The sequence below is a fragment of the Cajanus cajan genome, chromosome 7 (genome assembly GCF_000230855.2).
Source record: "Cajanus cajan strain Asha chromosome 7, NIPB_CcT2T_4, whole genome shotgun sequence".
NCBI lineage: Eukaryota > Viridiplantae > Streptophyta > Magnoliopsida > Fabales > Fabaceae > Cajanus > Cajanus cajan.
The window spans coordinates 48,989,940-49,062,017 of record NC_138523.1 but is presented as its reverse complement, the minus strand read 5'-3'; the positions used below and the strand labels follow the sequence as shown (position 1 = coordinate 49,062,017).

General features: G+C 30.7%; 5 protein-coding genes across 7 annotated transcripts; 3 read left to right on the top strand and 2 right to left on the bottom strand.

Annotated features, from left to right (window-relative positions):
* The first annotated feature begins 6,854 nt into the window (after positions 1–6,854).
* On the top strand, positions 6,855–12,316 carry LOC109804797 (glycosyltransferase family protein 47). Its single transcript, XM_020366658.3, has 4 exons — positions 6,855–7,428; positions 7,639–7,761; positions 9,935–10,102; positions 10,247–12,316. Exons 1-4 carry the CDS (start codon positions 7,087–7,089, stop codon positions 11,930–11,932), a joined length of 2,319 nt encoding a protein of 772 aa, XP_020222247.2. The 5' UTR covers positions 6,855–7,086; the 3' UTR covers positions 11,933–12,316.
* Positions 12,317–22,576: 10,260 nt separating this feature from the next.
* Positions 22,577–31,414, top strand: LOC109804760 (3-phosphoinositide-dependent protein kinase 2). Its single transcript, XM_020366600.3, has 11 exons — positions 22,577–23,182; positions 24,325–24,505; positions 24,670–24,722; positions 27,238–27,339; positions 27,414–27,522; positions 27,612–27,690; positions 28,018–28,183; positions 29,360–29,494; positions 29,622–29,788; positions 30,437–30,659; positions 30,954–31,414. The coding sequence occupies exons 1-11, from the start codon at positions 23,000–23,002 to the stop codon at positions 31,035–31,037; spliced, it is 1,482 nt and encodes a 493-aa protein (XP_020222189.1). The 5' UTR covers positions 22,577–22,999; the 3' UTR covers positions 31,038–31,414.
* Positions 31,415–33,133: 1,719 nt separating this feature from the next.
* On the bottom strand, positions 33,134–35,271 carry VTE5 (phytol kinase 1 VTE5). Of its 3 annotated transcripts, none has more exons than XM_029272619.2 (6): positions 34,892–35,271; positions 34,483–34,550; positions 34,237–34,368; positions 34,023–34,138; positions 33,812–33,926; positions 33,134–33,481 (listed from the first exon to the last, which is right to left on the bottom strand). In XM_029272619.2, the coding sequence occupies exons 1-6, from the start codon at positions 35,165–35,167 to the stop codon at positions 33,451–33,453; spliced, it is 738 nt and encodes a 245-aa protein (XP_029128452.1). In that variant the 5' UTR covers positions 35,168–35,271; the 3' UTR covers positions 33,134–33,450. The 3 variants fall into 3 exon arrangements, with proteins under 3 accessions (XP_029128452.1, XP_020222733.1, XP_020222734.1); XM_020367144.3 differs by having other exon boundaries at positions 33,134–33,518; positions 34,892–35,268; XM_020367145.3 differs by lacking the exon at positions 34,483–34,550 and having other exon boundaries at positions 33,134–33,518; positions 34,237–34,373; positions 34,892–35,268.
* Positions 35,272–59,035: 23,764 nt separating this feature from the next.
* On the top strand, positions 59,036–64,047 carry LOC109805235 (putative F-box/LRR-repeat protein At5g54820). Its single transcript, XM_020367250.2, has 4 exons — positions 59,036–60,365; positions 61,693–62,805; positions 63,356–63,529; positions 63,628–64,047. The coding sequence occupies exons 2-4, from the start codon at positions 61,876–61,878 to the stop codon at positions 63,913–63,915; spliced, it is 1,392 nt and encodes a 463-aa protein (XP_020222839.1). The 5' UTR covers positions 59,036–60,365; positions 61,693–61,875; the 3' UTR covers positions 63,916–64,047.
* A 1,608-nt stretch (positions 64,048–65,655) lies between these two features.
* Positions 65,656–71,807, bottom strand: LOC109804727 (Transducin/WD40 repeat-like superfamily protein). The gene is made up of 8 exons (XM_020366558.3): positions 71,590–71,807; positions 71,159–71,224; positions 70,982–71,071; positions 70,344–70,476; positions 69,941–70,059; positions 69,475–69,542; positions 68,729–68,777; positions 65,656–66,912 (listed from the first exon to the last, which is right to left on the bottom strand). The coding sequence occupies exons 1-8, from the start codon at positions 71,644–71,646 to the stop codon at positions 65,887–65,889; spliced, it is 1,608 nt and encodes a 535-aa protein (XP_020222147.1). The 5' UTR covers positions 71,647–71,807; the 3' UTR covers positions 65,656–65,886.
* Positions 71,808–72,078: the final 271 nt, after the last annotated feature.

Sequence of the window (72,078 nt, the reverse complement as noted above, 5' to 3'; positions counted from 1 at the left end):
CACTTCATATAACTCTACCATAGTTCAACTTTCATTCAAAATTAACCTATAACTTTAAGAAACTTAAATACCATTATACATCATCCTATATCAATGCATAAGGTTCTAGAGTCATAAACAACATAAATCATGTGAGTAATTCAATTTATTAATCACATGTTCAACACTCAGTCAAATAAACCACAATTTTTCATTCAATAATTCACACCTGGCGCCATTCTCCCAACACCTGATGTCATTGAGACAAAAAGCCTCAGGCTTGTCTATGCTCGACACCAATATACTTGTGCCCGATGTGGATGAGGCAAAGAGGTCCTATGTCAATCACGTCCAGCGTAACTATAACTATGCTTAGCCTCATTAAGCAAAGAGTCTCTACTTGACTCACACCAAACGCCACAGCATTAGTGTTCAACGTCATCCAAGTAGAGAGTTATTGTCTTGATCACGCCTAGCGCCACTCAATTAGAGTACGACATCAACAAGTCAAAGAGTTCTCGAGGCAACCACATTCAACGTGACCAAGTTATTGAGCTTTCCTCTAACTCGTGCTCGACATTGTCAATCACATGCCCAATGTCAATGAGGTAGAGAGTCTTTGGTTTGCATCATGTCCTTTGCTACAAAGTTACGCCCGACACAATGACGATTTCCACACTTAACAGAATCCCATTTTGGCTTAATCCATTATGTAATGCATAATCACACAATTATACACTTCAAACAACTCAAATTCAACATCAGAATTAACCTGTAACCAACCAAAAGTATAATTCATCTCCTTCTCGTCAACTTATTCAAAACCACCAAAAACCTAAGACATGAGGATTGTTCTACTCAATTCAACAAACATTCAGAACATGATGAATTCCAACAATAATCATCCGTAACAACACAACAAAATTAACACTACAAGAAAGGAAGAATGGAATCCTCTGAGAACTCTACATGATGACTTTGAGTCTCTTATTCTCATCGCTTTGAATCTCTACACAACTACTCAAATATCTATGGAGAAGGTTCCTAAAACACTTTAGTGGACTCAATAGAAGAAGGAAGTAATTATGAATCTAAAATTCCTCTCTCTAACTTTTCTTTACATTTTTTAAGAAATGAACTTAAGAAATTTAAGTATTAAGGAAAATCTTATATATCATTCTTAATCTTGGTTAGCTTTAACCCCGACTCAAAACAACTCCTAACAAACAACACTTATAAGAATTCCTTAATCTTTAAAGTTTTACAAATTCATAGTGTTAATTCTTGTTTGTAAAACTCTACTTAAATTTTGCTTCTAAATAAATAAAATAATATTAAATTCATCTAGATTATTTCTTGAATAAATATATTATATTGGATGTCATGCATTTCATTTGTGAATTAATTTTTGTTTTTATTTATCATGATTCTTTATCTATTTTTTTTCTCTTTTTATGTGACTAATACAAGAAATGAAAAGGAAAAAAAATATAGTTTGATAAATATAATAATATTAATAATAATAAAGATGACGATAATGATAATAATAGTTATTATAATAATAAATATTATTTATAATTTTACTATGATTAATAAATTATTATATTGGTATTGTTTAACTAATATGGGAAGTAAAAAACTTTTGATTTTATAAATAAGGCAGATATTCGTAATCAAAGATTTTGACCTTTAATATTTAAATGAGTATATATTTGATCAATGTGAGATGTTCATATATTATTGAGACTATGGTAAAACTCATTTATCGTAACTAGCCACTACAAATGTATAATTAAAATTTATTTATGGAGTAGAATTAAAAGATGCATGCAAATTAATAATATTTAAAAACTATGCCTTGAATATACATATATGTGTGTGTTTATGGCTGTAAAATATAATTATTTTTAATTTATATGGTATATGTTCTCACTCTTTTTGTATTTTTTATTTTCTTTGAAATTTTAAAAATATTAATTTGATTGAAATAGATGGCTACTCTAAATATTGGACATTTGCCACACTCAGTCAAGTCATATTTTCCAATTTGCAATGGACTGTAGACATCCAAAATAATACAGTCTCTTTCGAGGGACAAGGTTCCTTAATAATATCACTACCAACTAAGACAATGTCAATCATCCTTCATGGTCCCGTGCTCATATTGTTCACTCTTCTACATGAGGAGAGATTTATTTATTTAAGGAATAAGTCTACATAAACTTATTTTGTTCAATAACTCATGTTCTACATTAAATTTTAACGATCTATCCGTTGAATTTAAAGTTTTTAATGCATAGATGAAGTTTGCACATTTTAAAAAAAATTAAAGACCATTTGATAATTCGTTTCATTAATTCAACTTAACATATAAAACATTTTTATGATTATTCGTAATTAATGAAACTAAGTATCAAATAACTTTAAATTTTTAAAAAAATTTATAAACTTAATTTATATATTAAAAACTTTAAATTTAATATTTAAATTATTATATAATATAATTTATTGAATAGAACAAATTTATATAGACTTACTTCTAAAATTTGTAGCTTAAAACTAAAAAATGTAAAGTTCAAACAAGTACATGAACCAAATGAACAAATAAACAAAAAAGTATCATATAGTAATGGAAAAATATTAGATACTAGGTTTTTCTTATTTGTGTAATTTTTATAACTAATAAAAAATTATTATTGATTAAATTTTTATATAATTTTTCTTTGTTTTATACTTTTAAGATAATTATTGAAAAGTTATAAAAAATAATGGTTTATAATTGCATGAGAATGTAAATTTGTTTTACATAGTTAATATATGGTGTTTTTTCTCTCTCTCTAAATAATGTATATTGTGATATAAAATATACATTAAAGATATTTTTAATTTCTAAATTTTTCATTTTTTGTCTTTCAACATTTCTTTTTACTAATTTTAATTTTTGAAATTTTGACAATTTTTACTTTTAGTCTTTAAATTTTTTCTCCCACTAATGTTTTGATCTATAACAATAATTGTCTTTTATCGATGGAGAAAACTTTCTTAGATTAAAACTAAATAATTTTTTTAAAAATCAAAATTAAAAATTGACAAAAGTTTAAAATTGAATTTTTAAACTATGCTTAACTATATATATATATATATATATTAAATTTCAATTTAAAAATAAAAATGAGAATAATAAATTGAAAGAGATATGAAGTTAAAAATTTTATAAATATTTTTTTAAGAAGAAATTTATAAAATCATCTAACAATAATAGAGAGAATTTGTAAATAAAATAAATTATTATTCTAATTTATTTAGTGCACAAGATCAATATTTATTTTATATGATTATTACTTATAATAAACAAATAAATAATTATATTATATTATATTATAATTATAATTCATAATATATAAATATTTTTAACACATAAATTATATTTTAAATTTATTATAAATAATAAATAATTTATATTGTAATAAAATTTATTTTTATCTTTCCATCATTTATTTTAAATATTAAAATAAAAAATATATAAATAAAAATAGATGACAAAAATCCTGAAAGCACTGTTATTTAATAGTATTACCTACTTTTTGTCCTGGCATGATAGTCATCTGATAGAATCAGTAATGACCAGTAATGATAATCGAACAAATATTTAAACATTCCATTTCCTTTTTTATTCTCAAATGTAAATACATTTATTAATTTTATTTATGACAAATATTTTTAACATGGCATCATAATAAAGAAAAATAAAAACACTGTTAGGGATCTTAACTCTTACGGAATGATTATTTTTTTTGACATCAAATGAAATGATCTTTCCCAAAAATATTAAAATGAAACAATGATTAGTTTAATTTAGCCTGCATTTATATATCTAAATATTGTAATAGTGACATCCACTCTGTATAAAAACTTTAGTTTGTAATTTATTATTATTATTATTATTGTGCACAACACATCTTAGTAAACTTCTCCCTCTTTCCTAGTTCCTAGTTGGAAATGAATGGAAGTGGACCCAAAAGCCAAAACAAAACCCTCTCACTTGTCTTCTTTGTGCATTCAAATTCAAATTCCAAAACCTTTCTTTATATCTTCTAAATGTGGCCACCCACATTAAACGGCAACTGGTTGCTCAAGCTCACACGTGTTTCCTTTTGTAATCTAATGCCCTAAAATTTTATATATCTATTTCAATTTTACCATTTAAATTAAGTTCACCATTTTCCTTCTATTTTTATCAGTATATTTATTCTTTTCACCTGCATGTTTTATTATAAATATAAAATATAATTTTATATATTTTAAAATTATTTATTAAATAAAATTTAATTGTAGTATAGTCTATATATTATAAATATTTTATTTATAAATCGTGTTATATAGAAATAAATATTTATCATGTAGATATACAAACTAAAATTATATTTTTACTTTAAAATACAAAACATGCCGACCAAGTGACCATATCTATAATAATCTCTAATATAGATATATATTAAGAATCTATCATATTCAAGCTTTTTTTGTCAATAAAAATTAATAAATATAAAATATCCTATGTAGAACCATTTGAGATAAGCATAGTCATAAAAGTTTTAAAGTATCATCGATATTTAACAATGACAATCTTTTATTGTCGTTTATATTTTTCTTTTAATATTATTCAAATATTTCTAACCACTATATTTTAATTTGCGTCTAAGAATAGGCTACCTATTTATGGAAATGATATAAGAATCTATTCATTATTTTTATATTAATGTTGTTTTTATTCTTTCTCTTTTTTACATTATTTTTTCCCTATTTTTTTTATAATACATTTAAAATAGAATCATACATATCAACATAAATAATTATTTTAATTAACTTTATTGATTTTATAAAATAATTATGCTGTACTATTTTTTATCTTTTTTATTTATTACTAAAATGTTATGGAAGAAGTGAAGATATTATTTTTATCAAAATTTATGTATTAATATTAATAAAATTGACAAATAATAATTAGAGAGTTGAAAAAATATTTATTTCTTAATTTTTCTTTTTCTCATGTTCAACAACAAAAAAATACATGTTTATAATGTTTAATAGGTAAATATAATAAAAAATGCTAATATTTCATAAATTTATAAAATGCCTTATAAAAAATTACTACTTTCTCTTAAATTGTGTCATATAATAAAAATTAAAAGAAATATAATTTTTTCCTAAATTAAAAATCTAGATTTAATCAGTATCTTAAATAGAGTTGTGACTAAATATACCATTTTATCTTTATGAGAATCAGTTTTTTTATAAAGAATTATGTCTTCTTAATATATATATATATATATATATATAAAGAGAGAGAAAGTTAATCATTTATACACTGTTACTATAAAAAATTTTTACATTGACAACCAATTATATCTCTTAATTATGTCATATCACTATTAAAAGTAAATGTGTTTATGGTGACATAACACAATTAAGAGATATAATTGGTTGTCAGTGTAAAAATTATTTACACGGACAGTGTATAAGTGATTAACTCATATATATATATATATATATATATATATATATATATATAATTTTATGTTATTTTCATAAAAAAAGTTTTTACAATATCATAAATATATTTTTTTTAGCATCGTTTAAAAAAAATCCAACATTCTCGTGGATATATAAATTAAACAACCAATGAAAATATGCCAGTCAGTTGAGTATGATGGTAAATATGATAAATTTATTAATATTAAGTTTAAATTTTATGAAGAAAACAATACAAGTTAAGCTGCAAAATGATAAAGTTAGTATTTATATTTATTATAAAAAATTAATAAATATTTACCATATCTACAAATTATTAATGTTGTAATGTTAAAGTAATTTTTTTCAGAACATGTCTTTATTTTGTGAGTTTAATTTATATATACAGGTCAACTAATAATAAATCACGATAAATATAATTTTAACATAATTATTATAAAATTAATAAATATTTCATAATTATTAGAGTCTGAATATAGTTTGCTTACACTAAACTATTTACTTTTATTTCATAAGTGATGTATTAACTTGTTAAAATAGATGGGTGATGTCACTAGAATTTTCTTTAAGTATATATAATCTAATATAATTGGTAAATAATTGAGTTATTTATTTTTTATAATCTTCATGTCTCTAAAGAATATATGCTTAGTGACTTTTTTTTTCTTCTAAAAGATACATATTTAATATATTGCTATATTTAATTTTAATTTGTCACATTTAAAATTATTTGCACGATGGTATTTTCTTCTCTTCTCTCACTCGCGGCTTACGTCATCCGGTGGGAAAGAGCTTCCCCTCGTCTCCTTCCGTTCCGGGTTCAACAGCTGGTCGTCATTGGCAGCGAGTGCCATTCAATTCCTTACGCGCGCAGTTAACGTTGGACAAAATTATTTAATTGAATAAGACTTAAATATATTTTTAATTTTATAAATTAAAAATTATTTAATTTTTATAATTTTGTAAATTTTATTTTAATTTTTATACTTAAATTTTATTAAAAATTTTATCAAAGTACAAAATCCCAACTACTAAAAAATGTTAGTTAAAATATTATATTAAAATTTATTTATTTTATCATTTTTAAATATATTATTAATAATTTGAATAATTAAAATAAATTTATAAAAATTATAAGAATGAAAATAATGAATATAATAATCTATTAAAAATTGAAGATGAAAAGTGTTTTAGGACTCCAATTTCCTATATTAATAGGTGTAGGTATAAATGTTTAAACTTTAAATCATTAATTAATGATCCAATTAATAAATATTTTTCTTTTAAAATTCAAAAACATTAAAGTGCTGAAACAGCACATATATATATACATAGCAGACCACCAAGTTAAGGAAGGAAGGTCCAGTCGCACAATAATTCCCAAAATTACAACCTTGCCCCGTCAAAGAAAAACACGCAAAGAGAGAGAGAAAGGAAGAGAGAAAAAGAGACCCAAAAAACTAAAAAAAAAAAACGGGTTGGATTGTGTGAAATGCTGGTGACGGAGTTGCAACGCGGTGGCGGTGCCACGGCGGTGTGAGATCTCCCGGCGGCGCGGAGCATTTCTGAGGCGAGATGGGTTCGGGGCAGATTGGCGGCGGCGGGGGCGGCGGCGGGGGAGGTGGTTGTTCGAACGGCGGTAACGGGAGTTGTTGTGATATGAGTGTGAAGTGTTCGTGTAGGTGGAGATTGGAGAACCAACAATACTACAAGCGGTTATTTTCTTCTGGTTTCGTTTTCTTCTTCGGGTGTTTCGTTTTGTTCGGATCCATTGCCACCCTCTACGGTTGGCTTGCTTTTTCCCCCACAGTGCACTCCGCTCTCTCCCCTTTCGGTTGTCGTGACGACAATGAGGGTTCTTGGTCTATTGGGATTTTCTACGGTGACTCCCCTTTCGCTCTTCAACCGATAGAAGCTGTAAGTTTCAAAAATCTCTTCTTCCGGTGCATGTCTCTGTTAATTTCTCCCTTAAAGTTGTCATTTTTGAAAGAGAAATTTCAAAAAAAAAATTGATTTTTTTGGTGGGGAATTTTTTTTTTGTTATTTTGATGAAGTGATGGTGATGAATTATTTTAATTGGGTGCTTGTTTTTGTGGGGTGGTGACTGATGGTGTTGATTGTGTGCAGACGAATGTATCGAACGATGATACTGCGGCTTGGCCGGTCGCCAATCCTGTGGTGACGTGTGCTTCAGTTTCTGATGCTGGTACCCCCAGTAATTTCGTTGCTGACCCTTTTCTTTTTATTCAGGTAATAATAATACTAATAATATATTAATATTAATAATAATAATAATAGGTTCTTGTCACCCTTGGGGTGGTTCCCTCCCTCCCTCTTTCATGTATCTGGTGTTTCTGATTCTGTGAAATAGTTTTAGTGCTTTACCCTTTTATTCCTTCTGTATCTGCAGTTTTTGACAAGCAAAATTCTACTCTTTTTTTTTTACATACTGTTTTGTTTGCTGAGTCAGTGTTTGGATTCAGTTAATGATTATGAATCTCTAGGGATAGAGGCTTGGTGGTGTTAGAACGTTTAGGGTAACAGTGAAAGATAATACGTCATGTTATTGTTATGATTGTTTCCTCGGATTAACTTGCATGTTTCTGGAGAAAATTTCTTGGTTGGAGCTTTGAATTTGACTTAGAGCAGTAGAGTGTATTTTATTTTATTTTTCTGGCTGAGGCTGGGAGACTGGATCTATATGTATATGCAAGTAATATTTTATATGTTGCTTGAGACGGTTCCCTACTTGTTTACTTAAGTGAGAAGCCGTTGAAAAGTTGACAGGGAGGTCAGGATACGTCTAATTGTAACTATTAGTGTGAAATGAGGTAGAAATGTATGGCTTGATAGGGCTTGTGTGACATCCTGTTTTTGGTTCTTGTCTGCAAGGCCTTGCTCTTATATGCAAGTTACGACATAGTAGGGTTGTTTTGTATACTATGTGTCATACTCGGAGGATTTTGTAGCAAAACCATCAGTTGTTTATACGGTTAGGTCGCTAATATCAGTATTTTATATAACAGGAAGGATATGCTTCTGTATGTGTCATACTCAGAGAGGAATTCTATATTTTGTACTTTGTACTGTTAAGTACCTAATAATAATATTAGTATTCTTTATAAGTTATAACATGAAAAGTTTGCTTCTAGAGAGGATTAGGTAAACCATCGGGTGTTGCTTGTACTTTTAAGTGCCTAATATTAGTATTCTTACTATTCTATATAACATGAAAAGTAGGGTTTCTACTCACTCTGTATATCTCTATGTGTGAGTGTGTAGCACTTGGCATTCTCCTTCTTTTTTATTGTAAGAGGATAACTATTAAACCTTCTGGGTTTTAGTGCCATCCTTTGGTTGATAACTAAAATAATTGGGGTCCTCTTTTGTAAAATAAAAAATCAGTGGCTCTATTGGTTGTTCATGGTATGTATTAAAAATAAAGCTAGTTGGAGTAGATTCAATGATAGGGAGTGTCTACAACTGTTCCAAAATCTATATTTTATTCTTTTAATTCACATTTTGATTAAACATAGGGTTCTTATACATGATTTATTGCCAATCTGATTTTACTTCCTTTTGACCATCATATTTTGTTTTGAGAAGGAAATAAACTGTGTGAATAGCTGGAAATCAATTTTCCCTTTGAAATTCTGTTCTAAATTTATGAACAATGATGAATCAGAAGGTAATCTGAAGTTGAAGTGCTTTTCTAAGGAGTAGGATGGACACTTATTATGCATGGTGGTCATTTGAAGTGTTTAGTTTTTTGTAAGTGTCTCTAAAAAGAGAAGCCCAATGCACAATGCTCCCACCATTGTAGGAAAAATATTTTTAGTAGTATTGTCAGGGAAAAATATAATGATTTAGGTTTAATATTGGAGAACAGGGTGAAATTTCTATTGAACAAATGATTTGTGCCATTCAAAGTATCCGTGGAAGTTTACTCTTTGAGCAGTATAATTTTGAAATAGATAGAATCATTTTTTACTTTGCCCCCCTCATTTCTATTGCTCGTAAAAAATTGTCTGCTAAACTACTGTTCAGTTTATCTGTGCTTCTGACATCATTAAGACTGCAACAAATTTTTTTATGCATTACACAATCTGTATCTATCGACCTTATGTGTCCATACTCCATAGTGTCAACTTGTTGTCTTGTCAATCTGATATATCTGAGTTTGTATGATCAACACTTGATAAATGGTCTCCAAATAAAAAGGTATAGTTATTAAAAGGTTATAATATTCCCATGTGCACAAAGAAAAATATGAATGTCAATGTAGATGATACATGAGTGTTGAGATATATAATTGAAAATGGGTCAATATCCCATTTTGAGGTGTCTACAGCTTTGAAGTTTCTTGTTTTCTATATGGATAATCAGCATGAACCTATTCACTCATATTGCCATTGCAATTCAGGGAAATACTTTTTACCTGTTCTATGAGACAAAAAATTCAATTACTATGCAAGGTGATATTGGAGTTTCTAAAAGTACCAACAAGGGAGCAACATGGAAACAACTGGGAATTGCCTTGGATGAGGATTGGCATCTTTCTTATCCTTATGTCTTTGAGCATGATGGCCAGGTATTCCTAAGAAAAATGTGTATGTTTAGTTATATAAGATGCGCATGAACTTGTCTAATACACTTCTACTTCTCAAACTAATTATTGTGGTTGAATTTTAGTTTTTATAATATTCATTTTTTTTGCTTGTTTGTAACTTCTCAGATATATATGATGCCTGAGGGCAGCCAGAAGGGAGATCTTCGTATCTACCGTGCAGTTAACTTTCCTTTGCAGTGGAGATTGGAAAAGGTCATCATGAAAAAGCCACTTGTTGATTCTTTTATAACCAATTATGGTGGGAAGTACTGGCTTTTTGGCTCAGATCATAGTGGTTTTGGCACCAAGAAAAATGGGCAGTTGGAGATTTGGTATAGCAATTCGCCTCTCGGTCCTTGGAAACCCCACAAGAAGAATCCCATTTATAACATTGACAAGAGCTTGGGAGCTCGCAATGGAGGCAGACCATTTAAATATGAAGGAAATCTTTATCGGACGGGTCAAGACTGTGGCGATACATATGGGAGACGGGTGCGTGTCTTTAAGATAGAAACGCTCACTAGTAATGAATACAAAGAAGTTGAAGTACCCTTAGGCTTTGTTGAATCAAATAAGGGTCGTAATGCTTGGAATGGTGCTCGATACCATCACTTAGATGTGCAACATCTGCCTTCTGGTGGCTGGGTTGGTATCATGGATGGGGATCGTGTTCCTTCTGGAGATTCAGTCCGGAGATTCACAGTTGGCTGTGCTTCTGTTGCAGTTGCTTCTATACTCATTGTGCTACTGGGCGTGTTACTTGGATTTGTGAATTGTATTGTTCCTGTCAATTGGTTCATTCATAACTCTGGGAAGAGGAATTTAACTTTCTTGTCGTGGGAAAGGTCAAATGTGTTATCTTCAAGATTGAGACGGTTTTGCAGATGCCTGAACCGTGCCCCAACATTTCTCCGAGGTAAGATAAAGCATAATACCTGTGCTAGGAGGTTTATTCTAGCTATAATATTTGCTGTGGGGGTTGGATTGATGTGCATAGGAGTGAAAAATATTTATGGTGGTAACGGTTCTGAAGAACCTTACCCCTTGAAAGGGCAATATTCCCAGTTCACATTACTAACAATGACCTATGATGCTCGACTCTGGAATCTGAAAATGTATGTGAAACATTACTCAAGATGCTCTTCTGTGCGTGAGATAGTTGTGGTGTGGAACAAGGGAGTCCCTCCGGAATTGAGTGATCTAGATTCTGCAGTACCAGTGAGGATCAGGAAAGAGGATAAGAACTCTCTGAATAATCGGTTCAAGGCTGATACATTGATAAAGACACGGGCAGTCCTCGAGCTTGATGACGACATTATGATGCCATGCGATGATATTGAGCGAGGTTTTAAGGTGTGGCGGCAGCACCCAGATCGGATTGTTGGATTCTATCCTCGGCTTATTGCTGGGAGCCCTTTAAAATACAGGGGAGAAAAATACGCACGGATGCATAAAGGGTACAACATGATTCTTACTGGTGCAGCTTTTATTGATTCTCAAGTAGCTTTCAAGAGGTACTGGAGCAAGGAAGCAGCGCAAGGGAGGGAACTGGTGGACAGGTTTTTTAACTGTGAAGATGTGCTCTTAAATTATCTGTATGCAAATGCAAGCTCATCACCGAGGACTGTTGATTATGTGAAACCGACTTGGGCCATTGACACTTCAAAGTTTTCAGGTGCGGCGATTAGCCGAAACACGAATGTGCATTATGGATTGAGAAGCAAATGCCTGATGCAATTTTCAGAGATGTATGGAAGTTTAGATGGTCGTAAATGGGGATTTGACAGTAGGAAGGATGGTTGGGATGTATAGTAGGGAGTTTTTGTTATAGCTAGGTCCTTGCCAACTTTTGTATTTTTCATCTTTTGAGGGTATAAAGTCTTCTTGTCCATACTTGTACCCCACTGTGAATCTTATTTTAGGGGGTTTTCCAATAGAATGAATGTCTGCAACATGTAAATTGGTTCCATAATGGCCTTTTCATGTTATAGTATTTTTTAATTTGTGCCTCCAACCCCCCGGGGGTATTTTGTGATAGTGTTGGGATGGAAGGGAACATAGGAACAGAAACATTCAACAAATGGAAAATAGGAGTATAACTGTTTCCTAAAGACATTTCTTCCTTAGAAACTGTAATTCTGATCCTGGCATTGATTCTAATTTTCATGGCTTTTTGACTGTTTCTAAGCCTTTAAAGGGTGGCTTTCTTTTGTTCTTAGATTGACTTTGGTTTCTGGTTTAGGGGGGATGAATATGAACTATAACAAAATAGACCAGAAAGTCATGATGGCATATTGTGTTAGTTTCCTGTTTCATAACATTTAGCATCTTTTTGCACCACTAACATGTAGGTAGGCCGAATAAAATTGGATTTTGAGTTTTATAGATAAAGTTTTGGATTCAAGTTTTGATGTTTTCTTTAAACAAGGTTTCTGATCACGTTTTATGATTAAAGAAAATATGGTTGAAAATGAGAGACTTTATTAATATAATTGAGTTCTTTTGGAAAGATCAGTTATCCATGAATGGTTAAATAAGATATTTCACATTTGTATAACGTTGACCTCTCCAAAAAGAAAACATCTTTTTGCATCCATGCATATTGTAAGGGTTGAACACAAGGTTTGATTTGATGTTCTTAAAATTGATTATTGTGATGTTAAAATAATGATTGATTAGTAGAAATTACATGTTATCCTTAGGTATTAGTTTTTAGATACTGAGTGAACTATGTTTATGAATTAAAAATAAGATAATATGGAAAGTCCAATAAATGCACACATTTTGCTACATGTTCGGTTCCCTGGACTTAAAGCAGAACGAAATAATGTGTGAAATCACTGCTAGCTTCGAATTGTTTGGACTTCGATTGTATCTTAATGTTATGCTTATTTTTGTTATGAAATTGACTAACTACTTTGCTATGGCCATTGGACAAATTCCGTTTAAACTCAAATTATCGCCCCTTTCAGGTGTGAAGCTAGCTGCTGGTATAGTGCTAGCTAGAACTTTTCGAAAGAATTAATTTTCAATGATGTTTGATAATAAAATGCAGGGTTCTTTGTGAGTACCCCCAAATGCCTTTTTTAGCATATCAGTATTTTAAAGTTTAACCAATGAGAATGACATAAAAAAAAATAAAAATTGGTAGTTCATTTAATGGCTTAATTAACACGTACGTATACCAGATACATTTATGTATCTCTTTTACTTTAATTGTTATTTTTTTTCCATTACCATTAACTAGTTCTTCTTAATCTTCACTTAAATAATGTCAATTATGTCATATATCTCTCTATACTAAACAGCGTAGAGTGAAAGTGGGGTTTTTAAGTAACATTCATAGCATTCAAATAGGCACACCTTAAATTTTTATGGAAATGGGAATGTGATAAAGCTCAATACTAAATCTTGAAGTTGGTATTTCATAGAATTTGAGGACAACTTCTATCTGAAATATTTTTAACTTCTGCAATAAACGTATACTCTATTTTTTTCTTCTTGATATTTCCATAAATCAAATAAATACATGTATCATTAGTGTTGTTTTCACTCATTTTGCTTTCAACAAGTATAATTTGCATTATCTTACAAACTGAAAAACTTAATAGAGTTGACTTCGTCTAAGTGAGAAGTAGACTAGTCGGTGGTTCCTGCAAGGTCTTAGTTTCTAATGTTACTAACGCAAAAAAAAAAAAAACAATAATATATATATATATATATATATATATATATATATATATTACAAATTAAACTGCATAATTGGGAAAAGCTAGCCTATTTATGAGGTATCTGCAAAATACTTTACAAATGTTATAGAAACACCTAAGTTGTTTTTATTTGGATAAAACACTATTTGATTTTTAAGTGTATCTTGTTGACACTTTAAAAATACAAAATATTATTCACTATAGTCCAAAATTTTAAAAAGTATGTGTCTAAAGTGATAATATTAACATATATTTAGAGATTAAAATAATAACAAATAGTTGGTTTTGAAACTTAAATAAAATAACTAAAAATTTCAAGAACTCTTTTAATTTTTTTTTTTTACTTTCAGAAACTAAAGTGTTAATAATCTATTGTATCAAAGACTCAAATAATGCTTCGCCCTTTCTTATTATGTCGAAAGTTAGTACAAATGTATTTTCCACCTTTGTCTTTATCAATTCAATTTTCATGAAGTGTTCATAGGCTTGCGGCTTGCCTATGGCTTTTTAATTTTCATTGCAATCTTTTTCTAACAATGTCTTGCCGTGTTTGGGTAGACTAGCAAAGATTCCATCCTTTTTTTCTTATTGGAAACGAAAGAATAGGTCACGTGCCTAACTTTTCGCATAAAATATAATTAATGGCTTGAAGACAAGTCTTCAACATGTACATGGCAGGGGAATGAATGTCTTGCATTTTGATTTTGATTAAAAAAAATTATAATATCAACTTTTACTTTTTTCTGGAAAGATTTCCTTCTCACAAATGAAATTTGCTTAATCAATCACAAATGAACTAAGAGCTAGTTTCTTTCAGCACATAAAATTTTAGGGAAAGAAAATGTGTGGTATCTCAGTTTGAAGTATGGAAAGTTCGTGAATTCAAAAAATACCTACGAAGAATCAATTTTTATTTCATCTCGAGGAGATAAATAAAGACATACAACTTGCCAAATGCAGCATTCTATATTATTCCACTCGACTAATTTTAGTTAAATAAGAGTTACTTTAAAACAAAACACAAATATTTTATGTTTAATTACCATACAAATGTGAATAAATCTCTAAATCAAATATCAAGACTAATAACTATTCCTCACCTCCTAACACTTTTTATATTTCAAGTCGAAATAATTTTATTATATGACATTTCACGTAACTTTTTTGTGGTCAGGAACTTATAAGAGTAGTCATTTTTAAAATGTTTGATCATTTTTAGGATTAATGATTAATCTCACAAGTCCAAACAATACCTTTTAACATGTTTTATTCTCACTTGCATATTATATAATCCCAAAAATCATTGCCTCTAAAAAATAACTCCTCCACACTAACAATTCACATTTTTTAAATAAGGACAAAAATGTAAATTACATTCAAAAAATCTCAACCATTCCTTTTATATGAAATATCCTATTGTCATTAACAATTTGTATTACATGCACCACCTAACAACATACTTTATTTTGCTTTTACATGTATGAAGCATCTAAGATGTTGCTTCGTGCTAGAATTTTCCAAACATGAAGTGGAAATTGTTGAACACATTGTATTGTAAGTAGTAAGTTCACACACATGCACACATAAATTTGTGTGTGAACACAATCATGCAACTACAGATAGAAATGTTAATGCCAAGAAACTTAATTCGTTCTTGAAGTGAATGTTAGGCAACAAGAAAAAAGGCTAAATTGTTGTATTCTTTAAAAAAAATTTAATGAAAAATTGTCCTTTAAAAGGTAACCTTATGAGCGTTCAAAACTTAAGTTAATTTATGAAATCAATTTTTGAGCAAGTTATTCTCTCAACAGACTGTACAACGATATATGTAATATGTAGTAAGGTAAATAAAGTAAGAGGATAGAGTTAGAGAAATTTCACACAGAGATTTTATACTGGTTCACCTTAATTTGGGCTACATCTTGTCCTCATACAAACTTGTGAGATTTTCATCTATCACAATTAATTGTTGTTCAAGTTACAACTCTAGCCACCTACTGATATAGTCACTCCATTACATAGCTACCTACTATTAGGGATTCACACTCAGCAACCTGTTGAGATTTCACACTCAACAACTTGTTGAGACGCCCAACCTCATAGTCACCTGCCATGAGAATACACAACCACTTGTTGTGATTCCTTTCCTTCCTTACTACACCTCTACAACTCAAATCTGGGTAGGATAAGTTCTTTATAAAAATGAGTTTGTGTATCCTAACACTCCACTAAGGTTGTAATAGATTTTCCTAACTAGAGCTTCCACTAAGGAAGATACACACTTTGTTCATCTATTACAAGACTGACACAAATGCATAAGTGGAGTTCTTTGAATAATCAAAATATGAAACAAAGATTACAACTTTGGTAACTTGTGTTTTGATTACTCATTTTTATCTTGCTTGTTTAAAATATGTAGCCTTGGTCTTCCTTTTATAACCATCAAAATACATCCATCATGGGTAACTTAGTTTTTAAGTAGTGTTAACCTCGGTTGTAGTTTCCTTTTCTGGTGTTGTCAGCTTTTCCTTCAGATTTTGTTACCTTCTAAGTAAACATTCTCTTCAAATCTTCTAAGTAGAGACTTCAATAACAATCTTTTGAGAAATTGAGTTTTAATTGAAACTTTTAGATGAATGGTTCAAAGAATTGGTCTCCTAAGCCAAGTCTCCAAGGCATTTCTTCTAAGAGGAAATGTTTATCTAGAACCTCTTTGATCAATTGACACTAAGTGCTCATTAAACAGCCAAAACATTGGTGCTATAAGACAGTTCAATAAGATTAAATGCTATCTGTTGAAACTTTTGAATTGCAATACTTTGTCAACCTTCTGAGTAATAAACAAAACAATTATGAAATACTTGAACAAAATTGTTAGTATCCACGTGAGAACTCTTTCATATTAAAACTTTAAATTAAAAGTTTGTCATTATTAAAACACCTATTAAGTCATCATTAAATAATTGTCTTAACAACCCCTTTATAGTAGGCATGACAAAACGAACCTTAGTTCGTGCCCCGTGGGTTAGTTCGTTGGCCCACCAAAAATTGGCGGGTCAAGCTGGGTTAGTCTACCAAGCCACCTATTATTATTATTATTATTATTATTATTATTATTATTATTATTATCATTATACATTTAATGTTAAGTTTAAATATGTTGGATCGATCGCTTACCACTAGGCCAAAAACTATAGCTGATAGTCAGGGCGCAACTCTTTTTACTTAAGAGCGCAGCAGCCCAAGCGCCATGATTCGACAGTGACTTGGCCTACCTAGCCTCCGCCACGTGACAATTGATGCAACCCGCAACAATCTCCCCCTCAGCAATTGCCCCGCTGGGTATCGAACTCATGACCTTGGCTCTGATATCAATTGTTGGATCGAGCGCTTACCACTAGGCCAAAAGCTATAGCTGATAGTCAGGGCGCAACTCTTTTTACTTAAGAGCGCAGCAGCCCAAGCGCCATGATTCGACAGTGACTTGGCCCACCTAGCCTCCGCCACGGGACAATTGATGCAACCCGCAACAATCTCCCCCTCAGCAATTGCCTCGCTGGGTATCGAACTCATGACCTTGGCTCTGATACCAATTTTTGGATCGAGCGCTTACCACTAGGCCAAAAGCTATAGATGATAGTCAGGGCACAACTCTTTTTACTTAAGAGCGCAGCAGCCCAAGCGCCATGATTCGACAGTGACTTGGCCCACCTAGCCTCCGCCACGGGACAATTGATGCAACCCGCAACAAAATAAGTCACATGAGATTTATTATGTAAGTAGTTTGTAATTTGTTGTGTAATAAATATGTTATGCATTTGATTTATTTTATTATATGTGACTTGAATTTTTTTGTGCAACAAATTTGGAAGAGTTATTGTTGTTGTTGTTGTTATTAATAATAATAATAATAATATTATTATTATTATTATTATTATATCTATTTTATTATGTAGCAAATTTGTGTTTTGTTGTATAACAAATAGGGATGGCAACGGGCGGGTCAGGTACGAGTTTCATGATACCTGTCCCCGTTCCTGTGAGTCAAACTCATCCCCGTCCTGTTCCGTACCGTCGAGTATGTAATTTTTATCCCCATTCTCGTCCCCATCGGGTATCGGGTATACCCGTACCCGTACCCATACCCATCAATTTTATTATTATTTTTTTTTTGTAAAAAAATATAATATTTTTAAATTATTTTTCTATTATAGTATAATTATAATTAGGTTATTTCTCTATCTCATATTATAATAAATAATCATACATAATAAAATATTAAATTTTTTTAACATAATTAAATTGAAAGTGAGTATTAAATTTAGAATAGGAACGAGGGCGGGTACGGGGACGGGTATGGGTACGGGGCGAGTAAGTACATACCCGTACCCGATTTAATATATCGGGTTTTACCCCCGTACCCGTACCCGGTCAAACAAGGTATTCCCTGTTAAAGTCAGGACGGGTTCGGGTATTACCTATGGGTACAAGTATATTTGTCATCCCTAATAGAAAATCAAACCAAAATTGTTATAATTTGATATTTATTTTATTATACAAACATACTAATTTATGTGGGTCATTTAGATATTAAGAAAGAAATATTAGAAGAGTTACTCAAAATAAATATGCAAACTTTTATTAAATAGGCCGATCCACCCTAAGGCAAGGCGAGACAAGACATCTAACTCGTTTTCATTTGGTGAGCCAACCCGATCTAATCATTTTTTACGGACTAACAACGAGACAAATTTAAACAGATCGTACTGACTCGTTTTACCACTCCTACTTTATAAGCATATAACTCCCCTACAATTTCATGTAGAATCTTGTATTTCACATTTTCACCATGTATATGCTTCTCTAAAATGATGTCTTTATTTTATTTGAAAGAGAGAAGGAAAAAAATAGGAAAAGAAACTCCATTCTAAAAGGATGTCTTTATTTTATATGAAAGAGAGAAATAAAAAAAATAGGAAAAGAAACTCCTTTCCAAAAGTGATAGAAGTGTAGGAAATTAATGTAAAGTTACCATGGTGTTTATTTTTATTTTTTTAATTTTTTATGTATTTTCACGCGGCATTGCTTTTTTTAATTTTATAAAAATATTGTTTTTATTAAATAATTTTTCTAATTTCAAGTAATTTATTGTGTTAATTTCATATATTAAGATGTGATGTTAAATATTAGTTAACAAGAGATTATAAAAGGAATAGGTCTGGATAATGTTAGCATAGGATCGTGTTATAAATTCCCTGAAAGAGGGGTGAGTGTAGCACAAAATTTAAAGAAATTTGTTTAGTTTTCTCTAATTTGGAGACCTCATGAACATTATTTCCTGATTCCTTATATTGATTTTTTTTTTTATCACGATGTGAACAAATAAGATGTTGCGTATAAGGAATACAACGAGTAATAAGTATGCTCATTCTTATATAAAAATAATTATGAAAGATATTTTATAATAAAGTATTGCAATTTTTGTGGTCTTTCATAACGTAAATGTACTGCATTCTTTTTATTTAATGTAAAGCATATAATTTAAAATTGTCACTTGGACACAAAAATATCCCCATTGTGATCCATAACAAAACTAACAAAATCTCTATTATCATTTTTATTTTATTTTATAAATATAGTATATCTCAAAATTAATAATAAACAGAGTCTAATATGCACTTATATAACATGACTTATATTATATAAATGTTACTTTAATATCATAAAAATCAATTCTATGAATATTAAGTTCACCTCCCATACTTTAAGGAAAACTTCCGATCATAAGTTAAGGATTTTAGTTTATTTATAATATCATTGTAATATTGTTGGAAGGAAAGAAAATGAATTAAAAACAAGATGATTATAAAGATGTTTGGTTGTGTGAAATAATAAAAAAATATGTATATAAAATCAAACAATTATATTAAATAAAAAATGTATAAATAATGAGAATAATTGTCTTTAAAATCTTATAAGTCCTCCCCTCCTTTTCTTAAAAAAGGAAAAGAAAGAATAAAAAAATAAAATTTGTTATGAAAATTAACGTAAAATTATAAACTTTAATATAATAACATTATAGAGAAAGGATATAAAAAACAACTTAAAAAAATAATGAAGAGTTTTTTTTTTGTTATATTTTTAATAATGAAACAGGCTAATTATAGATATAAATTAGTTGAACGGTTATAAATAATCTAATAAAAAAATATAAATGATGATGATAAATTGATAATAAATATCTACCACTGAATATTCATGTCAGACCACACTTTTATTTTTCTTCTTTCTTTCCTTTTGTACGTCTTGCCAAAAAAGAGAAAGAAACATATTTTAATCTTTCCTCTTTTTTTCATCTAAATCATACTATGTAGTATGTACAAGACTCATCAACACAATAATACATAGTTTATGATACTGTGCTTTGTTCAATAATAAATTTCAGTTCTAAAATTTCTTACACATGCAGGATAAAAAATTACTATTAATAATATCATCGTATGTAAATAAAAGAGAATAAAAAATTTATTAAGTTGATTTTTTAAAAAATAATGCAACACAATAACAATATTATAAAAATATATTAGAAATATAAATTAAAAAATTAATATCATATTAAAAATTAAAATAATACTTATTGTTTCTTCTTATATAACACTAAATTGAGATACAAAATTTACGGATTTAATGTTTATTTTCTCCTTAATTTTATTATAATCTATTGATAGAATCATGAATTTGGCTCTTTACACTTAAAACTCGAGAAAAATCTAACATGCAATGCCATATTCTATGACTACACAACATAATCATCTCATTTCCAACAAAAAACACAACATGCAACCAATAATTAACTAAAATCATCAATTTCACTTCAACATGCTACAAGAATCATGGAACCCCAACCTCAAAATTCAAGCAACACAGCTACAATTATGTGAAACTCAAAAAACATACAGCATCATAAATCATCAAAGAGCTAAGTTCTAGCATCTCTTATTACCTCCGAATCAACCCAAAAAGAGGAAGAAAAGAAAAGAACGAGACCCCGATAATTCCATTCTACTTCTCTAACGTTTTGGATTCTCAACTCTACGGGCTTGAATCACGACCAACTACTCAACATTCTATAGTGAAGGGTTTTATGTTCTTTATGGACTCAAAAAAGGTAAGAAAATCTCTCTAGTTCCAGAGCTTCTCTCTAACCTTTTTAAGAAAATTAACTTATAAAGTTCATTTCTTAAAAAATATCTTATATACCTTTTCTTAACAGGTCAGACTTCTGACCTCTACTCAAAACAATTCTTAACAACTGGGAACTCCTAAGAATTTCTAAAGTCCTATGATTTATCAACTATTAAATAATAAATCACAACAACATACAATATAATAAAATCAATGATTTACAATGTTACATCTTACTTATGGCATACATTTGAATTCAACATATATGGGTTAAAATATTTTTTTATACAAGTGCAATAATTAGTTTGTGGTGATAACTAGTTTATTTTTTTAGAATGTGTAATAATTTGTTGGAAACATGAGAGAGTTAAACATCACAAAGAATTACATCAATACATTCACACTTATACACAACAATAATCTCATCTTTGAATGTGAATCTTTTTCACATGGTATGTCCCCCCTGTAAGTAGAAGTATTTTTCCATTCATAAGTATTAGATGGTATTGCCAATAAAACTTAATCATTACCATCAATAAGTTTGAGATTTTTGACACTAGGGACCTCCAAATATGAATCCACCACTAATTTCATTATCTAATACTCGTCTGAATCGATCACTTGATTGAATCATTGATTTTGATACCAATTATTGGAAATACGAAATATGTTAAACACAAAAAATAGCTATACTAATAGGTCATGAGCAAACTACATCGATAAATTTTACATTTCATCTTAACTCAAAATCTTAAAGTACCAAGTTTATGGATTTTTTTTTCTCCTTTTTAAATACACTTTTTTTGGTTAAAAAAAGTTAAAGTAACTAAAATAAAAGAATAAAAAATGAAAAGAAAGAGAAATGATTTTTTAGTTGTTTAATATGAAAGAAAATATAAAGAAAAAAATATAATTTATTTTTCTCGTTTGATCGAGTAGAAACTGAGAGAAAAAAATATAATCGTCAAATATGCATTTATCTAACTTTTTAATTAATTTAGGTGTAAATTTTTTTAATTAATTTATACATTAATTATGTCATTAATTTTATCTTAAATTTTTTTACTTTTTTTAAAATTATTCTCGATATTAATGAAAGTCTTACATTACCTATTTATTAAATGGAGAGAAATACATTAAATAAAGTTATTTCTTGCTAAAAATAATTAATAAAAACATATTTTAAGTCAATTCTTATAAAAACAAAACAACAAACAAACTTTAATGAATTATTAGAATCATCTTAATGATAAAATTATCAACATATACAAAAATTTAAATTTAAATTTCGAAGTGATTATTGTAATTTTTAATTATAAAAAAAGCAAGCAATTTGATTTTAGTTGTCATAAAAAAAAAAAAAAGTGGAGAATATGTGCTAAATGAAAAGGCAGCAATGTTTGTTTATTTTTTGTTGTAGAGTATGTATGTTTTGGGTAAAGAAAGAGAAGCAATGAAATGTGAGATTTGCAGTCAAAACGGTCAAAGCATTGAATCCAATCCATTGGCATTGGACTATTCTATTCTATCTATTGGAAACAGGACAGTGACAGAAAAGCATGAAATTTCACAAAAGCTTGTAATCATATGCATTATTTATGCTAACACCTCCTTCCCTTCCCATGACAGGTGTTTGCCTTGTTCCTGATTTAGCCATAATAGCCACAAAGAGAGAGAGAAAGAAGGCATGATAAAATGAAATGAATGATCTCCATCATCACTCCCATTCCTTCTCCTTCTCTCTAGGGTTTCCAATTTCAATTCCCAATCTCCCCCAAAGCTCCCACCTTTCCCATTCATTCGCGCAATTCCCTTCGCCCTTTTCCTTTTCCCTCAAAAGGGTACCCTCGCCTTCGCCCCTCTTTGACCGTTCCGGGCTCGCCCCCCCAGGCCTCTAGAGAGAGAAAGTGCTTTTCTAGAGAGAGAAAGTCACCATGGGAATGTAGAGTGTAGCTCCCTTCTTGCTATTGTTGGCGACCGAGCAATGTTGGAAATGGAGAAGGATTTTGATTCCAAGCTCAAGATTCAGGGGAATTCCTCCTCTTCCAATGGAAATGCTGGGAATGTCCAGAGATCCAAAAGCTTTGCTTTTAGGGCTCCCCAGGAGAATTACACCATTCAGGACTTTGAATTGGGCAAGATCTATGGTGTTGGCTCTTATTCTAAGGTCTCACATATATACTTTTGTTGCTTTTGTTTTGTGGGTTGATGTTGTCTCTGTGTGTGGCTGTGTGCAGTGTTTTGATAATACATGGATCCTGTTAATGATGTTGGCATTGTAGTTCTGTTACATAATACATGTTGGTTGTTGGTTGCAAGTTGGATAATCATTAATGCGTTGGACATCATTAGGCAATATTGTCATACTTGTTTGCTATATATTGTTGTATGAAGTGAAACATCGTTTGGTATCTTCATTTGGGAATTTTGATATGCTAGGGGGATTCTTCTTTGATGCTCTGTCATGAATGGTTGCTAAAACTGTTATAAAGACTGCTTGTACCTCCACCTCTTCCCGTTCTCTCTGAAGATGCTCCGTTCAATTTACACAACAGGAAAACATCCTACATTCTATGAGTTATGTATTGTTTGCTGTTAGCTCTTATGGTATTGTGAATTATATTAAAAGATTCAGATTTGGAAATTAAGCCATTTTTTTTCCTCAAAACAAATGAGTCCTCAAGATTATCTTTGAATTAATTAATGAGAATTAATTGAGTTACAGAGCTGGAAGTAAAACAAATTTATAGTCTAGTCTGTAGAAATGAAGCAAACTGAATAAATGATTGGCTTTATTGATTATGTGCGGTTTACCCAGCCGGAACTGACGTGGACTGACTAGTGCATAAAATCAGCATTATATTCGCCTTTTGAGTGTATTATTGTGATGCCTTACTTCTTTTATGGGGAATTTTATCCTGCTTGTGGCTTGCCATTAGTAGTGTTTACTTATTTAAACTGTGTTGATATCAAATATGAGTTTGTGACATCTCACAGAAAACATTTTTTTTTTTTGGTTTCTCTGTCTCTACTTTTATATATCACATATGGCCTTTGCTTCTGCCTGTCTAGCTCCCTCACTTGCACACTGTCTGTCTCTTGCTCCGTCTATGATTTGGTTTCTTTATTCAACTGTTTTGGTTGGTTGTGCACAAAAAATTCTGTTAATTAAAGGAAATGTATCGTATAATTTGTACCACTTTGGGACATATTTGTTGTCTGTTATATCTTATACGGTAAACAGTTGTTTGAGTGGGTTTATTTTCTCTTGTAAATTATCACCAAATATCTTTCTTATTATGCTTAAAGGTTGTGAGGGCAAAGAAGAAGGACACAGGAACTGTGTATGCATTGAAGATCATGGACAAAAAATTTATTACCAAAGAGAACAAAACAGCTTATGTAAAATTGGAACGCATTGTACTAGATCAATTGGATCATCCAGGCATTGTGCGGTTATATTTCACATTTCAAGACTCATTTTCTCTGTGTAAGTATTGCCTGGTTTATTTTATCCTTACACTCGCTTTTGCTGTGTCTTACTCTTCTCTAATATCTTCTAACACTTCCTTTTGCTCCCCTTGTTTGCCAAGTTGCTTTATATATTATTTTGACTTTATCTCCTTTTCCTCTGTTCCTTTTACATCGGTGAAGACATGGCACTTGAATCCTGTGAAGGTGGAGAACTTTTTGATCAAATAACCAGGGTAAGCTAACATAAAACTTCAAGGCATATGCTCCATGTGCTGGGGTATAAGTAATATGTTCAGAAAAATCTTACATAACGTGTGCTGAAGGTGTTAGTCCAGCAGAACCCAGGTGTAGTCCTAGTATAAATGTTAAAAAAAACATGAAATTTAGGCTCCTTATAATATTCCAAAGAGTGGAAATTATAAACTACACCAGAATTTCTTTTAACACCGGGTTTTCTAAGATTCAGGATAACTTAATGTTGTCTTTATGATCAATTCTTTGGATACACATAAGTGATCATTTTAAAATGAAGTATTTACACTCAACCTCTTGAAGTTTTTTTTGAAATATTTAATTTTAGATTTTGCCAAAATAAACCTACTTTTCAGTTTTCACTCCATTTTACCGAATCGACTAATCCCCATACTAAATCTTTTTAATACAAGATTCCTTCAAACATAAAAATGAACCATAGTTAATGCTAGGAATACGAGATGGCATACCTTTAGATTGAAGATTATACCCATGCAGTGTCGTGCTATGGTCAACCCCTCTTCCCCTTAATAGTATTGTTTCACTGGGTGCATTTATTCTCTCTTTAGAGAATACTTGAAATTTGATTTCAATCTTTTATCATTTATTTTCTCTTTGAATTGTCATTCCCTTTTTTGTGTTTAATATCTTCATTCTTTATAAAGTGTGTAGTTTTAAACATCTAAAACATTGACTACATTCGAGAATTTTGCATTCTGGGCTCTTGTCTTCATTCTTATAGTCTCCACCCGGGAAATTATTGAAATCAATTTATGTTACAGTTTTGTAGAACTTTTAGAGATTCACCAAAGCCAATAAAGAATAGAACTGTCACACTAGTTAATAACAAATTCCTTTCCTCTTTGATAACAAGGTAAGTAATACATTAAGCATATGTTTGGTTTTGCATAAACTTGAGATGGGAAGAATAATTTCTTCTAGTGTATTACTTAATGATTGATACACTTATTTATATACATAAGGGTCGAATCAATCTCTGAAATATAGAGATCATATTATCATGATTAGGGAAACAAGGAAACTAAATGAAAATAAGAAAATAAGGAAACAAGAAAATAATATCTCATCAAATCCCTGAATATAATCTCAACACTCCCCCTCAAGTTGGAGCATATATATCATATGCTTCTAGCCTGGTAAATATATATGCAATCCCACTTTGCTACATCTAGCTTGGTAAATATACCATGGCTCAGTATTCTACATTTGTACTTGATCTTGCAACAACACTTAGCTTCCTTATATTCCATGAGATAAGGTTACCAGTTACCACCCATGAAAACACAATAACCTAAAGTGGATTGCATATCACTTTTATCACATGCCCTATTTGCATTTGAGTACTTAATGATGTTAGTGTGTGTTCTCTATTAGTGTAAAGTGTAAACAAGTCCCTTTCTGAGTGACCTTTTAATGTATCAAATGATCCAAACTATTGCCTGCCTATGACTTTCAGAAGGAGAATTAAGGGATTGCTTACAACATTAATAGGAGAAGATATATTTGGTCAAGTCTGTTGAGATAATTTAATTTTCCCTCTAATCTCCTATATCTACCTGAGTCAAGATATGGCTCTCCTTGATTAGATAGAAGCATCACATTTGGGTCTACATACACTGCATAATAAATAAGTTCAATCAAAGGTGAATGTCTAAAGAATATAGAATGATTAAGGGCCTGTACCCCCTAAGCAATCCAAGCCTTATTTGGACTGAGAAAGGACCGACTAGAAAGCTTTGGTGCCAGCTTGAGATGGGAAAAATAATTTCTTGTACTGTATTACTGCATGATTGATACATTTATTTATATACATGAGGGCCAGATCAATTCCTAAAGTTTAGGGGATCATAGTTAGGGAAACAAGAAAATACATGAAAATAAGGAAATGGGGAAATAATATCTCGTCAAACCCCTAAATATAATCTCAATGCATAATTTTAACTTGAAAAAAGCTTTGGCCAAGAGCTTTGTTTGCTGCATTTTGATTATAAGATTTTCTTAATGCAAAATAAGCTAATCCATACAAACACATTAAAATATTGATATGTAATAGATTATATGATAAATCAGATCATATTAAAATATTGAAATGTGATAGATTATATGATAAATCATATTAGAACATTTGGTTCCAAAATTCAAATCCATTATACTTACTAGAACAAATATTTGCAAAAAGATTGCATTGCTGAAATAGTACTTCATCTATGGAAAATATTTTGTAGGTATCAAACACTAATTTCCCATATCCACTCAATTAATAACCAATGACCTCCTTGCCTCCAAACAAAATTACTTTTGTACTGTTATATTCTTTATCTTCATTCATCAGCTGTGTCAGGGGACTCTCTTAAGAAATTATTTGTACATTCAGTACTTTTTGGAATATGGAAGTTTTTAATTTGTAAGCATATATTTCTGCGTGCTTGTTACTGCATGATATCTACTAGCAAGCTTTCTGATTTCTATGTGCAGAAAGGTCGTCTATCAGAGGACGAGGCACGATTCTATGCAGCTGAAGTTGTAGATGCTCTTGAATACATACACAATTTGGGAGTGATACATCGCGATATTAAGGTAGTTCTTTGGCATGATTATACTGCACCATTGCCATATATTGCCGTGTGGATATTAAATTTCTTCAACTGCAGCCAGAGAATTTATTACTTACAGCTGAAGGACATATTAAAATAGCCGATTTTGGGAGTGTGAAGCCTATGCAGGATAGCCAAATCACTGTCCTTCCAAATGCAGCATCAGGTAAAATAGGATTAATGTGGAAACTGCTTTTTACAAGTTTTATTTTTTATTATATTTATATTTATATTTATTTTTTAAAAAATTTGTAGATGACAAAGCCTGCACTTTTGTGGGAACAGCTGCTTATGTCCCTCCAGAGGTTCTTAATTCCTCTCCAGCAACTTTTGGGTAGGGAATAAATTATCAAGTAATATAGATGAATTATATGTTATGATGATATTATTTCTTAGGCCTCCATTCCATAATGTATAGCTCTCTTTTGAATCACTTTTATCGAAGAAAAATATTATTTCTTTGCCAGTTTTCCATGTATGCTGATTTTTCATTTCAGTATGTATTTTTTTTTTCTTCCCAAAAATCAAGGATTATTTTTGACAATTCAAATGTTAAGTTTGCTCATGCACTCAGTTTCATTATTGCTCTTGTTTCATACCATTGGATACAATAACTTTTCTTTTGTTTTTTTGTTTTTCTTCGCTCAATATATCACAACAGAAATGACCTTTGGGCACTTGGCTGCACATTATACCAAATGCTTTCTGGAACTTCCCCTTTTAAAGACGCAAGTGAATGGCTTATTTTTCAAAGAATTATAGCAAGAGAACTTAGATTTCCAGATTACTTTTCTGATGAAGCAAGAGACCTTGTTGACCGCCTGTTGGTTAGTATTATATGACCGTGCACATGGAAATATCAGCATAATTTATGTTCTATATAATTTTTATATATTGATAATCTTTTAAAAAATTACCCCTTTCTATTTTTGTAGATTAATTAGCTATTCTTGAAGGAGTGTAATTTCCAGGATTAAGGTGTTTCATTTCTGGCCTTCTTGAAGGACAGTGTTATGAGACTGGGTGAATTTTGCATTTTTTATTTTTTCAGTTGATTTGGGAGTAACAATGGTCAAAATTCCATTCCTCTAACCAGTACCCATTCATTTCTATTTGTTGTCAAGCTTAGAAGTTTTTCATAGTTTTTTATTCATTTTCATTTATTCCATTGTACTTCCCATACCTTGGAAATCTAGCCGTTTAGAAAGTGTAGGGCTGCTTGGGAGGGGGTGGGGTGATCGATCACATTCGGTCATGATGTGCCCTTTGCAACAAGTATTGTATAATAACAGAAAGTGAGAAGGTATAGTTGTAAACTATTAGATAACAGACATAGGGTGCATTTGATGCACATTGAAGGACATGTGGAGAATGCAAGTAGAACAACTTTGTTTAAGAACCTGAGCCTCAATTAACACTACTTTTCTTTTCTTCATATTATGGTAGTTGATGTACAACAGAGTTTTTGGGGGTGGAGTGGGGGGCTGGGCTGGGTACAAGCCCAATTGGGCTTGCTGGCAGTTTTGTCCAAATTGATGGGTATTTTTTGACTTTTGAGTGGTTATCCTGGGACAAGAATTGTCACCAAGCTGTTGTGTGTGTCATCTTTTGCTTTTTTCTGTCCCATAACCAATTTTAAAGTCAACATAAAACAAGTATTCTATTGCTGTCCAGTCCTTCAGCTTTTAGCAAGTCAAAAGCATCCATAGGATTATATAGGGATTATGTAAATATATTAAACAGACCAGTTTTTTTTCTGCAGATGAATATCATGCATGAAAATTGAAAAGACATCATGTTTTTTAAAGTACATAACTTTGTATCAATCAAACTTATCAAGATATGATATAATGCATTATAATAGATAAACATGAAAAATATATTACATTAGTGGTAATACTAAAATTCTTCATTTGATGGTATATATCACAACTTTTTTAGCATGCTGTGGGTTATTAATTTTGGAAGTTTTAATTTTAAATAGCAATGCGATTATGATGCAGGATTTGGACCCCAGCAGGAGACCAGGTGCAGGACCTGATGGTTATGCTATTTTGAAGATGCACCCTTTTTTCAAGGGGGTTGACTGGGATAACTTGAGGGCACAGATTCCTCCAAAACTTGCTCTAGAACCTTGTGTATGACTTCCATTGCTCTGCTCTTTGAATTGTTATTTATGGAGAATAAGAAAAGGAACCTTCATTTGTTGTCCTCTTTGCTTGTTGATGAACATAAATTTCTAACTTATATAATTTTCACTTGTAGACTCAGTCGCCTGCTGGTGATGATGTTCATGACTCATCATGGAGTCCCTCTCACATTGGAGATGGTTCTGCTTCTTTGGCTAGACAACCTGATGGTGCCGCATCATCTTCTGAAGGAACTGGTCACATAACTAGGCTAGCTTCAATTGATTCCTTCGATTCAAAATGGTATATATATATATATATGAACCTTCCTTTTTTGGTTAGTGTGTTTTTTTGCACCGAATCATATTCTAGTGATGGGAAATTGGTATGGTGTGTTCACTTCAAAAGTAATGATTTTATGTAGAATTGTAGATCATTTTAGTATAATTTTCAAATTAAAGAAAACTTTCAAATGTGTCCAAAAGAGATTTTTTTTTGAAGCTAGCATTTCAATATTTTACCAAATGATGTATGCTATCCTTTATTTTATGTTTTTCATGCTTTACAGCCTTTCACATTAAAGAATAACTATGGATTTATATATCTTTTTGGAATACATAAGTGGGAAAAAAACTGTTAGTTTTAATATTCAGTTGCTTTGCTCATCCTAAAGAAGAAGAAAAAATAACAGCCATGTTGAGGTCTCATTCGATAATGTAATATTAATTTATATGGATATTCGTTCATATGTTCCTAATATCCTCTCCCTGTTGGTGTTTGATTAAAAAAAATTTGCATCTCATAGAAGATAGAAATTTGTTTGCATTCAGAAGAAAAAAATGACGGGAGATTGAAAAGATTATTTTTAAAAAATACAAAAAAGGCACAGTGCCTTAAGTCCATATGTTTACCTGGCTTGTCAATAATACAAAATTTATGCTCATCTTACAGGCAACAATTTTTGGATCCTGGGGAATCTGTTCTTATGATCTCTATGGTGAAGAAATTACAAAAACTAACAAGCAAGAAGGTGCAGCTCATCCTCACCAACAAACCAAAGTTGATCTATGTGGACCCGTCAAAGTTAATTGTGAAGGGAAATATAATATGGTCTGATAATCCAAATGATTTAAGCATCCAAGTGACTACTCCATCAAATTTCAAGATTTGCACAGTAAGCTTTCTGTTCTTCACCGGCTTATGTTATACAATTGTCACTACTTATAAATATGGAAAACAGTACGTGTGAGAATTCAAATTCATATTCCAAGTTGGCCGTGGTAATAGTTGAAATATTTAAGTACATAACACCTTGGCAAACAGCATGACATGACTTTCGCTTAAAGTCTTTTCATGCCATATTTTATATAGTGATTTTCCGCCTTCATATATAAATTCTACGTCTTAGTTCTATTATACTTTGGTGTTGTTCCAAGCTTCATACTTATTAAATAATGTAATGATGCAGCCTAAAAAGGTAATGTCGTTTGAGGATGCAAAGCAAAGAGCATGGCAGTGGAAAAAGGCAATTGAAGGACTTCAAAACCGGTGAATTTATTCTGGTTTTGAGAACATATTCTTTTATATATCTATTGTTCAGCAAGAAGGGATAAAACAGTTGACTGCCCAACAATCAATTATTCATTAAAAGAAAACAAATTTGCAGATTTTGCTGAAGCTGGTTCTATCTAATTCCTCTGCACAGCTTAATTTTGTGGAGTTCTTACATCCTCTTTCATGCTTATAAGGGATGATAAAATGTGGAAGTTCTAATTGTAGCTATGTCAGAGGTTGGAGCCAATACTTTGTAAGAAAAATTCGGTTTTTTTAAAATTATATATTAATATTATGAGTTGGAAGATGATATCATTTTGGTTGTCATAATGTATGAATCATTGAATTGCTCAATTTATTGTTTCTTCAGCCCCAGTTAGACTGTGAAGCCATCTTGAAATTTCAAAATGGATGATTTGGCCCTTGGCAATCTGTAAATAAAATAGGCAATTCTATGTAGTTTTAGCCATTGAATAGAAATGGGTTGCTTATTAACAAGCAAGTTAAACTGCAGTTGGTAAGCTCTGCTGTAAAAGTACATCTGCATAATGAAAGCACATGCAATGAAGAGTGACACTCTGTGCACTTGCAACCCATCAAAATTTGCTTCACGTGTGGTCCAGATTACCGATGAAGCAAGACTATAATATTCCACTGCCCTTGGTCTTGCCATTAATATTTGATGTATTCTGATAACGTAAGGGGCTACATAAATTGCATTGCACTGCACCTATAGTGAAAATGACAATTCAATTCTACCGGAACGATACCTAACAGTCTGGGATGCTGAATTAATTGAGTACCAAAATCAATTACTGCATGTAAGAGGGGCCTATTTTCTTTGGCCAGATATTTTGCGTAATTACGAGACTAATTATTAAGCTCAAAATGGTTCTCCTTCCGTTTTTTTTTCATAGTCGTTTTACCAGTATTTTGTTATTTTTTTTTATTATCATTTTTTTAAAATTAATAATTTATTAATTTTTTATTTTTGATAATTAATGTATGTTTATTGAACAATGTATTTATTTATTTTTTAATGTATTTATTTCTTCTCTAACTACTTAAAGGGTATAACAAGAAAATATAGAATAAATACTTTAAAAAACTAAAATATTAATCATTGTCTTAATTTTTGTGCATAAACAATGAAAAAAATTGAGAGAGTACTTTCTTTTAATAATGATTACAGTTATTTTATTTTATTTTTATTTATTTAATTTTAAACCAATGTTATAAGACTTTATCTTAAATTAATTTGATTCAGTGAAGAGGTATATAGAGTTTAATTAAGGGTTATTTTTGTCAAGGATTAAATTAAGGTGTTACTCGAACAATTCAATTTTGGGTTTAATAAATTAATTATTTGTATCTAATAATAATTAATATTATCTTGAACTTTGAAATTGACATAGAAACAATTTTACTAAAATATCGACAATTAAAAATCATCTGAAGTATCATTTAATTACACTAATTTCATTTTAAAAAATTTACTTAGTTTCCTAAACTATCTCCTTTTTGGAACTTAATATTAAAAATAAAAACATCACTAAAAGTACAATCTATATATAATGAAGGAATATTTTATAGATGATAACATTAAATGGATAAATTTAGTTAAGGTTTATTTATTTTTTAGAACAACCAATAAATATGAATATTTTTTTCTTATATTCAGAATCAAAATTATTGTAATTTTATTAAAATAATTTATTTTCTTCATAAATATATTAATTTTAATTGTAGTGATCAAATAATTTTTATAAAATAATAAAAATGTGGATTTTTTTTTTAAAGTGACAAGGTGTAATGAAAGTTTCAACTTTCAAGTCAATGTTTACTTTTATTTTTTCTATAACGTAACGTCCAACTAACGAGAGTGTATTAACTAGTTTTATAATTGAAGTCACAGAAAATTAAACTGTGCAAACAGGTAACCCGAATTACTAGAAAGGATCATTGGGACGAGACAAATGGTAAGTCGCCATTGCACAATCTATATTTTTTCATGAAAAATCTGCTCTCCTACTAAATTACTGGTTTGGATTCAATTCTTAGATTTTGGAAGTAATTTTCATCTTTCAGATGGACTTGGTGTAAATTGTTACTGCCAGAGCGTTTATTATTATAATTTTATACATGTACAAAATTCCAACAAATTTATAATAGTAAAATAAAAATAGATATTTATCGTGTTTATTAGAACATTTAACACAACCAAATATTTATAGCCATTCTTCAACAATGGACAAGAATAGAGTTAATTGCCGCACTCTTTAAGTTCCAGAGTTAATAATGGAAAGTGAAGAATGCGAGTGCCATGGTAACTAGTGGAACAGAGATGTTGTCATCTACTACCTTAGTAATGGGAAGGGACTCCACCATCGTTGCCACGAATGAAATAAAAGCTACTCTTGGCACAGTGCTTTCCCAATCCAACTGCACATGTCCTAGAACTGAATAATAGTATAGCATCCTACAATCCAAAATGTCAACAATATTTTTTTCCATTTTGTATCTAACTTTAGTTCATTTTCTAATAAAACCTTCGGTAGGAGTTGTTTATAAGCAACTTTCTGTGTCACATCATGCTACATTAGTTCTTTTTTATTTTATGGATTGCTTAGATTTTAGCACTGAAACTTCTACAAATAACTTTGCTAAAATTTAAACAACTTATAAAGTAAAAAAGAGCTTATATGACATGATGTGTCATATAATCCCCGCTGCATATTGCTCTAATGAATAAAAGCCAAAGTTGCAACTCACCCAATTGAAACCAAGAATCCAAAGCCAAACATGGATATGCTACCGGCCCAACTCTTTTTTTCATTGTAAGGAATCTTCGTGTGCCCATATCTTCTACCAATGATGTCAGCTATACCTGCAAAACCGTCAATTGTAATGCTGATTAAAATAAAGTAGAAAAACCATGAATTAGATAAAAAAGTAAAGTAAGGTGTGTTATTTACTGTAGTACCATCCCCTCCACACATCATTGCTAAGGACACCACCCCAACTGGAGACTCACGCCAGAACACAAGAGCACATAACATCAATATCATAACGTAATAAAGAGGACCCCTCAGCAGCTCTCTGCAGTCATGAATGAACATTTATTGCTCTCACCAAATTTTCAGTTTTTCAACATCCACATACAGAAACAAGTGACGATAACAAAACAAGACATTTACAGTGGATCTCCTTCTCTGGTAACAGACTTGATCAGTCCCTCATCAGAAGTCAGTGAAAAACCATTGACCAAAAGCCTCAAGCAATTGACAAGAGGAACAAAAGCGGCAAAGTATCGAGCTTTAGGGGAGTTGCTATCCTAACATTAACATCAAAACATTCAAACAAAGCGGCACCAATCAATGCAGTTCACTACTTCCTCGTATGAAAGATAAAAAAACATTATCTGGAAAGCAGAAATGGGATACCTGAAAATAGGCCAAGAAATCAAAAAAAGCAAGCCTGACAATATATGTACCAGCTTTCTGCTCAGACCCTAAACCCAAAAACCGAAAAATGTCACATCACAACCAAACAAGCCCCAAAACTTCCACCAACATATAAATCAAGAAACAAGACGCAAACTCAATTTTTTTTAAAATATATTGTGATTACATTCACACGTATGAATTTAAACTTTATCTAGAACTCAAATTGAAACCAGAACGATAATTATTAATAGAAAAAAAAACATTTTTTTTAATTAACTTTTATAAAAGTTCAAAATTTTGAATTTAAGTTTATTTTTTTAATAAGTGTGTAGACATAAATAAATTTATGAAGTTTTGGAAATTGTGCATCTGCATGCAAGCATTAAAATAGTATCTAAAGTTGAACCTGGTTGAGGATGTTCCTCCGAGTGAGTTCATCAAAAGCACGCACGAGGGCGTAACCGCCGCCGAGAACCCCGACGGTGGCTCCGGCATTGTAGAGCAGATCTTCCGCGACGGCGGCGGCAACGAAGCGGGGCAGCCGTGGTTGGCCCAACTGGACAGGAGAACACAGGGACGGGGCAGTGTGGGTGGTGGTTGGGTTGGTCCAAGGAAAGAGGGTTGGCGGTGCACGGCGGTGCAGGGCGGAGAATACAAGTAGTTGAGAGGATAATAGCGTCATTATTGAAAAGAAAAGAGTTGAGGACAGCACGGAACAGCCGAGTAAAAACAAAGAGGGAGGGATCAAGTCTTATTCATTTCTGCTTAAGACAAGTAACGCTCATTTAATAACAAACTGCAATGATTTATTAACACCACAAACGCTAATTGGTACTATACTAATACTACAATAATGTTTAATTACACAATGACCCGCACCATGTACATGTACGGATAAAAAATAAATTCTTTAAATTAAAAAATATTATTTTATTAGTTAATATATAAATTTTATATATAATTTTTTAATTATATAATATAAGTTTGTTATTGTTTTTTTATAACAAATAAATTTCTTATTATTTATAATAGGATTTATTATAAATATTTTTATATTTATTTTTATATAATATTTCATCTTTTTCATTTAGATTTAAATTCAAAAATATAAAATCCAAGTAAATAATCTTTTATAAAATTCATAACTAAAGATAATATATCAAAATAAATACTTTTTATAACTAAATTATAAAATAATCTATTTTAATATTTTATCAAATTAAATTGATAATAAAAAAATATACATATATTCATTATTTTAAATATGTAACTCTTCATATATATTCATTATTTTCAAATATGTAACTCCTCGTATATAAATTCAATTATTGAGAGATTTTAAAAAAAATTATTATTATTTAAAATTATTATTATTTAAAATCAACATTAATCTAATTTTTTTTTAATAACAATTATTAGATTTTGGCAAAAACAATTCTTTAATCGTGATTTATAATTAACATTAATATTAATTATTATAACATTTATTATTTTTTTGAAACGGAGAATTTAATGAAATTAAATTTCTTAAATATTAAATTATTGAATGAATATTTTAATCTATAATTAATATCAATTAATATTGCTTCATTTTTATTTATAATTAAAATTAATTTTTTAATTGAAAACTTAACAAATTTTAATCTCTTAATTAATAAAATCATTAATTCATATATAATTACATATTAAACATAATTTTAAATTATAACACATTATAGTTTTGACGAAAAAAATATTTTTATGTAACTAATAATTACATAATAGTTATTTTATTTTATTTTTTTAATGAAAATTTTAATTAAATTTTATCTCTTAATTATTAATTAATATAATTATTTATATAATTACTAATTTACTAATTAAATGCAATTTGAAACTATTTGTTACTCAATATAAATATAGAAGGATAATAAAAATAATATTATAGAAAATGTTATATAGATAATATATCATTATCATTTTCAATTTCTATTGAAATCAAAATAAATAAATCATATTGAGTCATTGACAATGAACATGCAAGTAAGGATCCAATTCAACATTAACAATTTATTTTTTCTTCATTTTCCTGCAAAATAAATAGTTGTGTATTAATACATAATTTAAAATTCAAGTTCAATGTACGTTGGAAATAAATTAGATAAAATATGTGACAAATTGAGAATAATAAAAAAAAGAATACCTTCTATTTCTGACAAAAATTATCATGTGAGATGAAAATTAAATAAAGAGTGTAGGAAATAAATTAGATAAAATGTAAATATATAATATAGAGGGTTGAGGATAAAAAAGGAAGAAAAAGTTGCACCTTTCATTTTTGACAAAAATTTTCATGTGAAATGAAAAAATAAACAAAGAGGATGAGAAATAAATTAGATAGAACATAAATATGTAATATAAAAAGCTAAAGGAGAAAAAAAAGGAAGAAAAAGTAGTATCTTTCATTTCTAACAAAGATTGACATGTGAGATGAAAATTAAACAAAGAGGGTAGAAAATAATTAGATAGAACATAAATATATAATATAAAGGGTAGAGGAGAAAAAAAAATAAAAAGAGAAAAAGGTATTACTTTTTTGATGATAATGATTATGAAATGTAAATATGTAATATAAAAGGTATAGGAGAAAAATGGAAGAAAAAGTAATATCTTTTTGCCAAAGATTGCCACGTGAGATGAAAATTAAACAAAGAGCTAAGAGATTAATTAGATAGAACATAAATATATAATATAAAGGATAGAGGAGAATAAAGAAGGAAGAGGGAAAAAGTAATAACTTTTTGATGATGATGAAATAAAAATTAGATAATAGAGAAATGAGAGGAGAAAAAAAAAGAGAGAAAAAAGTAATATCTTTTTGATGATGATGAAATAAAAATTAGACAATAAAAAAATGAGAGTTCGATTAAATAAAATGTAGAAAGATGTAATATATAGAAAGTAAAGAAAAATATGATCGAAGATAAAATTTTAAAAAATTAGTTTGGAGAACTTGTCATATATACAAATATGTTAACATGACAATATGTAAAATTAATTTTATAATAATGTGTCGATGTAATAAAGTGTAAGTAATACCTTTTTGATGATGATGAAATAAAAATTATACAATAGAGAAATGAGAATTAGATTAAATAGAATGTGGAACGATGTAATATATAAAAAGTAAAGGAAAAATATGATAGAAGATAAAAGTTTAAAGTATTAGTTTAGAGAATTTGTCATATAAACAAATACGGTGACATGATAACATGTAAAATTAGTTTTATAATGAATTGCCAACGTAATAAAGTGTAACTCATCTTTTTATATTATAAATAATTAGATAGATAAGTATTTAAGTTTTGTTTAATTTACAAAAAAATTAATAATAATAATTTAAGTCTAGTTTATGTTGATTAAATAAGATGGCTGAGTGTTATTTTTTGCACTGAATTAAATTCTTACAATCAAACAAAATATAAAGATTAATGACATGTATCTAATCTTCATTAATTTCTATGCCAATTTAAGTATGATATGTTATATTAAATATTTGAAAAGTAAATTTTGTAGTTCAAATAACAAAAAAAAGAGTTTTATTAATGACAATCATCTTACTTACCTCAAATAGAATTATCTCGAATAAAGAATACAATGAGTTTATTAAAAAATTATATTAGTAAAGAATGTAGGGTGTAACATCACATTCCCTCTATCTCACTCTCGATAGACACAGGAATGTGGCATCAGGTGTGATGAAAGAGAAAAATGAGTGTTGATGGAACCAACTTTTTCATGAGGGCTAGTAGTTGATTCCTTCTCTTCTCCAAGGTTGAGATGATGAAAATGATGATCTCTTCAAGGGTAAGAAGTGACAAACAAGGTGTATGGGTGAGGATAAGGTGACACACAAAATGAAAGGAGATGAAGGGGTGGTGTTTAGTGTTTAGCTCATTTAGGCTAGCTCACTTCACTTAGGATGATGAAGGCCAACCAAGGAGGACCCAAGCTCACTCAAGGAAGGAGGAGAGGATAGGAGGCCGTGGAGTTCCTAAGGGACTAAGGAAGGAATGAAGAGGCACAAGACTCACTCAATATCATTAATTTCCAAAGTAGCTACAAGGTGGATGACCTAGAGTACTTATAGAGAGAGAAAGGCATCTAGGGTTTCTTGGGAGCATTTGGCCAAAATTTTCAAGTCCAAATGCACCCTAAATGAGCCCTAAATGCAGCCCAAATGAAATGGCTCTCATCTCTCCTAAAAGACTAAAATACCCTTAGGCCTATAAAAAGAAAGAAATGAACTTTGATCTCATAAATTAAGGTTTAAGTCCTAAAATAAATTCTAAGACTAATTTTGCCCCATAATACAAAGGCTAAATAAAAATACAAGATAAAATTTTAATATCTAATGTACCCCAAAATACAAGGGCAAAATAGGAAAAGAAAACAACAAACTAAAGAGAGGACTCAAAATTCACACACATGATGATCATGGCTTTTGGTGTGGTGTGTTCTTCATCTTCCTCTACTCTCTTAGCCATGAACCTTGTGATAAGCCCTATATGATGATTCAAGGATGGTCCTCCATCAAGTGTAATTTGAATGGCGCAAGATGTGAGGTAAGAAAATTGACTTTACCTAGATTAGTATCACACATCAAAAGAGTGACATCAAGTATGAGGGGAAAGAATTATCTTTGCTTGGATTGGAGTTTGGTGTGGGACTTTGTCACGTTAGACATGAGGGTTCAAGGGTCCTTACCTAATCCACGCCAAGTGCAGGTTGTATGACACCAAGCGTGGGCGAGACATAGGACTCCCTGTCTTAATGGCATCAGGTGTGGGGTGGATAGCATCAGGCGTTGGTTGCCCTGTTTTAACTTGTTTTCATGATAAATTGGTCAACATGTATAAGATATTGAACCTATTACATTTTGTATGATGATTAAGTTGTGTTATATGTTGTATATTGGTGTATGATGTTGAATTTTAATACATTGATCTAGGATAGTGTGTAGATGATTAGTTGAGTTGTATGTTATTTATTGAGTAGTTGTGTTCAAAATGCTTAAGACACGCTGTTGAAAGTTGTGTTGATTGCTTATGACTAGAGAAGATATTATTTTTAAAGTTGTATATCTCATTGTGAGAATATTATAGTGTGGTGCTCCGAGAACCCATTTTGTTGAAACATTATTTCAAAAGTTGACCCTTGAAGATGATAGTTGAATCTCCTCTAGGACCTTAGCTAATGCGATATGTGGGCTAGGTCGAGTCATACCTACTACAAGCAACCACTATTGATCCGTAAAGTCGAATTATACATGTATAAAGTGACCAATTTAGAGTAAGGTACAAGTTTGGGGGACCAAAATCCCTAGCTAAGTATTTGAAGTAGTTGACAAGCTAATCTCATAGGTAACTTAGTTATGCTAGCTAATCTCATGGTAGGTTCACACCCAAGCTATTTTACCATGACATAAATACTAAGTGGCAACATCTAAAAGATTATGTTGTTATGAATTTTTATCCAAATTGATTGTTGATCTAGCTGGATTTAAAAGATCAAGTTGTTGATTTGATAGGGTCAAGAAACTTAAACTATTCACCTGTATTGTAGGAGATTTCCTAGTTAAAATACATGACGATGCATATAATTGATTTGTTGTACATATGCGGTTAATATTGTTGAGTTGTGTGATACATGTGTTTAGTTGTGGTGTTATATATTTATATTTATGTTGTTGAGTTGATAAGTCGTGTTATGAATATGATGTGTTGATTATGCGGTGTTGTTCATATGTATTGTTATAAGGTTGATGGGTTGTATTGGTGTTGTTGAGTTGTAGGTTAATGTAGAATTTCACTTTTATGCTAATTGTTGTTGATTATTACAATAGGTGATTAGTGGAGATTCTCTTAAGGTCATGCTTATCTCTTTGACTACTTCATAGTAGCTAGTTTGGTAGTTGTGTAGCTTATTCGGTGCTAGGATTTCTTTACATACTTTAGTTTAGGATAACCCTCTTTCTCCTCCCTCCCTCTCTCTCTCTCTCTCTCTCTCTCTCTCTATATATATATATATATATATATATATATATATATATATATATATATATATATACTTGTTATATTGTGTAGAAATTAATAAATTCTTATCTGCATATATATCTTATATCATGTATATTTAGGTATTATAAGTATGTGAGATAGTTGTATTTATATTTTTCTTCTGTTAGTAATATAATTGTTAAGTGTAATAACATAATGAATCATTATAAAATTAAAACTTCATATTAGTAGTTTATATTGATGATGTAAAAATATTTTACAATCTTGATGTATAACTATTAAATTATAAATATAAATAAAAGATATTTAACATAATCGAGAGAGATTCTTTTTAATTAGTTATAAAAATAAGGTATAAAATACACATTAAATAGTTATTTAATTGAGAGTGTGAAAATAAAGAGTAAAAAAAATTAAACTAATTATTAATAAAGATATACATTATAAATATTTTTTTTGTCAATTCTAAAATTATATGAATAATTTACGATTGTAAATGCATATTATGTATGTGGGGCAGAATACGAGTTTTGGTCCCTCGAGACCCGTGTGAAATGATCTTTAAATAACATCTTGAGTCTAAATTGTTGGGTTTTACTTTTTCCACCACATATTTTCATGCCTGATGGGCCCAAAGTTAAACCAACCAGATCAATTCGGATCAGAGTTTCCATGTTGTGGTATGACCCACTTATTAAAACACCTGTCTTTTTTTGTTTTTTAACATCCCAAACTCTCTTCATTTAAATTTTCATTTTATTTTACTAGCCACTAACTCTCATTTTGGGGCTATGTCGGCTTCCTTATGTAAAGTCTTTCCATCATTTAAGACTGTTTGTGTGAAAATAAAACATACAAAAGAGAAGCATCTCCCCAAATAATATTTTAAGAAAAAAACATTTTTATAAATTAAAATTAAATTTTAGAAAAAATTAATTTAATATAACATTCGTAAATTAATTTTAAATTTTGAAAAAAAATATTATTATTATTTTCTTTTGGGACAGAAGAAAAATTTGAAGGAAATGAGAGGAAATGTGTTATTAATAAAGACAAATATGTGTGAACAGTAATAATACAAGCTCTGGATTTTATCATAACTTATATATATGCGCATCAAATATATTAAAATAATATCATAAACAGTAATAATACAATTGAAATGTATGAATAATATCATCACTCTTTCCAAAAGCTGAAAGTTGAAGATCTTTTATGGTGATTGGTGACACTTTTGATACGAAGAATGGGATGGGAAGATGAGCCATAAAAAAATACTATTATTGAGCTAACCAAGGAAAAGAAAGAAATGATGATGGTTGTGTGGTTTGTTTTACCAAGAGACACATTTATGTTATAGCTTCCAACTAACTTTCTGCTACTTCTGGAACCACAAGTCTTGGTTTTACCAATATGAAAACTGCATCCCCCCAAAAACTATTTTGAAACTTGTTCTAAATTATTATAAATTTCATTTAAATAATAAAATATTAAATTAAATAATTATTTTATAATAAATTTATTAAAAGATATTAATATTTTAATTATTCGAAATTTCGTTCAGAATATATAACAATTGTCTATTCCTTATCAGAAATTGGTCATTCTTTAGTACTATCGTAACCTCTCATGTTTGTTTACATTTGTTATCACGTAATTATATCATAATTTATGACTAAATTTATAATTTTTTTTTTTATTTTTTATCTTTTAAAATTTAAAGTTATTTTTTAATTCTAATATTTTGTGACTTGACTTAACTACATATATTTTTGATTAAGAAATTCTTTTAAGTGATAATTAAAATTGCATCCGATATCTTATCCACGTGATATTTTAAAATTTTATATAGGTACTTAAAATATGTTATTATCTAACTTGAAATAAATATTAAGGACAAAAGATATTAACTTTAAATTTTAGAGAAATAAAAAAAATATTTTGTATGGATCCAAAATAAAGAAATTTGTGCATTTTATATGGATAAAAATAATGATTTTATATTTTAAAAAGATAAAAAGAAATTATAAGAATTAAAATAAAAATTTGTTCTTTTAGAAGAATAAAAATAAAAAAATATATTTTACCTATACAACCAATAAAAATAATAATTAACCTTAAATTTTAAAGAGATAAACAAATAAAAAATAAAAAAAATTAAAATTAAAATTTGTTTATTTTATATCAATTAAAAATATACTTAAATTAAAAACTAAATCACAATTTATTTTTAAAATATGACTTTTTTTAAAAAAATCATTTTTGAAATTTTGGTAAAATAAAACACCCACTTTAAATATTATTTTTAAAAAGTACATACTCATTAATTTTTTTTTCTCTTTCTTGTCTATGTTGTACAATGATTCGTGCCTCAATTAGATGTTGGCTGCATGAAAACGTCTGAAACAGTGAAAGAAATATCACCTGATTTTTAAATATTTTTTCAATGTTAGAACTTGATAACTTATAATAAAATTTTTAATTTAAAATTTATACTCTTTTTTTAATTTTTTATTAGGTAAATATTTTGACATAAGAAAATGTTAGTGTAAAACTTAATAAGTTTACATTATTAACAACTTTACATTATAATTTTCATTAATTCAACTATTAATTTATCTTTGATCTTCATTATTTATGTTAAATTTTGCAATAAAGTTAAACATTAATAAAAATATAATCAAATAGATTTTATTCATTGATGTATGTATTTTTTTTTTTTTAAAGTATTGATCTATGTACTTTTTATAGTATTGATGTATGTATGTATTGTAGTACCTTCTTTCCAAGTTTTTGAGCGCATCATCAGTAATTTGCTATTTGACAATGAAGAATATATTTATTCTTGGAGTTTAATTTCATACACTCCTGTTGTACAATCTTTGTGATAAAACACTCAAAATATATAAACAATGAAGCTTTGTACCCAAAAAACTTGAAGCCAACTAAGAAAACAAGTTCATAAATATTTGCAGCCACATTTTATAAGTTTTTTATTTTTTGTCATTTTGCTAACTAGTAACTACCATAAATTAAAAATATGAGCAGAATGAAAATTGCCTTTATAGATTTGAGATCTTACTAACTTGACTAAGAACTCATAAATTACTCCTATTATATTTAGTATTCATTCATAGTCTTCATGTCTACTCTTTTATTCATGTCCTTTGTTAGCTTATGTTCTTTGTTATCATCAAAACTTGATTCACCACCCATGAATCTCAACAGATTTTGGAGGCAAATTTGAATTGAAACTTAAGAAGACATAATAGAAACCTAATTCTATGAATCCACTAATGATCTAGTAATGGATATGAACTCAATTATGCAAAGTAAAAGCACCAAAACACCAACAAAACAATCAAAAGTATTTGGCCAAAAAGAATCAACAAAAACAAGATGAACACAATTAGGTCAAACAAGTCATCACTTGATTTTATGACATTATAAGGATTAAACATGACTTATAAAAAACAAGTAATGATTCAAAAATCAAAATAACATAAAAAAACACTCAAATGATCAAACCAAAACAGAACAAGACTCAATAAAATGCAAAATAAGCACAAGGTAAGAATCCTAGTGGCATATGATTGAGAAATTAGAAAGCAATCACTAGAACATAGATCTATCAAATAATTTTGCAAGAAATCTAGATCTATATCAATATATACTCAATCAAGACATATAAGAACATATTTGACAAAATTTAAATGGTGAAAAGAACACTTAACCTCAAGGAAGCCAACCATGGCTCTAGATACAAAAAATGATGGCAAATCTTGAAGAATTGATGGAGGAATCCTCGAAGGGGATGCTTCAAGCTTCATGAACCTTCCTTAAGTTGAAATCACCATTTAAGAAGAAGAGAAATAGAGGTTGAGACATTGGAACCTCTGGAATTTGGAAGTACCCTTGCCAAGGAAGCAAAGGATTGCTCACAAGGTGCCTAGCCTAGAAGGATTCTAGGAACCGTAGAAAGCTAGACGAATTTGACTTGGAGTAGGAGAGAATTTGCATAAAGTGCATATTTCTCTATATAGAATACTCAAAGTGAATACAAAGAATGAAAGGAAACTCAATTTACAGGCAAGGAGAGCTTGAAATTGGCACCACCCATTAAGCATCACATTTGGTGCTGAGAATTTGAAATTCAAATAGGATTTGAATTTCAAATTCTTTGGTAGCAACATGCAGACCCATGTGCAGCTCAAATTCCATTTAGGTTGCATTTAAGCTTAATTTAGAGGTCATTTGGGGCGGATCAAGTGCAACCCACCTTAGGCTAGCACATGTGCACCAAATGCATCTTAAATTAAACCTAAATGTGACCTAATTTAACTATCTTTACCTAATTATGCTTTTTCTCTGAAAACCTATTCTAATGGCTTAAATACAATGGCCTAACTATCCTAAACATTTGGAAATAATAAAATAAATAAAACAAGCCCAATATTAGGTACCAAAATAGGCTCATTAAGTCCAAAAACAGGTCTAATAAGCCTAAGGCCCAAAAATACTAATCCTAAAGCCCAAAATACAAGGCGAAGAAAAACACTATCTAAACTAATATATACATCATAGGTTGTTGTGGTTTGTACATTTTCAACTCGAACCCGTTCGTTGATCACCTTATGTGGAAGGCATGCTTGGTGGATGACCATGCCAAAGGTGACCTTATTTTGTTGAATTGTTCTGATACAACAGTTGTATTTAGAAACGTTTGATCGATGTTAGGTCTTTAAGTTATCAATATTTTATATTAGATGTATATTTGTGTATATGTATAGGATTTTATTATAACCTCCATAAGGAGTTTTATGTTTTTAAGTCAAAATTAGTAGGAATTGTTTTACATTTTCTACATTGTATACATTCATGTGTGTGTGTGTGTTGCATGGATGTCCAGGTATCATTACATGATAACTTTAGTGTAGTTAAATCTTTTATGTTTTTCGTTGCATAGCTATTATATTGAATTGTAGTGACTTGTTACATTGTTACATTCATAATTAATAAGCAATAAGTAGTAATTAGTTTAATATTTTTCTATAAACATTAAATTTATTACTTTAACTAGAATATACTAAAAATTATAAATATTTTTCTATATTGTTAACAAATTATAAATTGTCATATATAATAATAAATACTTTAAAAATCTTTTGTCATATTTTCTAATTAGTTGGCACAAAAAAATCCTTATAATAACAATACATCAAAATTAAATTCAAATTTCATAAAATTAAACGCATGCAGTAATATAATAAAATGTGCATTTTATTCATAATTAAACCATTAACTTAATGCATCAATTTCTACAAAATGAAAATATTCAATTACACTATTTTGTTATTTAAATAAGAACAAAACATGAGTTTGAAAAAAAAATCAACTAACTTAATTAACGCAACCTAACTTGAATATATTAGACTTAGTTTTAACAAGTTTACAAGTTATTCTCATGAGGGAAATAAACAACTTGTCCCAATCATTTCATGTCTTTGTTACAATTAGCAACAATTGATACTTGATTCGACTCAATGGTAAATAATATTTTTACTGTTATTATTATTAGTTTATTGTCTTATTCTTGCAACATAAAAAGATAGAGATGTGAACTCATATATTTAGACCCTTTGTCCCTAATTTCTTTTGTTCATGTGTGTTTCTATCATCTCTCGTCATAGGTTACACCACAATAAAAAACACTTTTCATTACTTTATCTTTTATCTTTGAAACAATTAAACAACCATTTTTTCTTTTTCAACTACTACAATTCTATTTTTACAAATTATTTGTCAAAGTTTTCATTCTCTATCTCTTTCTTTTGGACATGAATGTTGGTCATATGAGAAAAATGTTACTTCCCTTATTTGAATAATCATTTCTGTAACAACAAATTCCAAAATTAATCACATATGATTTTTTCATTTTTTGTCGTTACATGTATATTCACACCTAATATTTGAAAAAAAATGACTTTGGATGATATTTGTTGTATATGACTCATTTTGAGTTATAACATTCCATGACCAATGTCAATAATTTTGGGTATATGCTCACATCTTTATTTTGGTTAATCTGGTTTTGGTATAATTTTAATTTGTAATAATTTTTTCTAATTTTCTCCCAATTTTTTTCCTTTCACCCCAACCTTTTTTTGTGTTGGATAATGTGAAATTCATATCTTTTCTAGTTGCTTCCTTTCAATCTTCTATGACTTTTTTGTTAAGGTTTTCATTTTTCTTTCTCTTGGACAAAAATAAGGGTTGTACTAGAAAAATGCGGCCTCTCTTGTCTTATTTAATCACCCTTGTCACCCCAAGTCCTAAACTGAGTCACACTTGGTTTTTCCATTCTCTCTTTTGGGCATGAATGGGGTTCCACTACAAAAATATTGTTTCATCTATCCAAATTAACCACTCTTACCACAACAAAATCCTAAATTGAATTGTATCTAGCTTTTCATTTTCCTTCGTTATAAGTATATTCACACCTATTATTTGAAATCATGATTTAGGATTATTATTTGTTGTATACGACTTATTTTGAGTCAAAGCATTTCATGACATAAATATTTAATGATATTTTGAATTTTATTATTTTAGAAAGATTTCTTAGAGAGAATCTCGTTTTATCTTCATTAATTAACTCAACAAAAGAGTGGTGTTTTTCAACCATTAAGATTAAGTTATGGTGTTTTGAAATAAAAAAATGTATTTTTTTCATATAACTTATTCAAAACCATTCTTATAACACTGTTAGTTTCATAACTCTTATTTAATTAATAGGCATTGTCAAAAGTTTTAAAGTCGAGAGGCCTTTAGAATAAATTGATCTTTGGGTAGCTAAAATTTAAAGACAAGTGGAGTCAATTTAAAAAAGTTATAAAAAGAAAAAAAAATTAAGTGAGACCCATAACTCAACTTTTACAAAAACTTTGGAGAGAATCTAGTGAACCCAAATTCTCTTCTTCTCCAAATCCTTTTGAAAAGCCTTCCTTTCCTACCTTCTGTAGCTAAAATATGAAGTAGCGGGTTGGAATCCAAGCTTGTGGCAGGTAGAAGATTTTGAGTCGGGATTTTATACGAGGCTGCTTCTACCTATTACTCTCTTGTGGGTTTTGAGTCTACAAGAAGATTTTGAATCCTTGTGTTTTATTGTGTGATTGTGTTGCCGAAATTAGTTGATTGTTGGTTGTTATTGAGAATTAAGTGATGAAAATGATGAAGTTGGGAGAGTTTTGAAATTTTGAAATAGAGTATGAGAATCCAAGTTGATTTTTGATTGATTTTAGTTGCATGTGATATTTTAATCTATTTTCAAGTTATACATGATGTCTATGTGTTGTATATTGTGTTGCATGTTGATTTTGGATTGGATTTCAGGTAAATTAGACGAAATCGTTTTATGCAAAAGTGTAAAAAAACTAATATCGTGCTAGACGTGCCTTTAAGGCGTCGAGCGTGACTCTAAAGAGGGGTCTTTGTCTTACTCAAATCGAGCGTAGGACTGGTGGTAATGGGCATGAAGAGAGAATTGTCTCAAATTGGAATCACATCAAGCATAGGTTGAATGGCATTGTGTAACGACCCACCCTAGGTCGTCACATTAATAACCAGCCAAAATAAAATAATATAAAATAAAGAAAATAGAGCAAAAGCCAGCTACGATAGAGTGAAAAAATTATTTCATAATATCAAACATAATTATATCAGAGTCATTCTTGGTAAAATTATACAGTAATCCAATAGTAACATCATGAAATATAAGTTAGACACCCTAGGTGCTGGTCAAGCTCTACGTCTAGCCACTTCTCAAAGCAGCTACCCCAAAAGACTCCTTGCTATCCCAAGGCCTCACACCTGATCTGCTCCCCCACATAGTGAGATCATCACAGTCCAAACCACATGGAAACACAAGGGTTAGCACATATAAAACCAACCATAGTATATCATAATAAAATATCATTAAACAAATATTTATCCACAGTATTTATCCAGACCAACAAGTCATTTTCCATTCTAAATATAGACCAACCCAAAATATAATGTATACACGTCCATGCCAATATATACATATTTTATGATAATAAAATAATCCATAACCAATGTATACAATCCATACCATATGTATACAGATTCCATATCCAAAACAAAGTCACACCACTGTATAATCCATGATGTAACCAACACATCCAAACCAAATGTTGGCCTCAACACCATCCAAACCAAGTGTTGATACGGTGAAACATGTCAGCAACCCATGTCCCACACCTAACCTCTCATGGAAAATATACAGTTGGATTACGTCGTCACGTAACCCTGGTGATCATGGCCACTTCATCCATCGGTATGACTCGGCCTTGCCCCCATACCGGTAGCAAATAGAATACTTAGAGGAGTACTTCAGAATCCACCTAACATCTGAAGTGGTTTATCATATAACCTTTGAAAAAGTTCCACATTGGAATCCTCACCATGGGATTCCCAAATTTCATATTTTTCCAAAGATTATATCCTGATCTCACCAAGAGATCTAATCCATACCATAACCTTACTCCTTTAAGTCCTATTTACTTTTCCAAACCACATACATATAATATATTCCATAATTAAACATAACCATAACCATGCCAATTTGTCAATATAATAATAATATAAATATCCAAAACAACCATCAATTGATCCAAATTATACTATATGAAATGAAAATCTTCACATAAAATAGCATATTAAAATTATATTATTCCTATCATGCTCATATATACTAGATTAATTTTATAAGCACTACCCTTACTTGGATAAACCTGAACTGAAACTCGGGCAGAATCTCCTCTTCTCTCCTCTTTTCTCTCCCCTAGCAGAACCTCCTCTACTGGATTCCTCTTTCTCTCTCCTCTTTTCTTTTCTCCTCCCCTCTTTTTCTTTCTCTCTCTCTCCTCTTTCTCTCTCTAGGATTCTCTTTTCTCAGTATATTTTTTTTTCACCCCCCCTGGCCCCTATTTATAGGCAACCAGAGTCACCCGGAACGGCCCGTATTGAATTCGGAACGGCCCGTTCCGAGACTCATCCAGAACGGCCCGTTCTCCTTCCGGAACGGCCCGTTCTCCCTCCAGAATGGCCCGTTCCAAAGTCAGAACAGCCCGTTCTCCTAGTTGGAACGGCCCGTTCTAGGCCCGTTCTCACTAAAAAAATTTAGTATAATTTTTAAGCTTGGAACGGCCCGTTTTGCTTTTGGAACGGCACGTTCCAAGTTACCAAAACACCCCTTAAATTTTTTTAAAATTGCGAAAATGCCATCAGTAATAAAATTACAAGAATACCCCTATACCTTTATAAAATTTACGAAAATGCCATTGATAATTAATAATAATAAAAAAATGGGTATTACAATTCTCTCCAACAACAAAAATTTTCGTCCTCGAAAATTCACTTACTCTAAAAGAGATATGGGTATTGATCCTTCATCCTTTCCTCCAACTCCCAAGTAGCTTCATTAGTAATCTCATCCCAAATAACTTTCACCAAATTGATAGATTTACCTCGCAACTGTTTAACTTTCTTATCTGCCACTGAAACTGGCTGTTTCTCAAAAGTTAAATTCTCCTTAACTTGTACTGCCTCTGATTCCAATACATGATTTGGATCGTGAATATATTTCCTCAGTTGTGAAACATGGAACACATCATGCAGATTAGAAAGGAATGGAGGTAATGCAATCTGATATGCCACTGGTCCAATCCTCTTGAGAATTTGATACGGCCCAATAAACTTAGGATTCAACTTCTTAGCTTTGATAGCTCTTCCCACACCTGTGGTAGGAGTTACTTTCAAAAACACATGTTCTCCTTCTGAAAACTCCAAAAGTTTCCTCCTTTTGTCTGCATAAGACTTTTGCCGACTCTGAGCAGCTCTCATTCTTTCCTGAATTTGTTTCACCTTTTCAGTAGTCTGTAAGATGATCTCTGGCCCCACCATCACTGATTCTCCCTCTTTAAACCAACACAAAGGTGTTCGACATTTCCTCCCATACAGAGCCTCAAATGGTGCCATTCCTATACTTGCATGAAAACTGTTATTATAAGTGAACTCGACCAAAGGCAACATCTCTTCCCAATTCCCTAGATGATCCAAAATACAAGCTCTCAACAAGTCCTCCAAAGATTGGATAGTCCTCTCAGACTGCCCATCAGTTTGTGGGTGATAAGCAGAACTGAGCCTCAACTTAGTCCCTAACGCTTGATGCAAACTTTGCCAAAATCGGGATGTAAAACGAGGATCCCTATCAGAGATGATACTGGAGGGTACACCATGTAATCTAACAATCTCCTTAATATACAATTGAGTTAACTTTTCCAAGGACCACTTTATATTCATTGGAAGGAAATGAGCACACTTAGTTAATCTATCCACGATCACCCAAATAGAATCACAATTCTTAGCAGATCTTGGTAATCCAACAACAAAATCCATGGTTATACTATCCCATTTCCATTCTGGCACTTCCATCATTTGTAACAAACCTCCTGGTTTTTGATGTTCTACTTTAGCTTTTTGACACACAATGCAAGATGCAACATACTCAGCTATCTCCCTCTTCATACCATTCCACCAGAACATTTTCTTCAAATCTTGATACATTTTTGTCATACCCGGATGTACACTCAACTTACTTTTATGACCTTCCTCAAGTATCAACTTCTTCAACTCTTTATCTTGTGGAATACAAATTCTACCCTTGTACCTCAAGATTCCATCCATATCTTGTTCAAATCCTTCAGCTTTCTCAGAACCCAACAACTCTCTAACCTTATTCAATCTCATATCCTGAACTTGTTTTTGTTTCACCATCTCCAAGAAATCACTAGTAATGGTAGTCATACCACAACTAATAAAATCTGAGGCAATCACAACATTAAGATTCATATCCCTGAATTTCTCTACTAACTCCATCTCTTTAACCATCAGGTAAGACATATGAAGAGATTTTCTACTCAAAGCATCTGCCACCACATTTGCTTTACCTGGATGGTACATTAACTGAAAGTCATAATCTTTCAAAAACTCAATCCACCTCCTTTGCCTCATATTTAACTCTTTCTGATCAAACAAATATTTCAAACTCTTATGATCACTAAACACATCAAACTTTGCTCCATAGAGATAATGTCTCCAAATCTTCAAAGCAAAAACCACCGCAGCCAACTCTAGATCATGCGTAGGATAATTTCGTTCATGAGTCTTTAACTGCCTAGATGCATAAGTCACAACCTGTCTATCTTGCATAAGAACACATCCTAAACCTTGATGAGATGCATCACAATAAACCTCAAAAGATTTATTAGGATCTGGCAGAATCAACACTGGAGACGAAGTCAACTTTTCCTTTAACTCTTGAAAACTCCTTTCACACTCCTCCGTCCATATAAAAGGATGATCCTTCCTGGTCAGCTGTGTCAAAGGCATAATTATTTTAGAAAATCCTTCTATGAATCTTCTATAATAGCCAGCCAATCCCACAAAACCTCTAATTTCAGTAACTGATTTTGGACGCTCCCACCTCAAAATCGCTTCCACCTTAGTAGGATCAACTGCAATTCCTTGTGCAGAAATCACATGACCCAAGAACTTAACTTCAGATAACCAAAACTCACATTTTGACAACTTTGCAAATAATTGTTTCTCCTTCAATACCTGCAAAACTATCCTCAGATGTTCTCTATGTTCTTCCATAGATTTAGAATAAACCAGAATATCATCAATGAACACCACCACAAACTTATCCAGAAAGGGTATGAAAATCCTGTTCATATAATCCATGAAAATAGCTGGAGCATTCGTCACTCCAAAAGGCATGACAACATACTCATAATGGCCATACCGAGTCCTGAAAGCAGTCTTTGGTATGTCCTCTTCCTTTACCCGAATTTGGTGATATCCAGATCTCAAATCAATCTTGGAGAAAATAGTAGCTCCCCTTAACTGATCTATCAAATCATCTATTCTTGGCAATGGATATTTATTCTTGATTGTCAATTTATTTAACTGCCTGTAATCCACACATAACCTCACACCACCATCCTTCTTCTTTACCAATAACACTGGTGCTCCCCACGGAGATACACTAGGTCTGATCATCTGCTTCTCCAAAAGTTCTTCAACCTGCTTCTTCAATTCAGATAACTCCGCTGGTGCCATTCTATAAGGAGAAATGGACACTGGTCCCGCCCCTGGTATAAGATCAATACTAAACTCTAACTCTCGCTTTGGTGGTAATCCCGGAACATCATCCGGAAAAACCTCTGGAAATTCTCTAACAACATCAATACTATTCAACAACTTTTCATTCTCTACACTAATAAAAGATAAGATCATAAACCCAAGAGCTCCATCCTTCAACAATCCATCTACCTGTCTATTAGAAATAAATCTCTCCTGTTCATCAGTAGGAAAGATTAATTTCTTCTCTGAACAATCTATCAAAATCCTATTGGCAGAAAGCCAATCCATCCCTAAAATCACATCCAAATCGGATAGAGGTAAACAAAATAAATTCACTTTATAACAACGCCCTTCCACCTCCACTGGACATCTCAAACAAACCTCAGAAGTCAAAACAGACCCTGAAGCTGGGGTAGAAACAACTAGATCCACACACAAAGAACTCACAACTAAATTTAACCTTGCCACGCATTCATAAGAAATAAAAGAATGTGAAGCACCAGAATCAAATAAAATAGAAATATCATTACCATCAGCTTTGCCCTTTCCTTTTACCAGCTCAGATGTCGTTTCAGCTTCAGCACCTGTTAAAGCAAAGACACGACCTGCTGCAGTAGGCCGATCCACTTTCTGGTTCTCTCTAGCTGGAATATTTTTGACAATGCAATCTTTAGCCATGTGACCCACCTTGCCACATTTAAAACACGTATAGTTCTTTGTAGGACAGTCCTTCATCATATGTGGGCCTCCACAGATATAACATCTAATACTCTGAACATCTCTTGTGGTAGTAGTCCCCATCGGTTTCTTATTAGCATTTCCAATTTGAAACTGAGATGGTCTCTTTTGAGGATGTTTCCCCCTCCCAAATCCAGATGATCCCTCTAGACCCTTTGCCACTCTATTTCCTCCTTCAAATCTCTCAACTGTTTTTGCCTTTTCAACTAGAACTGGGAATTCCACAATCCCCATAGGGACAATAGTCTTTTTCAGCTCAAATCTTAGACCCTCACTAAACTTCCTGCATCTCCAGGCTTCAGTGATAGCTTGAGAATAATACCTAGCCAAGTGTTCAAACTTGACCACATACTCTTGTACTGACATATTTCCTTGTTGCAATCTCAAAAATTCAGCTTCCTTAGCATATCTGGCGCTATCTGGAAAATATTTCTCTAGGAATACCTTTTTGAAATTTTCCCAATTTATCACCTCCCCTCTAGCTTCCATCATAGCTTGAGCACCTTTCCACCAGAAACTAGCCTCACCCACCAACATATAAATAGCATAAACTAGCTTCCTTTCCTCAGGACAATGCATCACCATAAAGATTTTCTCCATCTCTTCAATCCATTGATCAGCAATTTCAGGTCCATTAACACCTGTAAATTGAGGAGGATTCCCTTTTCTGAACTCTGACAAGCCCCTATATTCATCAGATACTTCAGTCCTAGCTGCTTCAGCTGCAGCCCGGTTGGTCTCCATCTGAGCCAACAAAGTATTCTGTTGTCCAATAGCAGCAGCAATTAGCTCCATAGCCTGAGCAATCTGCCGCTCATCTACACCTGAAGAAGGATGAGAATGGTTTCCCCTACCAACCATCCTAATAAAGATAAAAGATCAAGGAACCCATGAGTTTACACTAAAACACATAAGAAATTCCTTTCAAAAAAAAAAAAATCTATTTCCACTCAACAGAAACATAATAAGACCATTTCCCACAAACCCTAAAGAGACTCGACCAGCTCTGATACCAAAATTGTAACGACCCACCCTAGGTCGTCACATTAATAACCAGCCAAAATAAAATAATATAAAATAAAGAAAATAGAGCAAAAGCCAGCTACGATAGAGTGAAAAAATTATTTCATAATATCAAACATAATTATATCAGAGTCATTCTTGGTAAAATTATACAGTAATCCAATAGTAACATCATGAAATATAAGTTAGACACCCTAGGTGCTGGTCAAGCTCTACGTCTAGCCACTTCTCAAAGCAGCTACCCCAAAAGACTCCTTGCTATCCCAAGGCCTCACACCTGATCTGCTCCCCCACATAGTGAGATCATCACAGTCCAAACCACATGGAAACACAAGGGTTAGCACATATAAAACCAACCATAGTATATCATAATAAAATATCATTAAACAAATATTTATCCACAGTATTTATCCAGACCAACAAGTCATTTTCCATTCTAAATATAGACCAACCCAAAATATAATGTATACACGTCCATGCCAATATATACATATTTTATGATAATAAAATAATCCATAACCAATGTATACAATCCATACCATATGTATACAGATTCCATATCCAAAACAAAGTCACACCACTGTATAATCCATGATGTAACCAACACATCCAAACCAAATGTTGGCCTCAACACCATCCAAACCAAGTGTTGATACGGTGAAACATGTCAGCAACCCATGTCCCACACCTAACCTCTCATGGAAAATATACAGTTGGATTACGTCGTCACGTAACCCTGGTGATCATGGCCACTTCATCCATCGGTATGACTCGGCCTTGCCCCCATACCGGTAGCAAATAGAATACTTAGAGGAGTACTTCAGAATCCACCTAACATCTGAAGTGGTTTATCATATAACCTTTGAAAAAGTTCCACATTGGAATCCTCACCATGGGATTCCCAAATTTCATATTTTTCCAAAGATTATATCCTGATCTCACCAAGAGATCTAATCCATACCATAACCTTACTCCTTTAAGTCCTATTTACTTTTCCAAACCACATACATATAATATATTCCATAATTAAACATAACCATAACCATGCCAATTGTCAATATAATAATAATATAAATATCCAAAACAACCATCAATTGATCCAAATTATACTATATGAAATGAAAATCTTCACATAAAATAGCATATTAAAATTATATTATTCCTATCATGCTCATATATACTAGATTAATTTTATAAGCACTACCCTTACTTGGATAAACCTGAACTGAAACTCGGGCAGAATCTCCTCTTCTCTCCTCTTTTCTCTCCCCTAGCAGAACCTCCTCTACTGGATTCCTCTTTCTCTCTCCTCTTTTCTTTTCTCCTCCCCTCTTTTTCTTTCTCTCTCTCTCCTCTTTCTCTCTCTAGGATTCTCTTTTCTCAGTATATTTTTTTTTCACCCCCCCTGGCCCCTATTTATAGGCAACCAGAGTCACCCGGAACGGCCCGTATTGAATTCGGAACGGCCCGTTCCGAATCTTTCAAATGTACGCAAATTTTTAAACTGGAACGGCCCGTTCCAAAATCGGAACGGCCGTTCCCAAAAAGCAGAACGGCCCGTTCTAAAATCAGAACGGCCCGTTCCGAGACTCATCCAGAACGGCCCGTTCTCCTTCCGGAACGGCCCGTTCTCCCTCCAGAATGGCCCGTTCCAAAGTCAGAACAGCCCGTTCTCCTAGTTGGAACGGCCCGTTCTAGGCCCGTTCTCACTAAAAAAATTTAGTATAATTTTTAAGCTTGGAACGGCCCGTTTTGCTTTTGGAACGGCACGTTCCAAGTTACCAAAACACCCCTTAAATTTTTTTAAAATTGCGAAAATGCCATCAGTAATAAAATTACAAGAATACCCCTATACCTTTATAAAATTTACGAAAATGCCATTGATAATTAATAATAATAAAAAAATGGGTATTACACATTGGACGTAAGAAGTGAGACTCATTTCTGCTTAGATTTATGCTAGACATTAGTGTAATGGTGTCGAACGTGAGTTAGGCAGAGGCTCACTAGCTGATTTAGGGCTGACATGGGTTTTTGTCATGCCAAGCGTGAGAGGATAGGAGACTCTCTATTTCAACCACAACGGACGGGGATAGTTTGGCATCGAGCATGGGCAAGACAAAGAGCATCCTTCCTTAACGGTGTAAGGCATGAGTTGCATGATAAAATTTTGTTGTTTTAAGTGATTTTATAGTTGAATGATGATGAATAAGTTGTACATATGATAAGGTATGATGAAAGACCTATGTGTTGTATGTTGTGAGTTGATAGATGATTGAGTTGTAAAGATGCATATTGTTGAGTTGTTCAAGCTGATAAGTTGTTAAGTTATTAGGCATGTGGTTGAGATGCATTTCTTATTTAAGATACATAAAACTAAAGGATATTAGGTGATGACTTTAAAAACTAAATATCTCATTGTGTGGATATGAGATATGGTGCTCTAAGAGTCCAAGTGTTGAAAAACCTTCAATATGTGAATTGACTATTGAATGGTAACTTGTATGTTGCCTTCTCTAATTTTTGTAGTATTCTTATGTAGGTAAGGTCAAGACATACATGTATAAAGTGATCAACTGAGTAAAGTATAAAGTCGGGGACTTAGTCCCTAACCTAATATTGGAGGGGTATAATATTTGGAGGATAGTCGATAGACTAATCCCATAGGTGACTTAGTGATACAAGTTAATGTCGTGGTAGACTCTTACCCAAACTGTTCTACCCAGATAGTAGTACCAAACTTCCTAGTTTAAGTGACAAATTTGAGAAATTAAATTGAGTTGTTAGTTGACCTAATTGAGATAGGTCACTCATTGTGGCTCGGTAGGGTCTAGCCACTTAAACTATCCACTATGTATTGTAGGAGATCTTTATATTTGATATACATGACAATGCATTAATTATTCAAAGTTGTTTGTGCTAGTATTGTTCTGATGTTATAATATGTGTTATGGTGATGCAATGGTATTATTAATGAATTGTAAATTGATATGAGTTGAGGTGTTTTTAATAATGACGAGTTGATTATGTTGTAACGTTGAAAGATGTTTAGTTATGATTATATGATGATTTATTTTCACAAGTTTATCCTGTGTTTGCTTGTGATTAGAACTGTGATGATCATGATTCTTTATAGGAGCATGATAAGACTAGCAAGTTAGCTCACATTAGCTATGGAGGGTCATGCTAAGGGTAGTCAGTTCTCTTTTGTTGTAGCTGCTATGATGCAGTTTTAGTTTTGTATAAATGAAAATCGATGCTTAGGTTCATCTTGCGCATAGTCGTATATTTTATACATAACACATTTGTACAGAAACTATTACAGATCTTTTAATTCCTACATATAATTATTTATGTACATAATATTAATTATTTGTTGCATGATAATCCTAAGTTAGATGTATTTTGTTTAATTTTTTCCATGTGTAATAGTTAAACTATAGTTAGTGTAGTGGTCTGTTGGACCATTACACTTGAATCAATTTTTTTTTACCATGATTTAAGATGGAAATTCAATTAAAAAATTAATTTTGCACAAAATATTATAAATATATTGATAGGAAATGCATTTTTTTTTGTAAAATGTATACTTTAATGATATTAAAATAGGACTAACTTTCTTAATAATTTTTTTTTCCAAATACAATGCTTAAATTTGAGATATTGTTTTAAAATAAAATTAAGTTCGTATCACTTGAATACATCGCATGCATATATGTTAATGATAGAAATACACTTAATCTTACAAAGAAAGAAATTTAGTAGAAAAAATAAAATTTAAAGGTAAGATTTGAAAATTTAAAGTCTTGATATAAAAATAAAATTTAATATATTTTTATTACCCTTTTATTTTAAGAAATATAACTTTATTCAAATCACCTTCATGGATTTTTGGAATGCAATTAATTCGGAATACAATAATGCTTACGAAAAAAATTGAATGATTTTCATTCTGAACATGTAGGAGCTAATTAGTTAAAAATATAATTCTATTACCTTTAATTTTTTTTTAAGAAATTTTCAATACCTTACTATCTAAATTGACTAAATTAATTTGTACGTCAAATCAATCTAAAATATCAAAGTTAACCATTTTTTTACTTGTACTTGATAATTTAGTATTTTATGCTAAAAATAGTAAGTATTTCATATATTACACAATTTTTTAAATTGAAGTTGAAATATATAAAAAAATTTTTCAAAACATATAAGTGCTTTAAATGTAAGAAAGGAATATTAAAATTTTAAAAATAGAATGGAAATAATTAAGGATTTGAGCATAAAAAATTAATGTAATTAAACTTGAGATTTGAAAATTTAAGAACTTTTGAAATAAATTTTAACATTTAAATTTCGAACGTGAAAGAAAATTTTCAAACAAATTAATGATTTGAGAATTTTATTTAATAATAATAAATTGTTATTAAATAATAGTAGAATCACATAAAAATATATATATATATATATATATATATATATATATATATATTGACTCTAATTATAATTATAAGCAAACAATAATAAGCTTTTAAAGTTTTTTCGGTTAAATTTCTTTTATACTCTTTATTTAATTTTATTTCTTATGCATTTTACTCATAACTAATATTAAATATAAAAATTACTTAAATTAAGATGTATATTTAAAATAAAATTTGAATTTATAATAAAATTAATTAATTATATTAATTTTTTTTCATCTTAATAATTTATATTATATTACTTATAATTAAGATGGTAAGTGTTATATACTTATTATATAAGAATTTATACAACAGATTCGTAATTAGTAAGCAATATGCAGTAATTAGTTTAATATTTTCCTATAAATATTAAATTTATGGCTTTAATTAGAAAATACTAAAATTTATAAAGATTTTTTTTTTATATTTTTAACAAATTAAGAATTGTCATATATAATAAAATATTAAATTTATAATAATTACTTTAAGAATCTTTTGTCCTATTTTCTGATTGGTTGGCAAAAAAAGAAAACTCCTTCCAATAACGATACATTAAAATTAAACTCAAATTTCAAAAAATTCAACACATGCAGTAATATAATAAAATGTGTATTTTATTCATACATAAATTATTAACTTAATGCGTCAATTTTCTAAAAAAAAATAATATTCAATTACACTATTTTATTATTTAAATAAGAGGAGAATATGAATTTGAAAGAAAAAAAAAAAGACTTAGTTAACTCAAACTAACTTGGATATATTAAACTTAGTTTGGACAAGTTTCCAAGTTAATTTTATTAGGGAAGTAAAGAACTCACTCTAATCATTTCATATTTGAGTTACAATTAAGAAACTGATACATGATTCAACTTAATAATAAATAATATTTTATTATTATTTTTATTTTTTTATTTTCACAATATAAAATTAAGATAGAGATGCAAACTCATACTTCTAGACCTTTTGTCCCAAATTTTTTTGACCCAAAGATAAATATTTTATCACTCTATTTATGTGTGTTTCTGTCATCTTTTGTCAATGGTCACACCAGGTCAGAGAACTGTTCATTACTTTATCACTCTTTTCTACTTGCTTCCATTCTATCTTTAATTGTTTCTCTCCCAAAATTTTTACTCTATTGCTTTTGGACATGAACGAGAGGTTCTACTAGAAAAATGTTGTTTCCCCAATTTGAAATAGTCAGCCTTGACAAATCAAAACCCTAAATTCATTCTATGACCATTCTCCTTCTTTTAGACATGCATGAGTTTCTATCAGAAAATGTTGTTTCCTCTATTCAAAGCAGTCATTCTTATCACAACAAAATCCTAAAGTGAATCGTATCTGAGCTCTCGATTTTCTTCTGTTCCAGGTATATTCACATTTATTATTTGAAATCAATGATTTAGACTTAATATTAATCTTTATATCTTAAATTTTTTGAGTTATAGCATTTCACATCTTATGTCAATAATTTTTTTTCACAATTTTGTTTTGGTAGGTTTGATTTTTGGCATGATTAGTTTAATTTGTACACTTTTTTCCAAGTTTTCCCCAAATTTTTTTTCTTCCATTTTCCCTCCCACCTTTTTTTGGTTGGATAATGTGAAATCCATGTCAAATCGAATTTGTACACTTTTTTCCAAGTTTTCCCCCAAAAAAAATTTCTTCCATTTTCCCTCCCACCTTTTTTTGGTTGGATAATGTGAAATCCATGTCAAATCGATTCGATTCGAACCAAGTCGAGTCAAAATAAAAAAAAAATAAAAAAAAGTAAACACACAAACCCAAACCGATCCGGTGAAACATCATTCCCAGTTCGATTTGCCTACAAATCCGACAAACCTACATGTGTTCACCACTAATTTTTATTGATACAAAATTATTTAATAATATTTTGATTTATCATTTTATTTTAGAAAAGTTGCTTAGTGAGAATCTCGTTTTGTCTTCGTTAGTTAAATCAAGGGGTATATTTTTCAACCATCAAGAGTAAGTTTGATATTTTAAAATAAAATAAATAGATGTAATTTTTTTCATATAAATTATTCATCAAAAATATGCAAAGCCATTCCTATAATTAGTTTTTCTTTTTTACCTCGATTTAAGATGAAAATGAAATTAAAAAAATTAATTTTTTGTTTAATATTATAAATATATTGATATAGAAAGTACGTTCATTTTTATTAAATGTATATACTTTAATGATATTAAAATAGGACTAACTCTCTCATTGAATTCTTTTCTAGTTTAAATCTGAGATATTGTTTTAAAACGAAATGAAATATGTATCACTTAATGAAATTTAGTAAAAAAAGGAAAAAAGATTAAAGGTTAGTTTTAAAATTTTTAAGTCTTTTCCCTCAAATTTTTTTTTAAGTCTTGATATAAAAATAAATTTTAATATATATTTTTATTACCTTTTTATATATATATGTGTGTTGCTAAGAGAGCACCTCATTAAGGTTGGTGTTTTTTTAAAAAAATATATTATAATTTCTTCCATTTGACTTTATTCAAATCATTTCTATGGATTTTTCAATGCAATTAATTCTAAAAACTGATGATAAGAGGTTGAAGTAATACGTATAAAAATAGAGTATTATGTTTAAATTTTCTAGTTATCAGTGTAATTTATATGAATATTATTTCTTTTTAAGAAAACAATCATAATGTTGTCTAATTTGGTCATTTTGCAGGGACACGGTGCATCACCAAACATCATTCACAGTACTTCAAATGTTGTGTCCTTTGCTTTTGAATTTGCACTTTCCATCCATTTAAAACTATAAAACGACCCACCATATTCCTCGTACCATACAATATCACAATTCATTCATATTTGTAGTTTGTACCCAGCCCAAACATTTTCAACCATAGCTATGGAAATGAACGTGGACATGAACGAGGACATGTTCTCTTTGTTGCCAGTAGAAATTATTACCAAAATCGCTTCATTCCTTCCTTTCAAAGAAGCAGCTAAGTCATCCATTCTTTCTAAAAGGTGGTTGAAGATATGGAAATCAAGGAGGGACATAGAGTTCAACGAATTCTTCTTTGTGAAGTCTGATGTATCTGATGAAATCAAAGAGGCACATAGAAGGATTTTTCTCAACTTCATCACTCACTCCATTCAAAACTATGAAGAAAAGGTTGTGAACAAGTTCTCCCTCAAGGTTTCAAACCCTCAAAGTTGTGCTGATACCGTACAAGATTGTATTGCCTTTGCAACAAAACATTTAGTGAAAGAGTTGAGGCTTGACTTCTCTGATCCAACGTGGGAGGAGAATGACTTTGACGATCATGATGCTTTGTTTCAATTGCCATGCCATGTTTATATGCATAAAACACTTGAGGCTTTGGAGTTGAATGCATGTAGTTTTGTTGTGCATGATTTGGTCAACTTTAGGGCACTCAAGGATGTTTCTTTGGGGTGGATTGAAGTGAAGAATTCTACTATTAGGACTCTTTTATCCATTTGTAGGAACCTTGAAAGCTTGAGTCTGAATAAATGTTGGAATCTGGCTCACTTTGATATGGGTGGACATGAACTTGGGTTGAGAAGGTTGGTCATAGACAATTGTCACTTCGTTGATTATGATTATGTGTATTTTAGAGCACCAAATCTTAAGTTCCTCAAATATTCTGGGACATTGGAGATTTTTCAAATAGAAGTAGGTTTTAGCATGCAAGAAGCAGAACTTGACTTCACTCCTATGCCTGATTTCGAAGAATATGGCGATATACTTTGCCAACTACTTTGTGATCTCAATTGTGTATACGTTCTCACAGTTTGCAGTTTCTTACTTCAGGTATGTACTCTCATTTCTTTCTTTTTTTCTAAATTCAAATATAAAATTTAAACACCCTTCAACACTCTTCATTTTTTTTCTGTTTATCTTTATCGAATCATCATTTATCTTAACTATACTTTTTCACTTGTTTCCCACACTAGAATCAAATGACATGCTTGAGTATCCAAAAAATCATTTTGTAGAAAATATGAACATTCACACCATTTTGGAGTAAATGGGATGAAAGAAAGAAAATGATAAGAAAAATAAAGGAAAACAATGATTATACAAGACAACTATAGAGACAAAGAGAGGGAAAAAAAGAATATTAGAAGTGATAGATAATATGATTTGATTGAAAAAGAATAATAGGAAGAAATGATACGTGAAGTGATTGAAAGAAAAATTTGTGAGAAAAAAATGGTGAATGTACTAAAAAATAAAAAGAGATATAAAAAAAAATGAGATGAATGATAGTAAATGTATGAATATAACTAGTACGTAGTACTCTTTTATTCTTTGGATGGTCTTAAACAATTTGGTTTGGTTTTTAAATTCACGAAAAAAGGCTATTCCTACTGGAGAAGAACCAGTGCGTATCCAATGTAACATGAACGTCAGACATTTGATCATAAAGACTAAAATGCACAATCAAGAACTGCGTGGATTCATGTTCATGCTTAACAGTTGTGCTTGTTTGAAGAAACTCACCATAGAGATAGGCCAAGGAAAAATATATGAGGTGAGTCGCCTATGATTTTATATATATACTTTTTCTCAATAGTTATGCATATTAAAACTTTGAATGAGCAACATGTGTTGATATGTTATTTATTTCAGGATTATCCCTATTCTATCGACTCTAAGAAATTCTGGGGACAACAATGCATAATTTTTGAATGCTTGAGAAGAAATCTAAAGGTGGTGGAATTGAAGGGATTTCGAGGGACCACAAATGAAATGGGAGCATGCCGTTATCTGATCCAAGCTGGCCGTGTCTTGGAACAAATTATTATCAATGTAGTGAAGAAAGAGGGTGATGAATTTCTGGAAAAGCGTTATGCAAATGCAACATCGTTACTGAATGTTCGAAAGGCTTCAAAGAATTTACGGATATCGATTGTATGAGAATATGTATTGTTCAAATGATAGAGATTTGTATGCATTAAAATGACATATGCACATTTAAGAGAGTTTCTGTGCTTTAAAAACATATATATGGATAATGGTTGTATTGAACATGTATCTTAATGTTTCTCTTTTCAGCTAAATTTTGATGTATTGATTGAAAGTAATTAAGCGCAATCCATCACTACGTGATGATTAAAGGTGAGAATTTAAATTTTTTTTTGTATGGAATACTTTATTGCCAAAATTATTATATTGAAACTTATTGCAAATTAAAAAATAAAATCTTAGGTGAAAATTTGTTTTCCTTTAATTCATTTTTAGTTAGTTTTTTAATCCTTTTTTTATTTTTCATCACTTTCTCTCCTCCCTTATTTTTTTCTTTTTATTTCTCTTTTACTTCTATCTATACATCTTTAAAAAATTTAATAAATTTATATGTGAAAACAATCTATTTAACAAAAAAAATCATTTGATTCATTCTCATTATATACAAAAATCTTTCAAGCAAAATTAATCTTTAACAATATGAGATACGTGAAAGAAAAAAAAAATTACACAACCTTAAATATGAGTAACCTCCGTATATCAGTACATCTTTCTCAAACAAAGTTATAGGATCTTCTTTTAACCCTGATGCGCAGATATTGCACTTGATTGCACAAAAGATCAAACAATATAATTTATATTTTTTCATATGACTCCAATTTTTTTTTTCATATAATCTCAGTTGACATACTCATATTCTTTATGGTCCAACAAAAATATGAAAACTATATACAATTACCAACATAAAGATTTTTTTATAAATAACAGAAAAAAAATTAATATGTCTAATTGAATAAGTATAGAAATAAGATTAAGTAAATTTTTGGAGTCAATATTTTTATCATAAATTATTTTTTTATATTTCAATTTAAAAAAAAACCTATAAATTATTATTTTTACTATATTTTAACTTATAAAAATAATTTATAATTATAATATATATTATTTTAAGTAAAATTAGAAAATTAGTGAAGACAAATACTCCACATTTTAATGATTAAATTCGTTCTCAATGCTTATTTTGACCTATTTTATTATTGTTTGGTTAAAATTTTTTAATATCTAAAATATGATGTTCTAGACTTATTAAAAAAAATAGAGAAATTTCACATAAGATTTAATAAAAAAGCGAGAGAAGTCCATTATAATTTTTAATTTTTATTAAATTTTAACCAAACCAAATATTTTGAATTCAAAATATTGTATTAGAGAACGTGTTGTTTATATATTGGCGCTTTGTACTTTTTCTTAATTATTTGATATAAATATTTTTAATATGTTATTAAAATTAGTTAATTATTAACATGTTTACAAAAGAAAAAAATCATAATTGAATTTTTCAGTGTTAACTTTCTGCTGGTTAAATTAACTTTAAATCACAATCACACTGAATTGTTTATAAGTTTAAATCCCGAGTGAATTGTAAAGGTTTCATAAAATATAAAATTAAAATTAAATAAAATGTGATTTTGAACTTTTAAAATAACCATTCTTATTTGTCCATATCTCTACCCTGACCACTGTATCACTACAATGGTAAATCTGTTCATAAATTGCTCTACCAATGCATCTATTTTCTAATAGCACTCCGTAAATGTCACCTAATTTCTGAGAAGGTTCACGACACGAGTGACAACTGCTCCATTACACTTTCATATTATCTTTTCTTTTTACATGAATTATTAATGTGTATTCAGTAAAGATTTTTGGACAATTTTTTTAACATTAAAAATTGTTCTAATCAAAGGGTCTTTAAACAAAATTTAGACATGCCTTTAATTAAAAGGCAAAAAAAAAAAATCAACATCAAAAGCTAAAATAAGCTACAAATATAAAATGACAACAAAAAAATACAAATAAGACGCTTAAAAATAATATGGTGAAAATAGAAAGACGAAAACAAAACTCAAATGGACAGTTAAATCATGAAGATGCCTTTTTACGAGCAAAACGCTGTAAAGATTTTGGTAGTTCAACACCCTCACTATTTTTCTGCTTCTTTCTTGATATGTTTTCCTCTTCTTGAATTTTCTGCTCCAAGTAGGGCCTTTTCACTCTTGCAATTGCCTCTTGCTTTTTCTGCATCCTTTTACCTGGCTTGTTTCTTCCTTTCGATTTGTTCTTCAGTTTTATGCCCTTAGCTGCTTCAAGGGCAGCTTCTATCTCAGCCTCTTTATCTTGCTTTGCTGTCTTCTCTTTTTTGGGTTTTACAGTACCAATCTTGCTGGGATCCAGCATGATAGTCTCAGGTGGAAGCTTATCAAGAAGAGACCGTATTTCCTTTTCTCTTCTCTGTTTATTAGTTTCAAACGGATTTGCAACCCACGAGTCAAAGTTGGGTTCTCCTGCTCCTGGAATAAGAATACTGGACCAGCCCATGGAATGACCTATGCCCAGAACATCTTCATATGGTCGAAATACTAATTTTCCTATCTGGTAACCTTTCACCATGGAATGAGTCATGTACCTAGAATAATTTTGTGTACCAGAAACATCTCGCAGAACCTGGATTGATGAATTATTACCACATGCAAGCAAGCCTTTTTGACTAAAATCCAGGGTATTTGCATGACCTGGTAGTGTTTGAAGAACCTCAAATTTCCTCAAGTCCCAAAGCTTAATTTTTTTATCTTTCCCAGCAGTGGCCATCAAGTGGCCATTTGAGTGAAATGCCAGTGCTGAGACAGGCCCATGATGACATAGCATCTTGACAAGAGGAGAAGAACTGGTTGGCTTCCACATGGTAACAGTACCACCTGAGTGACCTAAAGAAACAACCCCGTTGAAGGGGTTTACTTGCATCACATTTGTCCGTCCTAAGCCAGTTCGAAAATTACCAACCATGGTACCCATTGTAACATCCTGATATCGAAGTTGTCCTAATTTGTTGATTGAAGCCAAGAGAAAATGATTTTCTAGAAACTGAAGCCTCAATACTGGACCATGTTCCTGGGAAAAAAACAAATCATACCCATTAGGCTGCATCCCATATGTCCAAAATGTTGTATTAATCCAAAAATTATTCAACACCTATTAGTATACATCAAAATTGACATAATATGCACTTCTATAATATATGATAAAAAGAATCTTTATTTTTATATTCTTATTCTTATAATTGATCAATTTTGACAAAAGCCAACACAAACAATCAATAATTAGATATAATTTAACATTTGAATCAATGAAAATCAAATCCTACATAAAATTATTAATATTGCAAGAGTTTGGAGACTAAATGCAGGGTAAGCAGATAATATATATATATATAGATAGAGATAGAGAGAGAGAGATTTGCTAACAAATATCCATTTGTTTTTTAGTTATATTAGCAAGCTACACTATGAGTGTATTTTAAGATAATTCTAATTATAAATCGCTAACGTACTCCAACTAACACAAGTGAGTATACATTAACAAATCTTGTATTATATATGTGTGCTGTGTGTGTGTGTGTTTGGGGGGGGGGGGAGGGGGGGAGGGGCATATCAAGTGATAACTCTTGGTCATTGTGACATATATATATATATATATATATATACATATACATATATATACATATATATACACACACATATAGGGAGTGCAAGAGTTGGTAACTCAATGTAGTATAAGTTAATCCCTCCTTAAATATAAGTTAATCCCTCCTCATATATAATAGGCATATCAAGCAAGAACCATTGGTTATTGTGAGAAATGAGAATTATAAATCTAAGTGATACAAAAACATATGAATGGTTTAGAAATCAATTAGTGGTTATATGACCACATAAAAAAATTCATGTGCATTTATCATTTAATCTTGATCATTCAAATATGATTTAATTGCTCATATTTATAGTTCTCATTTCTCATAATAATAGGAGTTCTCAATTGGTACTTTCTCTCTTTGTATATATATGTATGCCCTCATTAAGTTTCACTATTGGTGCCTCAAGCCTATATTCAGCATGATTTAACCAACCTAATCAAACAAACAAAGGGGTGCCTGTTAGGATCCTGAATTTGAAAATAGAGAAAAGGAGAGAAATATTGTATTTCTTGATTGATTACAAACGAACATAACAAGAAAACAGATCTCTCTTCAATGGTTTCCTCTTCACAAAGGATTTCTCCTTTTACAAAGAACAAGTGCTCAATTTACAAAATGATACAGGACAAATGAATCTTTTCCCTCCTACTCTGCAATTTATGTAACTAACCAACAACTAATATCCTAACTGTCCCACTAATTTTCCTTTCCCTTTCTCCTAACTCTTAACATTGCCTAAATTAGGATTAATTGCAATCTGAAGCAGCACTAGTAGGTATTGGATGAATCCAAGTGTCATAAACAGGTTTCTGGGGTACTTAAAGTACTTGATGAACGTTTCCGATTTATGTCACTAAAACCTCTAACTAACCGACTAACATCCTAACTGTCCCACTAATTTTCCTTTCCCTTTCTCCTAACTCCTAACAGTGCCCAAATTAGGATTAATTGCAATCTGAAGCAGCACTAGTACGTATTAGATGAATCCAAGTGCCATAAACAGGACTCTGGGGTGTACTAAGTATTTAAATGAACGTTCAGATGAATGAAATTAGAAAGAAAAATGTCAACTAGATATGATATTTAAAAGTCAAGCATCCAAATTGAATGGTTCGAGTCCAAAAGACAGACACTTGCCCATCAGGTATCAGCATATGCATAAATATTCCAGACTATGATAATACATAAAAAGCAAAATTTAAAATTAAAAAAAATGCAAAAGTAATTACCAACCTTGAGGCAGTGAAGCTCTGTGCCTTCTCGATTATAGATGTATGAATACCTGTCAAATTTGAATATTTTGGACTCATTTACATGAACCACTCGATATGTCTTCAAAAGACAACTAGTAACTTATTTTTTATGGGGAAACAATGCTACTTAGCTTTTCCAAATGATAGAAAATTTCAAGTCACAACAATCCCACAACATGCTACCACAAAATCAGATAGAGAAGAGTGTAAAAATCTTAAAGGTTTATAAAACCCTTATATCCGCAATTTCATTTCTAAGTAATAAGCAGGAAGCACATGAAATTATGTAAGAAACATAAAAAGCATTTGAAATACAAGTTTAAACTTTGAAATTCAATTCACCTTCAAAGGGGAAAAAAACAAATTAACCCTAAAAGCATGCCATCATTTAAGTATAAGAATTATTGCCCAAGAAAACTTTTAAAAATGATGCATTGATGTTGTAAACTATGCTATTTTTTCAAAGTCAAGTATAATTGTAACTTGTAAGTGTCAACAAATTTGAATACCAGATGCAGGTATGAGGTTCTGTCCCCAATTTTTTTTATTATAGTTTATTTATATCACTCCTTTGTTTTTTGAAAACTTCCAAACATACCCCTCCCCCAACCACACTTAATTCATCATTCAGATTTTAAAGGTGCATTTGTTGTAGTGGTATAGATTAAATATGCAAGGAACCCAAAATTTAAACAGTGGAACACCAAATCATGGAAGAGAACTTACTTTTTCTGGGCAGCAGCAAAAAAGAGCTCATTATGCAAGAATGCCACATCACGGACTGTTTCCCTTACCTGAAAAATCAAAAACAATTTTCTGAAAAACTCAATATAATATGCATAACCCTTTCTCTGCTAGCATGAACTTTGAATCATTTTTTTGAACCAAAAAATATTTTTTTAATTAAAAACATGTTTTAAAACTTTATAGTAATTACTAATCAAATATTACATCACCACTTTGCTTTTTTCAAAGCTAAAACAAATGCATCCTTGAAGTTTTATTCAGACAAGTAAAAATAATGCTTCATAATATCAACACAAAATGATGCAATCTACAAAAGCCATGATGAACATCATCAATTGAGAAGGAAAAAATCAAACAATGTTCTTAGACATTAAAAATTTTAAGAAATTTATTAGTTAATAAAAGTAAAAGCCCACATAGCAAGCTCAACTATGACAGAGCATACCTGAAACTCCCTAATTAGTCTCAGACTTATCATGTCCACAATTCCCAGATGGCCCTTGCGACCACCCACAGCCAAATACCGGCCACTTGAAGTAAAATCCAGTGTGTATGGACCAAGTTCTGCAAATATAAAATTAAAGAAATGCAATAAATGGCAAACCAAGAAAATAACAAAGTTGTTTCCAACCAAGGAAGGTTGTGTGCAACTGTGCATCATTATATTGTGGAATAAATCAAACTTGTACAAAGTTGTTACCAGTCAAGAACAACGCCAAAAGAAAGAATATTATTTTTATGATAGAATTAAAACAAAAACTACAAGTAAACATCAACTTTTCTGCAATTCTAGTAATTATACAGTATACAGCTTCAATAGCTTGTACTGAAATTAAAGTCAGTCTTACCTGGTAAAACAATATCATATTGGTTCCTTGAGCTTGAGATGTCTACTTCACGACTTATTGCCTCCTGTTTGAACCTCCATGTCTTCTCTATGCCTTCAGCCTCCAGATAACCCCCTTCACTAGGCATAAGCCACTGCATAATCAAATTTCTATTTTTATTAACATGTAAGGCTTCATTAAGCATTGGAATGACATTTTAACTACAAAAACATCAATGTTGAACAATGACCTAACAGCCTAATTAACTAATTGTATAAATGCCATATTTTAGACTTGCATGCTAGTCAGGTATAATTAACTCCAGTTCACACCAATTTTGAGCTTAACCTTCAACTAATTCATTAATCAAGTAAAACCTATATGCCAGCTATTATTCAAATGACTATGCTCAAGAATGTCCCACCATGAAGCAAAACTCTCAAACAGGATATATGCATCAAATTGTGTCACTGTCAAATCATGAAAAAGCCAATTACAAACCATAGCTCTAACTGAAATATGCAATCAACCATACCACATCAATATTTTGCACAAGGCATAGCCATATATTTCATCGACACCCACGAACATGCTTTAGAATATTTCACTTATATACAATATGTAAAAGAAAAATAAAATAAAATGTTTCAATAACTAACCTTCTCAGCCTTAGCAGCAGCCTTTGCAGATTTTCCATATAATTCTTCCTTAACAGCTAGTTGACCCTTCAACTTTTTATCCTTCAAAACCTGCATATTATAGTTTACAAATTAAGATGAAAATATTCCATCATCAAATACCAATATCTGAATTCCCATAACCTCAATGTCTTATACCTCCAGATTAGCACCTTCTCCTCTGAGATACTTCTTTATTCTCAGGTCTAGTTCATCAGAAATTTCCTGCAAAGCAATATAGCAAATCAATAACCAAAAACTCTAGATACAACGCATATATACGAGGCATTCAGCTTGCTCCATAAATAACAGAGTAATAAGATTATAAAATCATATTAAAACACAATTAGGACGATTCCTAGTTCTGAACTGAGAGTCCAAAAGTGTAATAAACAAATTCAACCAGATCCAAGGCATGCCTACCTTATGCTGCTCCGAAATAAATGCAATATAATAGGGAAGTGACCGTAACATATATTTCATGAATTCACTACTCACAGCTACCAATCGATCATTGCATAGTATACGAACAAGAAACACGAGTCGAATGAAGCATTCATGAGTTACGTTAAAAGCCGTTGCTGAAGTACCTGTTCGGTGGGAGGCTTGTTCTCTGGAAGAGCATCGTTCTCTTGACTCTCACCCATCTTGTCTCGAGACGCGGCTTCGGACTCTTTCGACGACGGAGCTGGCGGCGGAACAGCGGAGAGAGACACAGAGAGAGAGAGAAAGAGAATGACGAGAAACGGCGTCGCTGGGTAAGAGGGTTTTGATTGGGTTTTTGAGCGATTTTAGCCTCGCCTGTCTATTGAATTTTTTAATATTTTTTTCAACATTTTATAAACTTATATTGATATATGTCAAACCTAAAATAAAAGTATCTGATTCACTCTCTTACACGGCTTAAATATATCTTCAATGTTTTGATTTTAATTTATATTAAAAAATAATTTTATTTTAAAAATTTAAATATAATTTTTAGCCTGTACATAACAAGTAAAATTTGGTTTGATTTATATAAAATATTTTTCTTGTATTTTTATTGTTTTAAAATTTAAAATCGTTGTTTTCAATCTAAA

Coding starts and splice junctions, on each gene's coding strand:
- LOC109804797 (XM_020366658.3), top strand. CDS start 7,087: ATGGGTTCGGGGCAGATTGGCGGCGGCGGGGGCGGCGGCGGGGGAGGT. Junction 7,429..7,638: donor CTCTTCAACCGATAGAAGCT/GTAAGTTTCAAA, acceptor GATTGTGTGCAG/ACGAATGTATCGAACGATGA. Junction 7,762..9,934: donor ACCCTTTTCTTTTTATTCAG/GTAATAATAATA, acceptor ATTGCAATTCAG/GGAAATACTTTTTACCTGTT.
- LOC109804760 (XM_020366600.3), top strand. CDS start 23,000: ATGTTGGAAATGGAGAAGGATTTTGATTCCAAGCTCAAGATTCAGGGG. Junction 24,506..24,669: donor TCAAGACTCATTTTCTCTGT/GTAAGTATTGCC, acceptor ACATCGGTGAAG/ACATGGCACTTGAATCCTGT. Junction 28,184..29,359: donor ACCTTGTTGACCGCCTGTTG/GTTAGTATTATA, acceptor ATTATGATGCAG/GATTTGGACCCCAGCAGGAG.
- VTE5 (XM_020367144.3), bottom strand. CDS start 35,167: ATGACGCTATTATCCTCTCAACTACTTGTATTCTCCGCCCTGCACCGC. Junction 34,551..34,891: donor GGAGGAACATCCTCAACCAG/GTTCAACTTTAG, acceptor TTTTGGGTTTAG/GGTCTGAGCAGAAAGCTGGT. Junction 33,927..34,022: donor AATGATGTGTGGAGGGGATG/GTACTACAGTAA, acceptor ACGGTTTTGCAG/GTATAGCTGACATCATTGGT.
- LOC109805235 (XM_020367250.2), top strand. CDS start 61,876: ATGGAAATGAACGTGGACATGAACGAGGACATGTTCTCTTTGTTGCCA. Junction 62,806..63,355: donor TTTGCAGTTTCTTACTTCAG/GTATGTACTCTC, acceptor TCACGAAAAAAG/GCTATTCCTACTGGAGAAGA. Junction 63,530..63,627: donor GCCAAGGAAAAATATATGAG/GTGAGTCGCCTA, acceptor TATTTATTTCAG/GATTATCCCTATTCTATCGA.
- LOC109804727 (XM_020366558.3), bottom strand. CDS start 71,646: ATGGGTGAGAGTCAAGAGAACGATGCTCTTCCAGAGAACAAGCCTCCC. Junction 71,225..71,589: donor ACAAGCCTCCCACCGAACAG/GTACTTCAGCAA, acceptor ATTGCTTTGCAG/GAAATTTCTGATGAACTAGA. Junction 66,913..68,728: donor CAGAGCTTCACTGCCTCAAG/GTTGGTAATTAC, acceptor TTTTTTTCCCAG/GAACATGGTCCAGTATTGAG.